Source organism: Cajanus cajan, chromosome 2 (assembly GCF_000230855.2).
Source record: "Cajanus cajan strain Asha chromosome 2, NIPB_CcT2T_4, whole genome shotgun sequence".
Lineage (NCBI taxonomy): Eukaryota > Viridiplantae > Streptophyta > Magnoliopsida > Fabales > Fabaceae > Cajanus > Cajanus cajan.
The window spans coordinates 27,478,851-27,550,939 of NC_138518.1; the positions used below are offsets into that span (position 1 = coordinate 27,478,851).

A 72,089-nucleotide genomic window follows, 5' to 3' on the forward strand; every position below is an offset into this window, starting at 1 on the left:
AATATTAAGGTCTCAACAATGGTCCAAAAATGTCACAAGTCCAACTCCAAATGCTTAGGTAATGGTCCAAGTCCACAAGTCTAGCAACAAGTCCTTTTTGGTCCAAATTTTTTTTTATACTTTTTCTTATTTTGTTCTATTTTTCACGTCAATTTCTTTTAGGCTTCTTGGGTCCAATTTCTTTTTTTTAATGTTCAGCCCATTTTTGCTTAGGTTTTGCACTTGTGGGTCGTGAAAATTAGGTTAAATTTTAGGAGAAGGAGAGGAGGACAAGTGGCGTGATTTTAGAGGTGTTTAGGGTATCTTTTGAGTGGAAAATGATTTGTACTATCTAGTACAAGTTGTTTGCACAAAATTTTTCAGCACACCTCTTAGATTCTTTTAGGGTTTCTTTAGGCATAGAAAGATGACCAAATCAAGTGAGAATGCAAGGAGAGTGGGCGGTTATGCATGTGCAAGGAAATGTTTACACATGGAAATCAAAAATCACATAGAACATGCTAGGACTAGGTAGCATGCATGAATGACTCCTAAAAAGAAAGTTATATGTCACACCCACTATGTAATGCAATATGGCATATTTTGTTCATGTGTTTCATGCAAAGTGTTTGGCACATACATGGAATTTATGTAGACAAAATATAGGAAACAAAATGACAAAACTTTAGGTGGATTCAAAAATCAAAAAGCATGTTCATAGCATGTTCTTCATGTTCATGTGAGACTCAAGAAAATGAAAAGCATGGCAACACCTAATAATGGAAACCTAAAATGTTCAAGGAAGGTTCACAAGAAGCAAGAATATGAACCCAAACATTCGGTCATACAAAGAAAGCAAAAGAGAGACAAAGACCGAATGGAAAGAAGACAAAGGAGACAAGGAAAAATAACGTTTACCCTTGATGAACCTTGGCTCTTGATACCACTTGATGGCTTCCTCCTTCCATGATTGACGTAGAGTTGTAGACCCCTAAAATTGTCCGGGTCTGAAATAAGACTCGAAGACTCTCGAAGATCAAAGGAAAGTCAGCCGGAAGGACTCCTGGAAGACCCTGGAAGACCCTAGGACGATAATCTGTAGGTTTAGAGGTCTTAGAGTAGCCAAAAATAAGAAAGTGGGAGGTTTGGAGCTCAATACGGCCTCCTTGGAGTTCAGTACGGCCGTACTGCACATTTTGAACTACAATACGGCCGCACTGAACTCAATACGGCCGTATTGAAGTTTCTGAACTTCAATACGGCTGCATTGAATTTAATACGGCTGCACTGAACTTCAATACGGCTGCATTGAATTCAATACGGCTGCACTGAACTTCAATACGGCTGCACTGAACTTCAATACGGCCGTATTGAGGTTTTTGAACTTCAATACGGCCGTATTGAATTCAATACGGCCGTATTGTAGTTCAAAACTTCAATACGGACCGTATTGACCCCCAGAGACCGTATTGAGCCTCATCCCTATAAATATGACGTCAATGGGACGTCATTCGACACTTTCACACTGAGTTTTAACCCTCTTCTTGAGTATTCTGGGTTTTTTTGAGCAGTGCTCTGCCTAGAAATCACTCGGAGAGTTGATCTGACGAAGTTCTTGAGTCACGAGCCATTTGCTCGAGTCTCGAACCTAGTCGAAGGGAAATCCTCCGGATTTCCATAGTTAAAATTTTATAGGAGGGAGCGAGCGGTCTTGTAGAGGGAGGGAACGCCAAAACGCTTCCCAATTTCTGTCAAGATATATAAGAAAGCACGCTTCAAAGGTCTATATCTTTAAAGTCCCTTCTTTTACCGCTTTCTGTGTGTACATATTTAAACTGTCATCATGTAGATAGTTAATTTATAATTGCTTAGAATAAATAGGGGTAATTTAGTAATTTTGCACTATTATTTTTAAATAATCTGTCATAGGGAACCCGAAAGGGGCGCTGTGGGGTGCTAACACCTTCCCCACGCGTAACCGACTCCCTTACCCGACTCTGGTTGTAATGGCCGAAGTCGATTTTTGAATCGATTGCCTTAAACTTCTTTTTCCAATGTTTTGAGTAAAACATTGGTGGCGACTCCATGAACCCTTCCTTTTTATGAAAACCGCTAATCTATGGAGGGTCCCGCTTGGGATTAACATGGATTGGTGAGCCTTTTAATAAAATTGCTCGTCTGACAAGGTCTCAGTTTGAGAATAAGTCATTCTAGCAATCCATATTTTCAAACAAATAAAAGAGTCCAACCATCCTTCGCGAATGCCGAAAGCCCGTTTCGGGCCGGTGGCGACAGATGGCGACTCCATTGGGGAAGCTTCGAGAGTCAGTCCCATTGAGTGACAGATTATTTTTAAATAATAGTTAAAATTACTTTATTACCCCTTGCTTGTATGATAACATGTTTATCTAATTGGCTTTAATAACTGTTGTTTGTTTAATTTTCCGCAATTGTTTGAAATACAAACTGCACACGAACCTTTGCACACAACAGTTCCCTCTATACCCGGGGGCATGAGTGGTAAGCCATAGGGAGTGGATGTTAGTACGGCCGGTTGTCGAATGGGTCTATAGGTGCCCGTAGACCGTTGTCAGAAAGCATCACTCAAGGTGATAACCATGAACTCGAGTCCGACAGTGCGTTGGAGCTTTCCATCGGCTTACGACGAGAGGAATTGGGTCCCTATAATGGGGGCACCTTGGGGGCCTCAGACCGGTGAGAACAGTTAGAACCACCTTGAATATGCACTTTTCTGCAGGATACCCCTACCTCGTGATTCGCTCGTGACTGTTCGTGGATGAGTGAATTGTTTGTGCATTGTTTATGTGAAATTGTTTGAGCATACATTGCATTTCTTTAAACATACAACATTCCTATTCTTTTAAAATAAAAATAAATAGGAATAAGAATCTTCCATTGCATGGTGTTAACATCTACCTTCATCACATTCATGTAGGTAGTTTCCCTTTTCACCCAAAAAAAATACAAAAAACAAAATACCCAAAAAAAGGAAAAAAGGGTTATTTATCCAAACCAAGCAATATCATGCATCATCTTAGGGACATCCTAAAAACATGATAATGCTTAGTTGAATAAACACAATGCATGCATATTCATCGCCATCATCTCATATCATGCATTCTTATCAAAGATCATGGAGGGATCTAGGTTTGCATTTGATACATCCCTCCCAATAAATCATTAATAAACATTAATAAAAAGAAAGAAATAATCGATGCGTATGTTCAAGATGGATCGCACGCCATTTGTTATTAAGTGTAAGCCAACAACCGCGCCAAGCGAGTGCACATCAACTCCGTTGTTGGTAATCAAGACGAATAAAGGGGAAGGTCCAACACCATTAAGGATCACTGCTCCAAGACCTTTCCCCTACGAATCAAATAAGGCTGTGCCGTGGATATACGACATCCATTCTTCTGCCTACAGCAATATCTCTAACATCGCTGGACTTGGGGGCATGACTAGGAGTGGCAGGATCTACACTCCCGATGATCTGCACGACAAAGCTCCCAAAAATAAAGGAAAAGAAGAAAAGAAAACCGAGGAAAAAGAATCCGAGGAGGAGACAGACGAGCTGTTAAAGTTTATCCGACAGAGCGAGTACTCCATCGTGGATCAACTTCATAGGACGCCAGCAAAGATTACGCTGTTGTCGTTGATCCTAAGTTCCGAACCGCATCGGCAAGCTCTGTCGAAAGTCTTGAACGAGGCATATGTGTCGCACACTATCTCCCAAGACAAGTTTGAGGGGATTGTTAGTCACATCACGGCTAGTGATCACCTCACCTTCACCGATGAAGAAATCCCCGCTGGGGGACCGAATCATAACAAGCCCTTGCACATCTCTGTAAAGTGCAAGGAGTATCACATCGCTAAAGTCTTGGTAGATAATGGATCTTCCTTGAATGTGATGCCAAAAAGAACGCTCAAGCAATTGGCAATCAAGGGAGTCCAAATGCGCCCGAGCAACATGATCGTTCGAGCCTTCGATGGTTCTAAAAGAGAAGTGGTGGGAGAAGTCAATCTCCCAATCCAAATTGGACCCACCATCTTCAACGTCGAATTTCAAGTGATGGACATTTCTCCCGCATATAGCTGTCTCCTCGGCCGACCTTGGATTCATGATGCGAAAGCTGTTCCCTCTACGCTCCACCAGAAAGTCAAATTCATAGTGGATGACAAACTGGTGACCGCACAAGCTGAAGATGACATACTCATCAGCAAGCCATCCACCATACCTTACGTGGATGCAGCAGAGGAAGCTTTAGAAACCGCCTTCCAAGCATTGGAGATCGCCAATGTTGAAACATTTCCCCGAGAAATGAAGAAGGTAGCCCATATGCTCACCAAGAATGGATACTTGCCGGGACAAGGACTTGGCAAGGATTCCCAAGGAATTCCCGAGCTACCTATTATCAAGGATAATCCGGGGAAACAAGGGTTAGGATACAACCCTAACAAAGATCAAAGAACGAAGAGGAATCAAGATCCTTCTCGACGTTCTTTAAGCCAGATCTTCAGGAAGGCCGGTTCACAAGCGTCAAGGCCGGTCGTCGTCATCAAGTGCTCTTCTCCTTCCGATAGAGATGTATAGGCCTGATGACTATTAGAGATTACTCCTCGGGGACAGCCCGACCCCCGAGCCTCGATAGGGCACATGTTTTCCACTATGATTATAATAAAATCATTCATCATTATTTCTTATTGCTTCTTTTCTTGCTTGCAATAAAATTCTAAACCACATTATTTAACCCTGTTTGAATGAACATAAGTGAGGTTAAAATCGTCTTAATAATCAATAAACCCACATCATTTTGTGTGGAAGTGTGCACGACAACTTGGAGCACCTTTCCTTGGCCTCGACAAGTGCCATCATGGATAAAAATAAATCCTTTAAAATAAAAGAAGCTCGGCAGGAAACCCAAAAAGGGGACTGCGCAAAAATAAGAGCAAAAGACCCGCTAGGAATCCCACAAAAGGGTGACCTAGGCAAAAATTAGGGTTACAAAATAATGAACAAAAACAAAAGCCCGCTAAAACTCCACAAATGGGTGTTTTAGGCAAAAGTTAGGGCAATCGAAAAACAGAATAAATCCATGATGGTACCACCAACTGAATTCAACAAAGGGGCTCAAGAAAAGCTATCCAAGTTGTCAAATCACAAATGTTAATAACCAAGACGTGCTTAACTTCATAAGTGTTTAAATCAAACAAGCCTAAACACTTAAGCCTACCATTGGCCAAGCCATTCTTACAAAATCCATTTTTCAAAAAATAAATAATCCCCTCTAAAACACAAACTTTCGAAAAAAATATCCTTTCCTTCTTTTCTCTCTTGTCCCAAACGATTTTTGAATAATCTAGTGGAAACATGGAGATATAGTAGTCAATAGGAGGGTTGACACATCTTCTAAAGGAAAGGAAAATCATTTGGTTGATGACACCAAATCTCAATATAACATGCATCATTCCTCGGTTACAGAAATCGGCAGCACACAGCCCGTCTAGAGGAATGGCAAAAATCCAAACAAAAACGCATCGGTTAATTCTTTTGAAAAGTGAATCAAATAGAATTAGGTGCATCATACTGCATACATGCATACAGATGATAGGTGTAATGGAAGATCACTTATTCTCTGTTTATTGAAAAAAACAAAAAATATAAACTTCAGAAAAACAATACGCCCGTATCATGTTCAGTACGCCCGTACCAAAATTAGGGTTATGAACAAATTTTCAATTCAATACGGGCATACTGAAATGAATAACGGCCGTATTGGCAATAACAGAAATCCTCCCTCACGTCAATGACAAAATTCCTCCAAGAAGAGGAGGATAGGGGGAGCCATTCATTTTTTCTAAAAAAAATTAAATAATTAAACTTGCATTTTGTGCATCACGCACATTAATTGCACATTCAAAGACCTCATCATGAGGCAGTCGCATAAAATAGAAAACATAGAAAAATTGCTTGTGTATGACAGCAGCAAACAAAATGCAGAAATTCAGAAAATCAATAAAACGTACAGAATAACTGAGCCTGGAGAGGCTTGCCGAAATAATACTCTCAGAATAACTGAGCCTGGAGAGGCTTGCCGAAATAATACTCTCAGAATAACTGAGCCTGGAGAGGCTTGCCGAAATAATACTCTCTCAGAATAACTGAGCCTGGAGAGGCTCGCCGAAATAATACTCTCTCAGAATAACTGAGCCTGGAGAGGCTCGCCGAAAAAATACTCTCTCAGAATAATGGAGCCTGGAGAGGCTCGCCGAAATAATACTCTCTCAGAATAACTGAGCCTGAAGAGGCTTGCCAAAATAATACTCCTCAGAGACAAAAAACACAGAAAAAGCCGAAATCAACAAAAAAGGCAAAAACACAGAAAAAGCCAAAATCAACAAAAAAGGCAAAAACACAGAAAAAGCCAAAATCAACAAAAAGACAAAATACAGAAAATCCAACAAATTATACAGAATAACTGAGCCTGGAGAGGCTTGCCAAAATAATACTCTCCAAAAGACGTCTCAGCTCGCATTCTCGGGCTGAACAAAAAAACCAATTCATCATAGAGAATAATTGAGCCTGGAGAGGCTTGCCGAAATAATACTCTCTCAGAATAATTGAGCCTGGAGAGGCTCGCCGAAATAATACTCCCTCATCAGAATAATTGAGCCTGGAGAGGCTTGCCGAAATAATACTCCTTCAGAATAACTGAGCCTGGAGAGGCTTGCTGAAATAATACTCTCCCAGAATAATTGAGCCTGGAGAGGCTTGCCGAAACAATACTCCCTCTTAAAATAATTGAGCCTGGAGAGGCTTGCTAAAATAATACTCCCCAACTGTACAGAATAAATGAGCCTGGAGAGGCTCGCCGAAATAATACTCCCAGAGATATCTCAGCTTCCACTCACGGGCCAAATTCCCCAGTGAAAGCTATCAAACCAAGATCAGCAAAATTCCCCAAGGGAGGCTTGATCATCTAAACAGAATATCCAAGTCGAAAGGACTTAAACTTCCTCAGTGGAAGGTAGCTTTCCAACTCAAGTGATGAGTGAAGCTAAGCCTGAAGAGGCTTTCTAAATAATACTCTGGGATAAATAAACTTTAAATCCCCACTCGCCTACTCAGAGGCACCCCCTCAAGAAAAATCACAAAAGACAAATAATCATTCCCCAAGCGGAATCCGGCACTCAGCCGAACACCAAACATCAAGATAATTCGCCTACTCAGAGGCACTCTTTCAAAAAAAGAAAAAAATCCAAAAGATCAATAACAATTCCCCAAGCGGAATTTGGCTTTTCAGCCAATCATTGAACATCAAGATGATATGCCTAACAGAAGAGGCTAATCAAAATCAACATCCAGAATCCCCAGCGGATAATAGCCTACACAGAGGCAACAAAACCAGAAAAACAAAAAGAGTCGCCCGAATAAGGATAACCGGGATACTCCACCACCGTCAAAAGGACGTCAGCCAACCATAAGGCACCGCTCATCTCAGAAAGAGCATCTTTGTGTCTACACCCCAAGGAAACAGAAATTCCTCAATGGGCACCAATTACGCAATGCAAAATTGGGACACAAGAACCTATGAGTAACTGCACATCCCTTAGACGGATCCCTGCGTTATCCAGCCCTCAGCGGCACCAAAATCAAAAACAACCGTCGAAGCAGCATCGTGGACTGTGGAGACAAAACTATCACAAATCCCTGGAGAGGGCAAACTCACGCTACCCAGATGTCCAGAGCACCGAGGTATGCACAAAGCCTGGAGAGGCAATACTTAGCTACCCAGATGTCCAGAGCACCGAGGTATGCACAAAGCCTGGAGAGGCAATACTCAGCTACCCAGATGTCCAGAGCACCGAGGTATGCACAAGCCTGGAGAGGCAATACTCAGCTACCCAGATGTTCAGAGCACCGAGGTATGCACAAGCCTGGAGAGGCAATACTCAGCTACCCAGATGTCCAGAGCACCGAGGTATGCAATGAGCTTGGAGAGGCGACGACTAATACTCACCCTGGAGAGGGCAAACTCAACCTGGAGAGGCTACTCAACAATTTTCCCACCTGAAGACACTACAAGTCGGAAGGATGGCCTTATTCCCCGGACAATTGGGTCAACTCCTTTACTTATCAAACGGTACACCAAAAGGCCGTTTGACTAAGTAAAGGGGGGGCAGCTGTAGACCCCTAAAATTGTCCGGGTCAGAAATAAGACTCGAAGACTCTCGAAGATCAAAGGAAAGTCAGCCGGAAGGACTCCTGGAAGACCCTGGAAGACCCTAGGACGACAATCTGTAGGTTTAGAGGTCTTAGAGTAGCCAAAAATAAGAAAGTGGGAGGTTTGGAGCTCAATACGGCCTCCTTGGAGTTCAGTACGGCCGTACTGCACATTTTGAACTACAATACGGCCGCACTGAACTCAATACGGCCGTATTGAAGTTTCTGAACTTCAATACGGCTGCATTGAATTTAATACGGCTGCACTGAACTTCAATACGGCTGCATTGAATTCAATACGGCTGCACTGAACTTCAATACGGCTGCACTGAACTTCAATACGGCCGTATTGAGGTTTTTGAACTTCAATACGGCCGTATTGAATTCAATACGGCCGTATTGTAGTTCAAAACTTCAATACGGACCGTATTGACCCCCAGAGACCGTATTGAGCCTCATCCCTATAAATATGACGTCAATGGGACGTCATTCGACACTTTCACACTGAGTTTTAACCCTCTTCTTGAGTATTCTGGGTTTTTTTGAGCAGTGCTCTGCCTAGAAATCACTCGGAGAGTTGATCTGACGAAGTTCTTGAGTCACGAGCCATTTGCTCGAGTCTCGAACCTAGTCGAAGGGAAATCCTCCGGATTTCCATAGTTAAAATTTTATAGGAGGGAGCGAGCGGTCTTGTAGAGGGAGGGAACGCCAAAACGCTTCCCAATTTCTGTCAAGATATATAAGAAAGCACGCTTCAAAGGTCTATATCTTTAAAGTCCCTTCTTTTACCGCTTTCTGTGTGTACATATTTAAACTGTCATCATGTAGATAGTTAATTTATAATTGCTTAGAATAAATAGGGGTAATTTAGTAATTTTGCACTATTATTTTTAAATAATCTGTCATAGGGAACCCGAAAGGGGCGCTGTGGGGTGCTAACACCTTCCCCACGCGTAACCGACTCCCTTACCCGACTCTGGTTGTAATGGCCGAAGTCGATTTTTGAATCGATTGCCTTAAACTTCTTTTTCCAATGTTTTGAGTAAAACATTGGTGGCGACTCCATGAACCCTTCCTTTTTATGAAAACCGCTAATCTATGGAGGGTCCCGCTTGGGATTAACATGGATTGGTGAGCCTTTTAATAAAATTGCTCGTCTGACAAGGTCTCAGTTTGAGAATAAGTCATTCTAGCAATCCATATTTTCAAACAAATAAAAGAGTCCAACCATCCTTCGCGAATGCCGAAAGCCCGTTTCGGGCCGGTGGCGACAAGAGTGTGAAGGGGGAAGACCTTGCCCTTGATCTAGGCTCACAAAAGGGTAGACAAAAGGTGACTTATGATGAAAAAAAGGAAGATGGGCGTGAAGTAGGTTTAGGGTGGCGGAAATGTTTAGGTGAATGGTGTTTGGTTGCTCAAGGTTGGCTCACTCCAAGTATAGGTGGAGGCCACTCTAGGGTTTCACTCTCCAAGGGTGGAGAATGAAGGAGGCTAGCCGAAGTTAACCTAGTGACTAAGGAAGAGATGTTGAGGCATAAAAGCTCACTCAATATCATATAATCCAAAGTATTTACAAGTGGTGGGGTGTTGGGTATTTATAGGAGGGGAGGCATCTAGGGTTGCATTTGGGACATGCATGGCCGAAATTCATAAGGCAAATGCACTCCAAATGACATGCCAAATGAACCCTAGATGCTACTTGGTGACCAAGTTTGGAATCTATGGGTCTAGATTGGCTACATCAAGGTGCATGATATGATCATGCAACCTTTACCCTCTACTTGGGCCTAAGCCTTTCTATCACCAAAAATAGATCCAAAACTCACCAAAAATAGGCATCACCTCCTAATGTGATACCCTAGCCCAAATTAGAAACCTAATCTCCTAAAGCACCCCATAATACAAGGGTAAAATGGGAAATACAAAGAAATAAATCCTATGACTAAAATACCCCAAAATACAAGGGTAAAAATGGAAAATATAATAAATCCTAAATTAATGAGGTTTAGGAGAGCACTAATACTCTATGATCATGAGGAGAGTGTCCCTTGGTGTGTGAACTCCCTCCTCCTCTTCAACTCTCCTAGCCATGGACCTAGTGATGGGGCCCACATGTGTCTTCAAGGATGGTCCTCCATCAATCACACTCAAGGTGATAACCGGTTACTCTAGCCTGAAATACTGCGACAAACCTTAGAGTTTGCAAGGTGACGAAGATAGAGATACCGAGTCCCTATAATGGGGAATGATGGAGGTCCATGGACCAAGGGCCTAACTACCAGGGCCATGGCCAAGAAGATGCATGAAGATTGGTCCAATGCTAAGGAAAAGCCCATAGTTCTTTTTAGTTGGTGATGGAGGACCATCCTTGGAGCTTCATGTGGGACCTATCAATAGGTCCATGGCTAGGAGATTGGAAGAAGATAGGGGAGCTAACACCCCTAGAGACATGCTTCTTGTGGTTAAAGGATATTGACCAATGATGGAGAAGATAGGAGGAGTGAATGTTGTTCTTCTCCTATTCTTCACCTAGGCTTGGATCTTCTTCAAGGAGCTTGAATCCGAAGATGGAGAACTCTGGAATGATGAAGGAACACGAGTGGAATGAGGTCTAGACTTGGATGGAAGCATCCAAGCTCAAGCATCAATGGAGAGCACACTTCAAAGAGAAGGATTCTAGGTGAATTCCTAAGGTTTTTGAAGTTGAACTCAAGGAGACTTTGAGAGGGAAACTCGACACTATGGCTCACAAATTTCATTAATCATTCAAAGTGAATACAAAATGTGAAAGAACACTTAAGTAAGCACGGTTTTGCACTATTTGGGCGCCTAAATCAAAAGATGACATGTGGCACCCAAAATTTGAATTCAAATTTGAAATTTGAATTCAAATTTTGGCTCCCATGTGCTACTCCGAAAATTCAGGTACCTAAGGTGCATCTAAGTGTAATTTGGAGTGTCATTTAGGGTTAATTTGAGGTCACATGTTCAGCCACCAAAGGTGCAAAACATGTGACTCAAATGTAACTTAAATGGCTTCCAAATGAAACCTAATTTAACCTAATTAGCTTACTTTAGTATTCCTTGTATTTTCCTATTCTATTGATCTAATTACATTGGTCCAACAATTACAATGGAAAGGAAAAATTACAAGAATGAAAATGAGCCCAATATTGGGTACCAAAAGCCCAAAGGCCCATGAAGCCCAAAACTAGGCCCAACTAGCCTAAAACCTAAAATGCTACTCTATGTGGTCCAAAATACAAGACCAAAATATATGATACCTATACTAACATGATGTATACAAAACATATGAAAATAGCTATAACAAAATATGGCCCATGAAAAGTTCAACTTGGGCCTTCCAAGGCCCAATGGGCCCGATGGGCCCTGACTGGCCCAAACCTTCATGTCTAGCCAACTCCTCTTGGATCTTTGAGTATGTCACCTCTTGCACTCCAAAGCATGATTCCATCATCCCCTCCCTCTTGAAAAGGATTTGTCCTCAAATCTCGAGGATGAATGGAAGAAGAAAAATTAACAGCTACATATAAAACATGCAAGGAATAAGAAATAACATGGTAAGAGAAAAGATCATGGATCCTAAGAGGAGTCCTAGTATATAACCTATAGAAAGGTAAAATATTAGACTCTCTAGAAATAGGCTCCGCTTCTAAGCATAACCTAGAAGTAAAACCTAAAAATGTAAGAACACTATGACTAAGACAATGAAAAGACTGATTTTTAAACACTACAATATCTTGCCTAAAGTACCCTAAATGGTATCCTAGGCTTTTCCTAAAATATAAAGAAAATACTACTAAAAAACGTCCTAAACAATTTTGGATTTGATTGTTTATTAGATGCTCATAGTCATATAATCTATTTTTGTCTTGTAGGGAAGGAAACATATTAAGTTCAAAAAAATAAGAACTTCCCATAAGATCAAACATAGAATATATATTATTACAAGTTGTATCTACTAAACAATGTAAACCGAAAATTGGGTGCTTTATTAAATTTAAAGAAATACTTCCTTCCTTGTGCACCATCAAGGAAGTAGTATAAGGAGTAACACTAGGAATAGTCCACTCCTTCTTCACTATATCTCTAAGTTGAGAATAATTCTTTACTTGAAATTCATTTTGTTCCTTATTCTCAACTTTAAGATAAGTGGCAACATTAGGATAAGAGTCAAGACTTTTATTAATAAAGAGAGTTCTTTTCAAGTTTTGTTTGGTCATAAAATAACTCTCTTTTGTCACAAATGTCTTAGTGGAGTCCCCTTTATCCACACTCTGTCCTTCTTTCTTTTCTTTGTTTCTTTTCTTTTTAATTTGCTTTTGATCCTCAAACACTTGGGGTGGTGTTAAAGGATTAAAAACAATTTCCTTATTTTGATGAATGAAGGATATTTTGTTAGTGAGGCCATCATGTATAGTTTGTTTATCAAATTGCCATGGCCTACCAAGCAAAATATGACAAGCTTCCATAGGGATCACATCACATAAAACTTTATCTTTATAATCCCCTATAGAAAACTTGACCTTCACTTGTTGATTCACCTCCAATTCCTCACCTTCATTGAGCCAATGAAGTTTGTAAGGGTGAGGGTGAGGAATGGTGGTAAGGGCTAACTTGTTAATCAACTTTGTACTACAACAATTTGAACATGATCCACTATCAACAATGAGAGAACAAGTTCTTTTGGAAACTAAACATCTTGTGTGAAAGATGTTCTCTCTTTGTGACAGTGAAGTGGGACAAGGTTGACTTCCAAGAAGCCATTTGACCATAAGAAGATCACCATCAACAGGATATAGCTTTTCAATTTGAGGATCTTCCTTACTAGTCTCACTATCACTTGAAGTGGTAGAACTAGTCTCACTATCACTTGAAGTGGTAGAACTAGATTCATCAAGGCTACTATAAATGTCTTGTCCTCTCAAAATCATGACCTTTTTTGATGGAATCATGCTTTGGAGTGCAAGAGGTGACATACTCAAAGATCCAAGAGGAGTTGGCTAGACATGAAGGTTTGGGCCAGTCAGGGCCCATCGGGCCCATTGGGCCTAGGAAGGCCCAAGTTGAACTTTTCATGGGCCATATTTTGTTATAGCTATTTTCATATGTTTTGTATACATCATGTTAGTATAGGTATCATATATTTTGGTCTTGTATTTTGGACCACATAGAGTAGCATTTTAGGTTTTAGGCTTGTTGGGCCTAGTTTTGGGCTTCATGGGCCTTTGGGCTTTTGGTACCCAATATTGGGCTCATTTTCATTCTTGTAATTTTTCCTTTCCATTGTATTTGTTTGACCATTGTATTTAGGTCATTAGATTAGGAAAATACAAGAAATACTAAAGTAGGTTAACTAGGTTAAATTAGGTTTAATTTGGAAGCCATTTAAGTTACATTTGAGTCACATGTTTTGCACCAATTGGTGGCTGAACATGTGACACTCAAATTAACCCTAAATGACTCTCAAATCAGACCTAGATGCACATTAGATACCTAAACTCACGGCCACACCCATGTGCACCAAAATTTGAATTCAAATTTCCAATTTGAATTCAAATTTTAGGCGCCAACTTGTGTAGTTTAGTCTAGGTGCCAAAACCGTCCCTACTTAAGTGTTTCTCCTACACATTGTAATCACTTTTGAATATATGAGAATTACTGAACAAATACTTCAGCCAATTCCCTCAAGAGTCACCGAAAATTCCAAGAGAGAAAACCTAAGAGAATGCCTTCAAAAACCTTAGGAAAACCTAGTTTTCCTTCCCTTTGAAGTGTGCAATCCTTTGAGTTCATGAGCTTGGATGCTTCCTTCTTTCATTTCCGCAGATTGTTCTTCATCTTTACGAGTCTTCAAGTGTGTTTCTATCTCCATTGAAGAAGATCCGAGCCTAGGAGGAGTTTAGGAAGAGTTTGAGCTTCACTCCTACTACTCACCTCCATCAATTTTGGTATCAAGAGCAAGGTCTTCAAGGAGATAAGTGTTCTTGAGTTTTTGGTCCGATTGTTTTTGTGTTCTTTGTGTTCTAAGTGTCTTGTTTGAGTTTCTTTTCGGATCTACATGCTTTATATCATATTTTGTTCCATAGATCCATTGGTTGATTGTTCTTGAATTTCTTCCTCAATCAACTTGTTTAGGACCTATTAGCTTGTGCTTGTTTTTGATTTTAATTTTGAGTCTCTCCATTCCTAATATGTGTCCGTGATTGGACTGCATGCATTTCATTTAGATTTTGGTTTTTAATCCATGTTTTGTCTTAGTGTGTTTGTGTAGTCTTTATATGTCTTAAAATTCCTTGAATAACATGTTGACCTAAATTTCTTTGTGTCTTGTTCATCAATTTGTTGCTCTCGGTTTGCTTATTGTTCTTGCCTCCTATATGTGCTTTTTCTTTTACCTTATTGTGTTCATAACTTGCTATTAGTTCTAGTAAGTTTCTTTAGAGTTAGGTTTCCATTGTGTCTTAAGTTTTCAAATCACATTTCCATTGAAAATCTTCTAAAAAAATTTGTGACTCAAAATTTCAAGTGTAATCCTACTTCTAGTGCACTTTTCTTGTGGATTCAATTTTAAAAAAAAATGATGAGTTAAGAGGCTGGAAAACAGAGTTTAAAACAGAGCCTAAAAGACATAAAAGTTGAAAAGAAAAATAGTTCAAAAGGAATCCAAACCAAAACCTAAAACTAGTGCACTAGTTTCTCATTTTCACTTGAAATTTGACCTAATTTTTGGCTGTTTTGTATTCTCATTTTCTATAGCTTGGAATCATATAAAAATTTGAAACAAAAGGAAAATATACTCTCTGGACTCTTAACTTGATACTGGAAAAAGAAAGAATAAAAAAAAATATAGAGAAGACAATTTAAAAGGAAAAAGCCGAGAGGTGTACAAGCTGAAAAAACCTATTTGATTCCTTGTTATTGTTTTGACTATAACTTGTTCTATACTTGTCCAATTGCTTTCAAATTTTTTTTGTTTTGTTCATCTACTCTAGTACCTATCTAGGATTCATTCTAACTGAGTGCTAGCTTTGTTTTTGGAGTCTTATTTTCCAGTTTTACTTATTGAACTTCTTTGAGTCTTGTCATAAACACATATTACTCTTAATTTTGGTATAAGCTTTCCAAATTGTGCTTTGTTGCTTGTCTAGTTTTCTTTCAATAATTTCCCTGTGCTGGAAGTGGCCTTAAATCCTTGCTCAAGGATCAAGCATTTCTCAACAAAGAGTAGGAAAATTTTGGACACTAAGACCTAAAAATTTGACCTAATTTAGTGACCAAAACTTCTCCTAAACTTCCTTCACTTGAGTGACCATTCCTTTCACCTTGTGAGGCAGCCACCATTAACCTCTTTGTTGTGTTTCTTTTGCAGGTCCAGTAGCATCAATTTGAAGGATTAGTGGCGGATTAAGACACTTAAACAAGTGTTGGAAAATTTGAACATCAATCCGTCACTAATTGGTCACTAAAGCCATCATTTACTTGCTTTCTAGGCTAGTTTACATTTTTGCAAAATCTCTTGTATTTTAAACCAATTTGTAAGGCTTGGAGGGAGTATTAAGAAGCTGGTCAGGTATATCTACATCCTTGATAGCATCTCACGTGTAGTACTAGTGGAAGTGGCTTGAAAATTTCATATGTTTCAAGCTTCCACCTAGGGCAAACCGACTAGTTGATTATCCTTGCTTCCTTCAAGTGTTTGAACTTTAATTTTGTTTACTTTGCTGCCTTGAAACATCTAGACTTGTGTAGATTTACTTGCTGACGTTTAGTTTAGTCTCAAAAAAACAAACAAATTGTGAAAAAGCATTCAAAATTTTTGTGAAAAGTTTTGGGGAATTGGAGATACCACAAAGGAGTTTAGTGATTTCCACTTAAAAGGCTTGGTTATTAAGTGGCTCTTTGTAGCTCACCTCCCTTGATAGTGCAACTTGTACACTTAGACTTCCAAGTGTTATTTTCATTCCTAGAAAATCCCAGAAACATTTTATACCTTTTTGCATAGCATACAAATTCTTATTGTTTAATCATGAGTCATCATTCTCCAAGTAGTAGTGACTTTGATACTCCTAAAAGTTTTAGAAAAATTGTCAAGGAGGTTGAAGCACTAAAACTTTGGAAGCATGAAGAAGTACTTCAAAAACAAAAAGAAAAGATTGAAAGAGAAGTACAACTTCTTGCTTTAGAAGAAGAGATTCAAAAGATTAAGCAACAAGAAGCAAAACTTTTAAAAAAATTACATAAAAACAAAAGTCAAAAAAGTTCCTCAAAAGGTTCCACAAAGAGTTCCAATGACTCTCCTAGCCAAAATGAGGATAGCCTAAACCTTGATGCATATTACCAACCCCATCCTAGAAGAGTCATTAAAGAACCCAAAGTGAGGGAATCAAGGGTTGATCTCCCTTACTTTCATGGAAAAGATAATGTGGACACCTACTTAGATTGGGAGATGAAAGTGGAGCAAATCTTCACTTGTCATCAAGTAGGTGAGGAAAGAAAAGTTCCTTTAGCCACCCTAGCTTTTCAAGGACAAGTCATGTATTGGTGGACATCCTTGGAAATAGAGAGAAGACTTCACAATTGTAGACCCCTAAAATTGTCCGGGTTGGAAATAAGACTCAAAGACTCTCGAAGACCGAAGGAAAGTCAGCCGGAAGGACTCTTGGAAGACCCTAGGATGATTCTTTGTAGGTCTAGAAGTCTTAGAGTAGCTAAGAATAAGGGTGTGCGAGGATTGGAGCTCAATACGCCCTCCCAGAGGTTCAGTACGGCCGTACTGAGCCATTTGAACTGCAATACGGCCGTAGTGAACTCAATACGGCCGTACTGTAGTTCAAAAAACTTCAGTACGGGCCGTACCAAATTCAATACGGCCGTACTGTAGTTCAAAAACTCAGTACGGGCCGTATTGACCTCCCAGGCCGTATTGCACCTCAATCCTATAAATAGGACGTCATTGGCACGTCCTTCCACACTTTTTACTGATTCCTCAACCCTCCTACTGAGTATTCTTGGGTTTTTGAGCTCTTCTCTGCCCTAGTTTTCCTTCCCTTTGAAGTGTGCAATCCTTTGAGTTCATGAGCTTGGATGCTTCCTTCTTTCATTTCCGCAGATTGTTCTTCATCTTTACAAGTCTTCAAGTGTGTTTCTATCTCCATTGAAGAAGATCCGAGCCTAGGAGGAGTTTAGGAAGAGTTTGAGCTTCACTCCTACTACTCACCTCCATCATTTTTAGTTGGACATTGAGAAGCTATATGGCCTCTCCCAAGACATTTAAAGCATTTGATGTCACTAGTTTTACTACTAGAAGTGACAACATTTTTATCATTTTCTTTTTCTTTTTCTTGACCTTTACTAGAGCTTTTAGAAGAGTCATATTGACCCTCCCTCTTGTAGTCATTCTTGATATAAGAGTTAGCTTGAGTTTTTTGCTTTTAAAGAATTTTTTCTTAAATTTTGTTGTTCCACCCTTATACAAAGTTGGACCAAATCATCAAGGTCCCTATAAGGGAGTAACTCAACTCTATCTCTTATATCAAAATTTAGACCACTTAAAAACCTAGCAATGGTCAATCTTTCCTCTTCCCTTATGCCAGCCCTCATGAGATACAACTCCATCTTTTGTCTATACTCCTTAACACTCATATTCTTTTGTTGGAGTCTTTGGAGCTTATCCATAAGCTCCCTACTATAATAAGAAGGTATGTGCCTTGTCGCCACCCGCCGAAACGGACCTTGGCATTCGCGACGATGGTCGGACTCTTTTTAAGTTTTGAAAATGGTGGATTGCTAGAACGACTTATTCTCAAACTGAGACCTTGTCGAGCTAACACTTTTATTAAATGATTCACCAATCCATGTTAATCTCAAGTGAGACCCTCCATGGATTAGTGGTTTTCGCAAAAGGTAGGGTTCTTGGAGTCGCCACCAATGTTTTACTCAAAACATTGGAAAAAGATTTAAGGCAATTGATTTTATAAATCAACCTTGGCCATTACAACCAGAGTTGGGTAAGGGAGTCGGTTACGTGCGGGGAAGGTGTTAGCACCCCACAACGCCCCATTAGGGTTCCCTATGACGGATTATTTTATAAATAACAGTGTAAAATTACTAAATTACCCCTATTTATTAGAAACGATTATAAATTAAATATCTACATGATGACAATATTAAATATGCGACAATCAGAAAGCAATAAAAGAAGGGATTTTAAGAAAAACCTCTTGAAGCGTGCTTTTATATATCTAAACAGATGTTAGGAGGCTTTTTGGCGCTCCCTCCCACTACACGCTCGCTCGCTCCTTCCCTAAAAATTAATCTTTACTATGGAAATCAAAAAGATTTCCCTTCGACTAGTTCGAATTCTCAAGCTAAATGCTCAGAACTCAAGAACTTCGTCGGATCGGCTCTCGGAGAGATTCCTAGGGCAGAACACTGCTCAAAAACCCCAGAATACTCAAGAAGAGAGTCCAAGAAGTGTGGAAAAGTGTAGAATGACGTCCAAATGACGTCTTATTTATAGGGGTGAGGCGCAGTACGGCCCCTGGTGTCAATACGGCCCGTATTGAAGTTTTGAACTTCAATACGGCCGTATTGAATTCAATACGGCCGTATTGAGTTTCAAAAACATCAATACGGCCGTATTGGTTTCAGTACGGCCGTATTGCAGTTCAAAAATGCAATACGGGCCGTACTGAGCTCCAAAGAGGCCGTATTGAGCTCCACTCCTCTCACTTTCTTATTTTTAGCTACTCTAAGACCTCTAAACCTACAGATAGTCATCCTATGGTCTTCTAGGAGTCCTTCTGGCTGACTTCCCTTCGATCTTTGAGAGTCTTCGAGTCTTATTTCCGACCCGGACAATTTTAGGGGTCTACATGCCTTCTTCTCATAGCACTCCTCAACTCATTCCAATAAGTGGTTGGAGGGTCATTGTGAAGTCTTCTCTCTCTCTCTCTAAGGATGTCCACCAATACATAGCTTGTCCTTGGAAAGCTAAGGTGGCCAAGGGAACTTTTCTTTCTTCACCTACTTGGTGACAAGTGAAGATTTGCTCCACTTTCATTTCCCAATCCAAGTAGGCATCCACATCTTCTTTTCCATGAAAGTAAGGGAGATCAACCCTTGATTCCCTCACTTTGTGTTCTTTAATGACTCTCCTAGGTGGGGGTTGATAGTAAGCATCCATTTGTATACTACCATCATTATTTTGACTTTGAGAATCATTGGAGCTCTTGGTTGAGCTCCTAGAAGAACCTTTTGGACTTTTATTTTTATTTAATCTTTTCAAAAGTTTTTCTTCTCGTTGCTTAATCTTTTGAATCTCTTGTTCTAAAGCCATGATTTGTACTTCCTTTTCAAGTTTTTCTTTTTGTTTTTGAAGTATTTCATCATGCTTCCAAAGTTTTAGTGCCTCAACCTCCTTGACAATTCTTTTAAAACTTTTAGGAGATTCAAAGTCACTACTACTTTGAGAATGTTGACTCATGATTAAGCAATAAGATTTTATATGCTATGCAAAAAGTTATAAAATGTTTTTGGTATTTTCTAGGAATGAAAATAGCACTTGGAAGTCTAAGTGTACAAGTTGCACTATCAAGGGAGGTGAGCTACAAAGAGCCACTTAATAACCAAGCCTTTTCAAGTGGAAATCACTAAACTCCTTTGTGGTACTTCCAATTCCCCAAAACTTTTCACAAAAATTTTGAATGCTTTTTCACAATTTGTTTGTTTTTGAGACTAAACTAAACGTGAGCAAGTAAATCAACACAAGTCTAGACGTTTCAAGGCAGCAAAATAAAGCAATTAAAAGACAAAGAACTTAAAGGAATCAAGATAAGTAACTAGTCGGGTTCCCTAAGTGGAAGCTTGAAACATATGAAATTTCCAAGCCACTTCCACTAGCACTACACGTGAGGATGCTAACAAGGATTTAGATATACCTGACCAGCTTCTTAATACTCCCTCCAAGCTTTACAAATTGGTTTAAAATACAAAATATTTGGCAAAAATGTAAACTAGTCTAGGAAAGCAATAAAGTGGCGGCTTTAGCAACGAACTAGTGACGGATTGTTGTGCAAATTTTCCAACACTTAATCAAGTGTTTAATCCGCCACTAATCCTTCAATATGATGCTACTGGACCTGCAAAATAAACACAACAAAGAGGTTAATGGTGGCTGCCTCACAAGGTGAAAGGAATGGTCACTCAAGTGAAGGAAGTTTAGGAGAAGTTTTGGTCACTAAATTAGGTCAAATTTTTAGGTCTTAGTGTCCAAACTTTTCCTACTCTTTGTTGAGCAATGCTTGATCCTTGAGCAAGGATTTGAGGCCACTTCCAGCACAGGGAAATTATTGAAAGAAAACTAGACAAGCAATAAAGCACAATTTGGAAAGCTTATACCAAAAGTTAAGAGTAATATGTATATATGACAAGACTCAAAGAGGTTCAACAAGTAAAACTGGAAAATAAGACTCCAAATAAAGCTAGCACTCAGTTAGGAATGTTCCTAGATAGGTACTAGAGTACATGAACAAAACAAAAAAAATTTGAAAGCAATTGGATAAGTATAGCACAAGTAGTAGTCAAAACAATAACAAGGAATCAAGTGATTTTTCACCAATGTACACCTCTCGGCTTTTTCACTTTAAAATGCTTTCTCTATTTTTTTTTTAATTCTTTCTTTTTCTATATTCAAGTTAAGAGTCCAGAGAGTATATTTGCCTTTTGTTTCAAATTTTTCTAAGATTCCAAGCTATATAAACCGAGACTACAAGTTAGCCAAAAATTAGGTCAAAATTCAAGTAAACTTGAGAAACTAGTGCACTAGTCTTTAGGTTTTGATTTGGATTCCTTATGAACTCTTTTCTTTTGATCTTTTGAACACTTTAGGCTCTGTTTTAACTCTGTTTTTCCAGCCTTAATATATATATATTTTTTTAAAATTTGAATCCAAAGATAATGCACTAGAAGTACTTGAAATTTTGAATCATAAATGTTTTTATAAGATTTTTCAATGGAAAGTGATTTGAAAACTTTAAGAACACAATGGAAACCTAACTCTAAGGAAACTTGCTAGGACTAATAGCAAATTATGAACACAATAAGGTAAAAGAAAAAGCACATATAGGTAGGCAAAAGAGAAGCAAAACCGAGAGCAATATGTAGACACAAAATTCAAAATAAAACTAGGTTAAACATGCTATTCAAGGAATTTGCAACATATAAATACTAAACACAAACTTCTAAGACAAAACATAGATTCAAAACCAAAATCTAAATGCAATGCATGAGGTCCAATCACGGACACATACAAGGAATGAAGAGACTCAAATTAACTCAAAACAAGCACAAGCTAATAGGTCCTAAACATGTTGATTGTGGAAGAAATCAAGAACAATCAAACAATGGATCTATGGAACAATTTTCTTCAAAACAAATAGATCCGAATTGAAATCTCAAGAGGACAAACAAGAGTACACAAACAAAAAAACAAACGGACACAAAAACAAGAGAACTTATCTCCTTGAAGATCCTTGCTCTTGATACCAAAATTGATGGAGAAGATAGGAGAAGTGGATGTTGTTCTTCTCCTATCCTTCACCTAGGCTTGGATCTTCTTCAAGGAGCTTGAATCCGAAGATGGAGAACTCTGGAATGATGAAGGAACACGAGTGGAATGAGGTCTAGACTTGGATGGAAGCATCCAAGCTCAAGCATCAATGGAGAGCACACTTCAAAGAGAAGGATTCTAGGTGAATTCCTAAGGTTTTTGAAGTTGAACTCAAGGAGACTTTGAGAGGGAAATGATGTATAGAAAAACCGCAAGTGTACGGTTGTCGTCAAGTAATAAATATCGAATCACAGGGACTACGTGTTTGACCTAGAATTACTAGTATTTTAATTTGAATTTTAAAACAGATAGAATGTTTGTTTTGAGATGATAAGATCAGATTCGCTGGTAAAAGAGATAGTAATGCAATTAATGAATAAGATAAAACTTTAAGATAAGATAAGGAGATTTCCGGGAATCTAGGGTTCGCACAAAGAGTTCCAACAATATTGAATTATTATTTTCATTAATTAATTCTATTCCATCTTGAAGGTAGTCTTAACCTAATTTAATCCTTGCACCTTCTCAGGCTACGAGGACGTGTTTAATTAAAATTAATCCCTACTCTCGTGGTAATTACGTTCAATTAAACCAATTAAGATCTTTGTTAATCTATTGCTCCTCGAAAGCTTAAATCAACTCTCGTGATTTAACACTCAAGTCTGTTCCTTTAGGTTCCGATAATTAGGTTCTCCTCTCAGTTCATCCCTAATTATCTATGATTATGAAAATTAAGATTAATTGTTTATCATAATTATAATCAAGTTCTCCTCTCAGTTCATCCTTAATTAATGTTATTACGAAAACAATAATGTTAAAGTTCATATATAAAATATAAAAGAACAAATCAAGAATTGGAATAAAATTAAGAAACTGAATAATGCATTAATAAAGAGGTTCTCAGAGGCTAAGCCCTGATCCCAGAAAAAGGGAAACTACTCACAGGAGTTCATAGTAGTTCTCCAAGAAAAGAAGAATAAAAGAAAAGCAAACCTTAGAGTCGATGGCACAGGCGCCCAACCTTCTCCAAGTGTCAAAAACTAAATAAAACTGTCTCAGAAACAAAAGTGCTGTTCTGGGCTAACCTCATCTAATTTATAACCTAAAAGGGTAAAAAGGTAAAACTACCAAGATAAAAATTACAAAAATAAAAATAAAACATAAAACTTAAAAAGCTGGGACGCGAAGTGAATCACGGCCGTGACTGAGAATCACGACCGTGATCTTCTCTGGAGCACATCTATGAAGGGTCAGTGGCGTTCACGGGTGTGATTGGGAGTCACGGCCGTGATTTTCTCTGGTGAATCACGGGCGTGATTTAGAATCACGGCCGTGATTTTCCTTGTAGCTCAGCATTTCCTCTTTAATTCTTAAATCTTGATCCTGCTCAGAGAAAACACAACACATACCAAGAAAAGCATAAAATAGGAAAATGATATAAAAATTTATTAAAAACATGAAAGATATGCATGATTATGCTATGAATTCTTGTGAATTAAAGTGCTAAAATACGAGTAAAATACACAACATCAAATAACCCCAAACTTGAACTTTTGTTTGTCCTCAAACAATAATTAGCACTTTGAAAAAAAAAATCATCAAGAATTAACTGAGCATTTAAAATCTTCACTCTTAGTCTCACAAGGTCCAATTAGAATCTTAATCTTTCATTACTAGCGCCAACTCTTAGTTTCTAAGAGTTTCATGATGTCAAATCTTGTAAAGCTCATTAGTCAAACGAAGATAATTTAACAGAAATAATTTTTCAATGCTTGTGACACAAATAGGGGTAATATTTTTATTTTTGTTTTTGTCTCACCTAAAACATTTCCCCAGTAGCCAATCAGTGTAGAGAGGATGATAATTTCAAGAACACGTAGCCTCAAAGGGGGTCTAGCTATTTTACTAAACAATTCCCCAGTAGCTAATTAGTTCCCTTAGTTTTCTAAGGTTAAGAATATTCTCCCTCTAACCTATGACCTCAAAGGGGTGCTAGGTGATTTTTTTATTTTTTTATTTTTTTATTTTTTTTTATTACCCCCCAAAAGCTTTTAAGCACGAATTAAAAAGAATTTATCTTCAAGAGACTATTTTTATAATTCTCGATCATTTCAAGCCTCAATACTAAGAACCAAGTGCTAGCCACAAAACCGGCTAATTTTTCAACCTTTTGTTCTGAGACTTCAAGATTCAATTCATCACATTCAGTGTTTTCAAAGACGAACAATTTCATTAAAAATATTTACTTTTCAAACACAAATTCAAGCTGGGATTAACTGAATATGTATATTGTAGACCCCTAAAATTGTCCGGGTCGGAAATAAAGCTTGAAGACTCTCGAAGACTGAAGGATAATCAGCCAGAAGGACTCCTCGAAGGCCCTAGGAGGGTTCTCTGTAGGTCTAGAGGTCTTAGAATAGCTAAAAATAAGGAAGTGGAGGGAAAAAGCCCAATACGGCCGTACTGAACTTAATACGGCCGTATTGAAGCTTCAATACGGCCGTACTGAAGTCAGTACAACCGTATTGACACTTCAATACGACCGCTGCGAACTCAATACGGGCGTATTGAAATTTCTGACTTTCAATACGACCGTATTGAACTCCAATACGACCGTATTGAAGTTCAAAAATTTCAATACGGCCGTATTGGCCCTGTAGGCCGTACTGCGCCTATTCCCTATAAATATGACGTCAATTGGACGTCATTCCACACTTTTTCACACAGTTTTGACTCCCTCCTTGAGTATTCTGGGGTTTTTGAGCAGTGTTCTGCCCTAGAAATCTCTCTGGGAGTCGATCCGACGAAGTTCTTGAGCCCCGAGCCATTTTGCTTGAGGATCGAACCTAGTCGAGGGGAAATCTCTTTGATTCCCTTAGTTAAAATTTTGTTCTAGGAGAGCGAGGAGCGGGCTTGTAGAGCGAGGGAACGCCAAAACGCTTCCCAGTTCTTTGCAATATATAAAAGCACGCTTCAAGAGGTTTCCCTTCAATCCTTCCTTTTACTGCTTTCTGTGTGCATATTTAAACTGTCATCATGTAGATAGTCAATTTATAATTGCTTAGAATAAATAAGGGTAATTTAGTAATTTTATACTGTTCTTTTAAAAATAATCTGTCATAGGGAACCCGAAAGGGGCGCCGTGGGGTGCTAACACCTTCCCCACGCGTAACCGACTCCCTTACCCAACTCTGGTTGTAGCGGCCAAAGTTGATTTTTAAATCAATTGCCTTATCCCTTTTTCCAATGTTTTGAGTAAAACATTGGTGGCGACTCCACGAACCCTCCTTTTGCGAAAACCACTAAACCATGGAGGGTCCCGCTTGGGATTAATATGGATTAGTGAGACTTTTAATAAATAAATTGGATAAGATCGACAAGGTCTCAGTTTGAGAACAAGTCATTCTAATAATCCAATACATTTTCAAAACCAAAATAAAAGAGTCCAACCATCCTTCGCGAATGCCGAAAGCCCGTTTCGGGCCGGTGGCGACAGATGGCGACTCCGCTGGGGAAGCTTCGAGAGTCAGTCCCATTTAGTGACAGACTATTTTTAACAAATAATAGTTAAAATTACTTTATTACCCCTTGCTTGTATGATAACATGATTTATTATATGGCTTTAATAACTGTTGTTTGTTTAAATTTCCGCAATTGTTTGAAATACAAACTGTACACAAACCTTTGCACACAACAGTTCCCTCTATACCCGGGGGCATGAGTGGTAATCCATAGGGAGTGGATGTTAGTACGGCCGGTTGATGGGTTTATAGGAGCCTATGAGACCGTTGTCGGAAAGCATCACTCAAGGTGATAACCATGAACTCGAGTCCGACGGTGCGTTGGAGCTTTCCATCGACCTACGATGAGAGGAATTGGGTCCCTATAATGGGGGCACCTTGGGGGCCTTTGACCAAGTGAGAACAGTTAGATCCTCCTTGAATATGCACTTTTCTGCAGGAGACCCCTACCTCGTGATTCGCTCGTGACTGTTCGTGGATGAGTGAATTGTTTGTGCATTTTTATGTGACATTGTATGAGCATACATTTGCACCTTTTAAACATACAACATTTTTTTTTAAATAAAAAGAATAAATAGAAATAAAGATCTTCTAGTACATGGTGTTAACATCTACCTTCATTGCATTCATGTAGGTAGTTTCCCTTTTCACCCAAAAAATACAAAAAAACAAAATACCCAAAAAAAAAAAAAAAAGGGAAAAAAGGGTTATTTATCCAAACCAAGCAATATCATGCATCATCTTAGGGATATCCTAAAAACATGATAATGCTTAGTTAAATAAACACTATGCATGCATATTCACCTTCATCATCTCATATCATGCATATAGATCATGGAGAGATCTAGGAGTCATTCATACATCTCTCCTAGTAATTCATTAATAAACATTAATAAAAAGAAAGAAATAATTGATGCGTATGTTCAAGATGGATCGCACGCCATTTGTTATTAAGTGTAAGCCAACAACCGCGCCAAGCAAGCGCACATCAACTCCGTTGTTGGTAATCAAGACAAACAAAGGGGAAGGTCCAACACCATTAAGGATCACAGTTCCAAGGCCTTTCCCTTGCAAATCAAATAAGGCTGTGCCGTGGATATACGACATCCACTCTTCTGCCGACAGCGATATCTCCAACATCGCTGGACTTGGGGGCATGACTAGGAGTGGCAGGATCTACACTCCCGAAGATCTTCATGATAAAGCCCCCAAGAATAAAGAAAAAGAAGAAAAGAAAACCGAGGAAAAAGAATCCGAGGAGGAGACAGACGAGCTGTTAAAATATATCCGACAGAGCGAGTACTCCATCGTGGATCAACTTCATAAGACGCCAGCAAAGATTACGCTGTCGTCGTTGATCCGAAGCTCCGAACCGCATCGACAAGATCTGTTGAAAGTCTTGAACGAGGCATATGTGTCGCACACAATCTCCCAAGACGAGTTTGAGGGGATTGTTAGTCACATCAAGGCTAATGATCACCTCACCTTCATCGATGAAGAAATCCCCGCCAAGGGATCAAACCACAACAAACCCTTGCACATCTCTATAAAGTGCAAGGAGTATCACATCGCTAAAGTCTTGGTAGATAATGGATCTTCCTCGAATGTGATGCCAAAAAGAACACTCAAGCAATTGACAATCAAGGGAGTCCAAATGCGCCCGAGCAACATGATCGTTCGAGCCTTCGATAGATCTAAAAGAGAAGTGGTGGGAGAGATCAATCTTCCAATCCAAATTGGACCCACTATCTTTAATGTCGAATTCCAAGTGATGGACATTACTCCCGCATACAGCTGTCTCCTCGGCCGACCTTGGATTCATGATGCGAAAGCTATTCCTTCTACGCTCCACCAGAAAGTCAAGTTCATAGTGGGTGACAAACTGGTGACCGAACAAGCTAAAGATGACATACTCATCAGCAAGCCATCCAACATACTTTATGTGGATGCAGCAGAGGAAGCTTTAGAAACCGCCTTCCAAGCATTGGAAATCGCCAATGTCGAAACGTTTCCCCGAGAAATGAAGAAGGTAGCCTCCATGCTCACCAAGAACGGATACTTGCCAGGACAAGGATTAGGCAAGGACTCCCAAAGAATCCCGGAGCTACCCATTATCAAGGATAAATCCGGGGAAACAAGGGTTAGGATACAACCCTAACAAAGATCAAAGAACGAAGAGGAATCAAGATCCTTCTCGACGTTCTTTAAGCCAGATCTTAAGGAAGGCCGGTTCACAAGCGTCAAGGCCGGTCGTCGTCGTCAAATGTTTTTCTCCTTCCGATAGGGATGTATAGACTCAGTGACTATTAGAGATCACTCCTCGGGGATAGCCCGACCCCCGAGCCTCGATAGGGCACATGTTTCCACTATGATTATAATAAAATCATTCATTATTATTTCTTATTGCTTCTTTTCTCGCTTGCAATAAAATTCTAAACCACATTATTTAACCCTGTTTGAATGAACATAAGTGAGGTTAAAATCGTCTTAATAATCAATAAACCCGCTTCATTTTTATGTGGAAGTGTGCATAACAGCTTGGAGCACCTTTTCTTGGCATCAATAAGTGCCATCATGGATAAAAGAAATCCTAAAGATAATAAGCTCGGCAGGAAACCCAAAAAGGGGACTGCGCAAAAATAAGAGCAAAAGACCCGCTAGGAATCCCACAAGAGGGGTGACCTAGGCAAAAGTTAGGGTTACAAAATAAAGACAAAGACCCGCTAGGAATCCCACAAAAGGGTGACCTAGGCAAAAATTAGGGTTACAAAATGAACAAAAAAAGCCCGCTAAGACATCACAAATGGGTGTTTTAGGCAAAAGTTAGGGCCGTCAAAAAAGGGAACAAAATAAATCCGTGATGGTACCATCAATTGAATTCAACAAGGAGCTCAAGAAAAGCTATCCAAGTTGTCAAAGCACAATCATTAATAACAAAGATGTGCTTAACCTCATAAGTGTTTAATCGAACAAGCCTAAACACATAAGCCTACCATGGCCAGCCATTCTTACAAAAACCATTTTTCAAAAATAAAATAATCCCCTCTAAAACACAAACTTTTGAAAATATATATCCTTTCCTTCTCTTCTCTCTTGTCCCAACGATTTTTGAATAATCTAGTGGAAACATGGAGATATAGTGGTCAATAGGAGGGTTGACACATCTTCTAAAGAAAGGGAAGAATCATTTGGTTGATGACACCAAAATCAAATATGCATCATTCCTCGGTAACAGAAATCGGCAGAGCACAGTCCGTCTGGAGGAATGTCAAAATCCAAACACAAAAACGCATCGGTTAATTCTTTTGAAAAAAGGATCAAATAGAATTAGGTGCATCATACTGCATACATGCATACAGATGATAGGTGTACTGGAAGATCACTTATTCTCTGTTTATTGAAAAAACAAAAAAATAATAAAAAATATAAATTTCAGAAAAGAAAAAAAACAATGCGCCCGTACCATGTTCAGTACACCCATACTAAAATCAGGGTTATGAACAAAATTTCAACTCAACATGGGCGTACTGAAATGGATGCGGCCGTATTAGCCATAAAGAAATTTTCAAAGACCTCGTCATGAGGCAATTGCATAAAATAGAAAAAAATAGAAAATTGCTTGTGTATGACAGCAGTCAACAAAAGCCGAAAATGAAAAAAGGCAAGGATATAGAAAATCCAACAAACAAGATTGCACAGAATAACTGAGCCTGGAGAGGCTCGCCGAAAGAATACTCTCAGAATAACTGAGCCTGGAGAGGCTTGCCGAAAGAATACTCTCAGAATAACTGAGCCTGGAGAGGCTTGCCGAAAGAATACTCTCAGAATAATTGAGCCTGGAGAGGCTCGCGGAAAGAATACTCCCTTCAGAATAATTGAGCCTGGAGAGGCTCGCAGAAATAATACTCCTTCAGAATAATTGAGCCTGGAGAGGCTCGCAGAAAGAATACTCCCTCAGAATAATTGAGCCTGGAGAGGCTCGCAGAAACAATACTCTTCCTTCAGAATAGTTGGGCCTAGAAAGGCTCGATTCCCCAGAGATATCTCAAGCTTACACTCACGGGCCAAATTCCCCAGTGAAAGCTATCAGAATGCGATCAGCGAAACCCCCAAAGGAGGCCTGATCATCCAAGAAAAATGTCTAAGGACTTTAAACTTCCCCAATGGAGGATAGCTTTCCAACTCAAAAGCGATGGGTGAAGCTAAGCCTGAAGAGGCTTTCTAAATAATACTCTGGGATGAATAAAAACTTCAAATCCCCAATCGCCTACTAAAGAGGCATTTCTACAAAAGGAAGACCAATAAACTATTCCCCAAGTGGAATTTGGCTCTCAGCCTAACAAATGAACGTCAAGATGATCTGCCTAACAAAAGAGGCCAATCAACATCAATCCTCAGTGGATGATCGCCTATCCAAGAGGCATCCCCACAAAAGGGGAAGAAAATCAAAAAGATTAATAAAATTCCCCAAGCGGAATTTGGCATCCCGCCAAAACATCGAACATCAAGACTATCTGCCTAACAGAAGAGGCCAGTCAAAAAAATCAACATGTCAACATCCCTAGCGGATAACAGCCTACACAGAGGCAACAAAATCCAAAAATTAAAAAGAGTTACCCGAATAAGGATAACCGGGATACTCCACCTACGTCAAAAGGACGTCAGCCAAACATAAGGCATCGCTCAACTCAGAGAGAAAGAGCATCTGTGTCTACACCCCAAGGAGTCAGAAATTCCCCATGGGTACCAACAATGCAACGCAAGTTGGGGCACAGGAACCTGTGAATGACTGCACATCCCGTAGACGGATCCCTGCATTATCCAGCCCTCAGTGGCACCAAAATCAAAATCAACATCCAGAATCCCCAGCGGATAACAGCCTACACAGAGGCAGCGAAAAATCAGAAAATCAAAAAGAGTTACCCGAACAAGGATAACCGGGATACTCCACCAACGTCGAAAGGACGTCAGCCAATCATAAGGCACCGCTCACATCAGAAAGAGCATCTTTGTGTCTATACCCCAAGGAGTCAGAAATTCCCCAAGGGTACCAACAATGCAATGCAAGTTGGGGCACAGGAACCTGTGAATGACTGCACATCCCCTAGACGGATCCCTGCGTTATCCAGCCCTCAGCGGCACAAAAATCAAAAAACAACCGTCGAAGCAGCATCGTGGACTGTGGAGACAAAATCATCACCAAATCCCTGGAAAGGAGATATTCACGCTACCCCGTCGTCACAAACACGGAGGTATGCAGCTTCCGGCTCGGGCAATGAGCGAAGCTATCTCTGGAAAAGGGGTACACACTGCTACCGTTGTCACAAGGGTACTTAGCTTCCAGCTCAAACAAAGAGTGAAGTTAAGCCTGGAGAGACGGTACTTACAGCTTCCAGCTTGGGCAACAAGCAAAGCAAGGCCTGGAGAGGCAAAACTCACACTGCTTACCGTTGTCACAAGGGTACTTAGCTTCCGGCTCGAACAAAGAGTGAAGTTAAGCCTGGAGAGACGGTACTCACAGCTTCCAGCTTGGGCAACAAGCAAAGCAAGGCCTGGAGAGGCAAAACTCACACTGCTCACCGTCGTCGCAAAGGTGCTTGGTTTCCGGCTCGAACAAAGAGCGAGACTAAGCCTGGAGAGGCGGTACTCAACCATCAGCGTCATCAGAGGCGCGTTGATGTCCAACTTCCGGCTCGAGCGTCGAGTGAAGTTGACCTTGGAGAAGGTAAACTCAGCTACCGAGGATGTCAAAAGCGCCGAGGTATGCACCCACCTGGAGAGGCTACTCAACATTTTTCCACCGGAAGACGCTACAAGTCAGAAGGTCGGCGCAATACCCGGACAATTGGGTCAACTCCTTTACTTGTCAGCCGATACACCAAAAGGCTGTCCGACTAAGTAAAGGGGGGGCAGCTGTAGACCCCTAAAATTGTCCGGGTCGGAAATAAAGCTTGAAGACTCTCGAAGACTGAAGGATAATCAGCCAGAAGGACTCCTCGAAGGCCCTAGGAGGGTTCTCTGTAGGTCTAGAGGTCTTAGAATAGCTAAAAATAAGGAAGTGGAGGGAAAAAGCCCAATACGGCCGTACTAAACTTAATACGGCCGTATTGAAGCTTCAATACGGCCGTACTGAAGTCAGTACAACCGTATTGACACTTCAATACGACCGCTGCGAACTCAATACGGGCGTATTGAAATTTCTGACTTTCAATACGACCGTATTGAACTCCAATACGACCGTATTGAAGTTCAAAAATTTCAATACGGCCGTATTGGCCCTGTAGGCCGTACTGCGCCTATTCCCTATAAATATGACGTCAATTGGACGTCATTCCACACTTTTTCACACAGTTTTGACTCCCTCCTTGAGTATTCTGGGGTTTTTGAGCAGTGTTCTGCCCTAGAAATCTCTCTGGGAGTCGATCCGACGAAGTTCTTGAGCCCCGAGCCATTTTGCTTGAGGATCGAACCTAGTCGAGGGGAAATCTCTTTGATTCCCTTAGTTAAAATTTTGTTCTAGGAGAGCGAGGAGCGGGCTTGTAGAGCGAGGGAACGCCAAAACGCTTCCCAGTTCTTTGCAATATATAAAAGCACGCTTCAAGAGGTTTCCCTTCAATCCTTCCTTTTACTGCTTTCTGTGTGCATATTTAAACTGTCATCATGTAGATAGTCAATTTATAATTGCTTAGAATAAATAAGGGTAATTTAGTAATTTTATACTGTTCTTTTAAAAATAATCTGTCATAGGGAACCCGAAAGGGGCGCCGTGGGGTGCTAACACCTTCCCCACGCGTAACCGACTCCCTTACCCAACTCTGGTTGTAGCGGCCAAAGTTGATTTTTAAATCAATTGCCTTATCCCTTTTTCCAATGTTTTGAGTAAAACATTGGTGGCGACTCCACGAACCCTCCTTTTGCGAAAACCACTAAACCATGGAGGGTCCCGCTTGGGATTAATATGGATTAGTGAGACTTTTAATAAATAAATTGGATAAGATCGACAAGGTCTCAGTTTGAGAACAAGTCATTCTAATAATCCAATACATTTTCAAAACCAAAATAAAAGAGTCCAACCATCCTTCGCGAATGCCGAAAGCCCGTTTCGGGCCGGTGGCGACATATATATGCATGATTTTTTTTTATTTTTTTTTTTTTTTACTTTGCATGAATGAATGAAATGCGTACATCCTCCTAACCCCAAACTTAAAGATTTGCTTGTCCCGAAGCAAAGAGCTAATGAATGCATGATAGATTATTTTGACAAAATTATAAAATGCATGAATATGCAACCAACCCACAACAGAAAGGAATGCTTGTCCCTAAGCATCAGAGTAAAATAAGGAATAAGAAAGATCTCACTGTGGTGGAAAATCATCTGGATACCGTTGAATGTGCCATTGACAACCATGTAATTATAATGCTGCTGGCGTTCATCCATTTGTTGCAGCCGGTTATCCATTGATTGGATAGCTGCTAGGATAGCAGCATTGTCCACCTCAGGTCCAGGATGTAGAGGGGGTTGTTCAGGAGCTGCTTCCTCCTCTGCAGGAGCCGCTTCCTCAGCTGCTGGAGGTCGGTCCTCTAATGGCTCCAGTGGAAACTGCCAGGTAGCCCGGTTCTTCACGGTGTATGCTGGATTTGGTAACTGGTGGTGCACTCCCGACTGGGTTACTACAAAGTAGTATTTATCATCTTCATCTTTCGCAATGCAGTTCATAGAAGAGCAGGTAGCAAAATTAATAGTACGGCTTCCAGGGAATGGTTCTAACTGGTCCAGCCAAGCGTGATAGCCAAGGTGTTTGGCTATAGTGGTAATGAGGCCGCCATTCACAATCGCACCGTGGCTGGTATTGGAAATACTCTGGAACTGTCGTGCCAAATGACTGCCAGAATCAATAGGCTCCTCTCTGTTTTCCATCATAGCCCATAAAAGTAAAAGGTCGCTCAAACGAACCTTTCCTTCAGAATCACCTCGGGCCAAAACAGTAGAGGCAATAAAGCGGTGCATAATACGGATGGCGGGATGGCGGAAAGCAGAGGAATTACATTTTCCAGCGACCCAATTACTTGTACCTGTCAAACTATACCAAAAAGAACCAGGGTTGAAAGAACTTGGGGTTCTCGTGCTCCCTCCAGTGGGAAATCCAAAAATATTATTGAACTGAGCTAGGGTTAATTCGTGTTCTTGGTTAAACATACGGAAAGAAATCAAACCTTCAGAACAATTTGGCCCAGATAATATTTCCGTGTGGAGAGAGCTCAAGAACTCAAGAACTAGTCGAGGATAAACAACATCATTATGCATGGTAGCAAAGGTTGTCCACCCAATGTTAGTTAACATGAAATTGATATCAGCACGTAAACCCAACTTACGAATAAATGGGAAGTCGAGATACCTGGTAGGATGGATAGTGCGGAAGCGTAATACCTCGTTCCGCTCACGCTGTTCATCGTTCCGATAGAACCTCGGAGGAAGTTGCGGAATTTCACTTGCTTCTTCCTCGTAACTGTGGGTATCGGAAGCGGTGGAGGACGAACCAACGGTACGGGTGCGCTTGGGAGCCATGGATGAACGGAAGGAGTGAATGTGGGAGGAAGAGGGAAGAAGAGGAAGAAGAAGTGAGAAGCTAGGGTTTGGGAGAGAATAAAAGAGAGAATGGGCAGAGTTCGTAAGTTTGAGAGAAGTGAGAATGTAAAAGGAGGGGGAAAAATATATAAGGGAAAGGGGAATTTCAAAAATCACGGGTTGTATCGGTTGAGCCTCAGCAGGGAATCACGGGCGTGATTGGAAATCATGGCCGTGATTCTCTTTGTGAGTTTTCAAAAATTCAAACAGAGGAGATCACGCCCGTGATTTATAATCACGGTCGTGATTCTCTCTGGAGTTTTCCAAAAAATTTTCCAGAGAAGATCACGCCCGTGATTTAGAGTCACGGTCGTGATTCTCTCTGGAACTCTGAAATTTTTTTTTTTTTTTTTTTTGGAATAAAATTAATGAAATGCGTACATCCTCCTAACCCCAATCTGTTGAAGGCTCAAGAAGACTTTCTACTAGAGGATCTTTTTCTTTACACGGGGGACTTGAATCGATCAAGCAAGCATAATTAGGTTGAATCCCCTCAAGATCTATGTGCTTTCCTCCAACTAGAAAATTCTCCAAGGGATCCCTCAAAATAGATCTCATGACTTCTTCCTCCATGTCTTTAGGCAATATATCAACCCTGCAGCAAATATTTTCAAGAGAAGGTTGTCTAACAGATTTAGCAATATTAAATTCCATTGTTTCATCATTAATGGATAAGGACAATTTTCCATGTTTGACATCTACTATCACGCCTGCTGTAGCCAAAAATGGTCTACCTAGTATGATTGGTATTTGTTTGTCCTCTTCCATTTCTAAAACAACAAAATCTCCCGGAATTAAAAATTTACCTATCTTAACTGGAACATCTTCTAAAATTCCTATGGGATATTTTATAGATCTATCTGCTAACTGGATTGACATTGCTGTAGGCTTTAATTCTCCCATATCTAATTTCTTGCAAATTGATAAAGGCATTAAACTGATACTTGCCCCAAGGTCACATAAGGCTTTTTCAAACCTTAGATTTCCAATGAGACAAGGTATAGAGAAACTACCAGGATCCTTAAGTTTTTTGGGCAAATTATGATGGATCAATGTAACAGTCTCTCTATCATCCAATTTCCTTCGGTTAGCTAAAAGATCCTTAAGAAATTTAGCATATGTAGGCATCTGTTGTAGAGCTTCTACAAATGGAATGTTTACATACACTTGTTTGATCATATTTAAAAATTTTTCAAATTGTCTATCAAGTTTAGTCCTTACTAACCTTTGAGGAAAAGGAATTGGGGGGTGATAAACAGTTTGAGGCTTTGATGAAGATACTTTTTCTTTTTCTAATCTCTCTTTTTCAGGTTTTTCAACCATAGGAGAAGCGTCTTCATCAATCTCAATATTATCATTTTGATTAGACACAGGACTGTCTAATTTCTTCCCACTCCTTAAAGTAACAGCATTAACATTTTCAGCTGGGTTTGCAACTGTTTTACCTGGGAACTTACCTGGAGAATTGTTTGAACTAGGCATCAACTGTGCAATTTGATTTTCCAGCATCTTGTTGTGGAGAGTAATATTCTCAACCTTGACAGCAAGGTTTTGAATAGAATTTGCCATTGAATCATTGGTCTGTTTTTGATTAGTGACAAAATTCTCCATAAGGTTTTCTAATCTTGAAACACTTTGTTGAATTGAGGGTGTCTGTACTGGATTTCCTTCCCCATTAATGAAGTGATTGGACGGACGGAAATTAGGTTGCTGATTGCTAGTTCCTTGAACTGGGTTATTCTTCCAAGAAAAGTTAGGATGATTCTTCCAACCAGGGTTGTATGTGTTGGAATATGGATTACTCCTCTCTCTTCGAGGAGTGTCATAGAAATTATGAGAAGCTACCACCTGTTCAGTAGTATCTTCTTTTTCTCCAGTAAAAATTGAGGTACAATCTACTGCAGTGTGCCCTTGTTCCCTACAAAGGTCACATACTTGATTTGTAGCCACTGAATTAACCTTAGCTTTTTCCATCTTGTCTAATCTTTGATTAAGAGTATCAAATTTTGCTAAGAGTAACTCAATATTGTTCACTTCATATCGCCCCGGAGTTCCTTTCCTTGCTGTGACTTCTCTTTCACTGTATTGGCTGTGATTTGAGGCTACATTTTCCAAAATAATCATGCAGTCATTAATAGGTTTCCCCATGAAAGATCCTCCAGCTGCTGAGTCTAATATCATGGTGCTTTGTTGGTCCAATCCTTCAAAGAAAAATTGGATGGTAAGCCAACGGTTGAAGCCATGTTGTGGGCATGCTTGAAGATATCCTTTGAACCGCTCCCATGCTTCATAAATAGTCTCTCCAGTGCCTTGTTGGAAATTAGTGATTTTCTTCCTCAATTCTTTAGTTTTAGAAGGAGGAAAGAATTTCTCTAGAAAAGCTCTTTCACATAATTCCCAAGTTGCTATCTTTTCTCTAGGCACTGTTCTTAGCCACACCTTTGCCTTATCTCTCAAGGTGAGTGAGAATAAGCGGAGTCGCATTCCATCAGAAACTTCATCATCAAATTGCTGGGTCTCACAGATTTCCAAGAACCCCTCTAAGTGGTCATTAGGATCTTCTGATGGTAGTCCTCCAAAGGTGTTCTGTTTGAGCATATTCACCAGAGAAGCTGGTACAGTAGCTCCAGTTCGCATCTCCCCTCCAGGTATCCCACGAGCTACGGGTGCAGAGTAATCCCGAAGCGGTAAATTATCTCGTTGTGCAGCCATGTCAAATTCTCTAGAAAGGTTTCTTTTCCTTCTCAGGAGAGTTCTTTCAATCTCAGGATCAAGTGGTGTTGGTTTCCCAAGACGTAGAGATCTCTTTTGCATTAATCCTAAGGCACTGCAAAAAAAAGAAAGTGACCCGTGAAATCTGAATTGGAGAAGTAAACACTAAAAAAAAAAAATTATTTATTTATTTAAATTTTTTTTTTTTTTTTTAAATTCGAATTAAAATAATTGTAATTTAAATCAAGAGACGTAGTCCCCGGCAACGGTGCCAAAAACTTGATGTATAGAAAAACCGCAAGTGTACGGTTGTCGTCAAGTAATAAATATCGAATCACAGGGACTACGTGTTTGACCTAGAATTACTAGTATTTTAATTTGAATTTTAAAACAGATAGAATGTTTGTTTTGAGATGATAAGATCAGATTCGCTGGTAAAAGAGATAGTAATGCAATTAATGAATAAGATAAAACTTTAAGATAAGATAAGGAGATTTCCGGGAATCTAGGGTTCGCACAAAGAGTTCCAACAATATTGAATTATTATTTTCATTAATTAATTCTATTCCATCTTGAAGGTAGTCTTAACCTAATTTAATCCTTGCACCTTCTCAGGCTACGAGGACGTGTTTAATTAAAATTAATCCCTACTCTCGTGGTAATTACGTTCAATTAAACCCATTAAGATCTTTGTTAATCTATTGCTCCTCGAAAGCTTAAATCAACTCTCGTGATTTAACACTCAAGTCTGTTCCTTTAGGTTCCGATAATTAGGTTCTCCTCTCAGTTCATCCCTAATTATCTATGATTATGAAAATTAAGATTAATTGTTTATCATAATTATAATCAAGTTCTCCTCTCAGTTCATCCTTAATTAATGTTATTACGAAAACAATAATGTTAAAGTTCATATATAAAATATAAAAGAACAAATCAAGAATTGGAATAAAATTAAGAAACTGAATAATGCATTAATAAAGAGGTTCTCAGAGGCTAAGCCCTGATCCCAGAAAAAGGGAAACTACTCACAGGAGTTCATAGTAGTTCTCCAAGAAAAGAAGAATAAAAGAAAAGCAAACCTTAGAGTCGATGGCACAGGCGCCCAACCTTCTCCAAGTGTCAAAAACTAAATAAAACTGTCTCAGAAACAAAAGTGCTGTTCTGGGCTAACCTCATCTAATTTATAACCTAAAAGGGTAAAAAGGTAAAACTACCAAGATAAAAATTACAAAAATAAAAATAAAACATAAAACTTAAAAAGCTGGGACGCGAAGTGAATCACGGCCGTGACTGAGAATCACGACCGTGATCTTCTCTGGAGCACATCTATGAAGGGTCAGTGGCGTTCACGGGTGTGATTGGGAGTCACGGCCGTGATTTTCTCTGGTGAATCACGGGCGTGATTTAGAATCACGGCCGTGATTTTCCTTGTAGCTCAGCATTTCCTCTTTAATTCTTAAATCTTGATCCTGCTCAGAGAAAACACAACACATACCAAGAAAAGTATAAAATAGGAAAATGATATAAAAATTTATTAAAAACATGAAAGATATGCATGATTATGCTATGAATTCTTGTGAATTAAAGTGCTAAAATACGAGTAAAATACACAACATCAGGAAACTCGGCACTATGGCTCAAAAATTTCATTAATCATTCAAAGTGAATACAAAATGTGAAAGAACACTAAGTAAGCACGGTTTTGCACTATTTGGGCGCCTAAATCAAAAGATGACATGTGGCGCCCAAAATTTGAATTCAAATTTGAAATTTGAATTCAAATTTTGGCTCCCATGTGCTACTCCGAAAATTCAGGTACCTAAGGTGCATCTAAGTGTAATTTGGAGTGTCATTTAGGGTTAATTTGAGGTCACATGTTCAGCCACCAAAGGTGCAAAACATGTGACTCAAATGTAACTTAAATGGCTTCCAAATGAAACCTAATTTAACCTAATTAGCTTACTTTAGTATTCCTTGTATTTTCCTATTCTATTGATCTAATTACATTGGTCCAACAATTACAATGGAAAGAAAAAATTACAAGAATGAAAATGAGCCCAATATTGGGTACCAAAAGCCCAAAGGCCCATGAAGCCCAAAACTAGGCCCAACTAGCCTAAAACCTAAAATGCTACTCTATGTGGTCCAAAATACAAGACCAAAATATATGATACCTATACAATCATGATGTATACAAAACATATGAAAATAGCTATAACAAACTATGGCCCATGAAAAGTTCAACTTGGGCCTTCCCAGGCCCATAAGGCCCATTGGGCCCTGGCTGGCCCAAACCTTCATGTCTAGCCAACTCCTCTTGGATCTTTGAGTATGTCACCTCTTGCACTCCAAAGCATGATTCCATCATCAATCTCCTAAATCTTATTAGCATAGAATTTATCTTTTATGCCTATTTTGCCCTTGTCTTTAATTTTCCCATTTTTACCCTTATATTTTGGGTATCTTAGACATAGGATTTATTTTACTTGTATTTCCCATTTTACCCTTGTATTTTGGGGGTATTTTAGTCATAGAATTTATTTTCACTTGTATTTTCCATTTTACCCTTGTATTATGGGGTTCCTTAGGTTATAAGATTTTATTTTTTTGGACTAGGGTATTTATTAGGGCCTAGACGTATTTGTTTGGTGAGCATTAGAGTTATTTTTGGACTTGGCAAGGCTTAGGCCCACGTGGAAGGCACCTAGGTTGCATGGTCCTATCATGCACCTAGTTGTAGCCTAGCCAAACCCATAGATTCCATCCTTGGTCACCAAGTAGTATCTAGGGTTAATTTGAGTTTCATTTGAAGTGCATTTGGACTTGAATTTTCGGCCATGCACTCCCAAAATGCAACCCTAAATGCTCCCTCCCCTATAAATACCCAAATCCATGCACCATGTAAATACTTTGGAATATATGAATTTGAGTGAGCATTTTTGCCTCAAATCCTCTCCTTAGTCACTAGGTATACACGACCTACCTCTTCTATCTCCTCCCTAGAGTGAGTTTAGGGTTCCCTTGAGTGGCCTTCATCTCCACTTGGTGAAGAGAGCCAACTAGAACACCCAAAAACACCATCCTCCCAACCTTTCTCCCATTCTCCCAAGACTCCACCTTTCACGCCCACCATCACTTATCGTCACCCTTGAAGGAACATCCACCCTCTAAGGTCACCATCTTGGCCTTGGCAAGGAGCTCCTCTTCACCATTGAACGTTTTGATCATCCCCTTGGTTGAAGGAGTCCATCATTTTGGTATCATGAGCTTAGGTTATCTTCAAGGGTAACTAGCTTCCTTTTCATCTCTTTGAGTTTTTATTTCTTTTAAGTCTTAATTTGCATCTTCTTTATGTCTTGTGTTCATCGATGAAAATCTTGCTATAAAAGTCTTCTCATAATGGTTTTGGTTCATAACTTGTTCATGAGCCTCCTCTATGTCTTTAGGGTTTTCTTGAGTCTTAGGTTCTTGTATGCCATTTCTTTCTTTTCATTCTTGTTTACTGGAAAAATATTTCAAGGACATGAAGAACATCTATTGCATCTTCTTTTGATCCATTTTACCTTTTAAGTTTTGTCAAAAGTGTGTTTCTCTCACCTATCTCAAAAAGACAAACATCTTGATGTATGATGCACCCATTTGATGTATGAGAAAATGAAAATTTGTGATGTATGTGTTTTTCCATGAGATGGCTGAAAATTTACTGCACCATCTAGAAGTCATTCATGGATGTTGATTAGTCCTTGGCATGCTCCAAATTTGTATTGAAATCTATGTGTTATTTGCTTCCTTCACATACATGATTGGCCACCTTTCCATACACATCATTACATGATTATTCCTTTGTCCTTTGTGCACATGTGTGAGTGGTTAAATTTTGTGTGTGAGTGCTGGAATCTTTGACAAAAATCTGCACAAAAAGAAAGAATTAGTACAAGACACACTCCACTCACAATATGCCTCATCACCCACTCATGTGTTGCCACTTATCTCTCTAAATTTGACTCCTTTATGTGCTACATTTTTAATCACCCACAAGTGTAAAAACCAAGTAAAATTTAAAAGGAAAATAGAAACAAAATCTGGACAAAAATATTGAAGAAAAAAAAAACGTGACCAAAAAGGCCAAAAGAAAACAAAAGGATTTGTTGCTAGACTTCTGGATATTTGACCTAATTACCCTTGCACATTGGAGTTGGACTTGGAATGAATTTGTGGACCTTATTGGACCCTTTTGAGACACAAAATAGTGGCTGGAACTTTACAAAATAAGGACTTAAAATTCACAAGTGCAAACCATTAAAGTTTTAACTTCATTCTAGTGTCATTCTAGGACTTTTTCTTTGTGTGCTAGCCTTTTTAATGTGTCTTAATTTTTTGCTTGTCTTCTTTGGAACTCTTATGTTTATCTCATTAATCTATCTTTGAGTTTAGCTTTTTAATTGAGCATTTTTAGTTTTTATTCCTTTGGTCTCCTTCTTGTTCTTGGTTGGTTTGTTATCTTTGGGTGTAGGTGAAGTATTACCTCCAAGAAACCGTTAGCAAAATTTCTTTGGGGGATTAAGTGGAGATTAAATCCGTGGGGACCCCAAGTGCTTTGGAAAAGGAAACCATATCTCAAAAAGTGCAAACACCAAAGGAAAGGACTAACCTAGTTTGTTCCTTGTGAAGGGTAGCCAAATTGGAGGAGTTGAAGACTTTTAATTCTCTTTCTTTCTTACTTGTTCTTTCTTGCTTAATTTTTGGCCTCTTGTATTTTGGGCCTTGATTTTCATTATTTTTGGGTTGTAATTGGTCATTTTAAACCTCTTCATTTTAGGGTAACTCGAAGTAGTGCTTGTGGGAGTGGCTTGAATACCACCAAGGTCACTTCAAGCTCCCATGCACCCTAGGGAATCTAACTAGTATATGCTTTTAAGTTGATTTTCTTTGCATGTTTTATAGATTTAGTAGTATATTTTCTTAGGTTCTTTATTCTTACTTGTTTCATTTTAGAAGGCTACAAGTTTCCTACTGGGGGGCCGTGCACACACACACACACCTTATTCTTGTGCAAAATTGTTTTGTAAGAAAAGTGTCAAAAGGGCTTAGTGATTTCTACTTGAAGAGGCTTGGATTTTAAGTGATTCTTAGTAGTCCACCTCCCTTGATAGTTCACTTTGTGCACTTAAGACTTTTTACACCAATCTTACACCTTAAAAACTTTTTGTCAAAATCTTTTCATCACTCACTCTTTGTGAAAACCTTTTTGCCAACCTTTTTTGAAACATATTTGTGAAAACCTTTTTGATCAAAGATGAGTGATCATTCTAGTGTACATGGTCATAATTCTTGTAGTACTAGGTCTAGTGTTAAGGATGAACTTAGACAATTAAAAGAATACTTGAGAAAAAAACAGAGGAAGAAAATATAAAAAGAGAGGAAGAGCTTAAGAAAAGAGAAAAAGTGAATGCTACAAATAATGAAGAAATAAGACAACTACTTGCTAGACTAGTTGTGGGAGGGGAAGCTAGTGGGTCAAACCCTAGAGTTCCCCAACCTAAGTCCTCAAAGGGTAAGGGGGTTAGAATACCTTCAAGTGTTCACGAGGAGGAAAGACATCATACCTAACCTCCAAGTGAGATCTTTTATAGTAGTCATCACAATGATGATTACTATCAAAGACCTCCAAGACCACAAAGACATAGGGAGTCTTCCAATAAGGAACCCAACATCACTCTTCCCTTATTCCATGGCAAAGACAACGTTGAAACCCTTTTAGATTGGGAAATGAAAGTTGAACAACTTTTCTCTTGCCATGGAGTGAGTGAAGAAAGGAAGGTTTCTTTGGCAACCCTTAGCTTCCAAGGGCATGCCATGTATTGGTGGACCTTCTTAGAAAAAGAAAGGAGAATAAATCATGAGCCCCCAATCCAATATTGGAATGAGTTTTGTAGTGCCTTGAGAAGGAGGCATATTCCTCCATACTATGACCGAGAACTTATGGATAAACTTCAAAGATTAAAACAAGGGTCATCTAGTGCGGAAGAATATAGGCAAACTATGGAGTTGCTAATGATGAGGGCTGGGATTAGGGAGGAAGAGAGGACCACAATCTCTAGATTTCAAAGTGGTCTTAATCTAGAGATAAGAGACAAAGTTGAAATTTTTCCTTATAAGGATTTGAATGAACTTGTTCAACTTTGCTCAAGCGTGGAGCATTAATTAAAAAGAAAAACATTTTGAAAAGACTCCACTCCCTCTTATCCCAAGAGTTTCAAGAAGGAAGGCCACTCTTCCCAACCTTACCCCAAAGAAGAAAAGGAAAAAGAAAAAGAAAAATCATCTTTCAAAGCACCTTCCAAAGAATCTAAGTCAAGTGAAATTAAGTGCTTCAATTGTGTTGGAAGAGGATATGTTGCTTCTCAATGTCCTACAAAGAAAATTGGTTTTAAAAGCCCAAGACCACTATAGTAGCCTTGATGAAGCTACTTCATCTTCCTCTAGTAGTGAAGATGAAGCCATAGATTCCAAGGAAGAAATCTTACCTTGTGAAGGAGACTTATTATTGGTTAGAAGGCTCCTTAGCAATCAATCTAGTGAACTTGACTAATCTCAAAGAGAGAACTTGTTTCAAACAAAATGCAAGGTCCTAGAAAATACTTGTTCTCTCATTGTAGATAGTGGGTCTACTTCCAATTGTTGTAGCACTCGATTGGTTGATAAGCTAGCCTTAACTACAAAACCTCATTCTAAACCTTATAAAATGCAATGGATTAATGAGGAAAGAGGTATTATAGTTAACCAACAAGCAAGCATACCAATCTCCATTGGAAAATATAAAGAAGTTTTGTGTGACATAGTGCCATTGGAGGCTAGTCATGTCTTGCTTGGGAGGCCATGACAATTTGACAAAAAAACAATCCATGATGGCCTCACAAATAAAATAAGTTTCCAACACTTAGGAAAGAAATTTGTGTGGTGCCCTCTATCACCTTTACAAGTGAATGAGGACCAACTCAAATTGAAAGCCAAGAAAGATGAAGAGGAGAAAAGCAAAAACAAAAACAAAAAGAAAAGAAAAGAAAAAATTCTCCCTTTGGAGAGAAAGAAGGGCTAGGTTCAAGAGAACCTTAACCATTGTCCCATCCTCATTCTTTTGGTGCCAAAGAAAGATGGCAATAGAGGATGAGCACCATTTTTAAAAGCCATCATTAAATAAAGCTTAGGCACCCAATCCCTAAGATAGTTGATTTGATGAATGAATTGCATTAGGTCACAAATTTTTTTTTTTTGAAATTTGCTTGTGTGCTTGGATGGTGATGCCTTTTAGCTTTCCAATGCCTTAACACTTTCATTCATCTAAATCATGTACTTAAGGATTGCTTAAGTTAGTTTTAGTAGTTTATTTCCCTAATTGTGGTCTCACATCTTTTGAAGGGACCAATAGAATGGATGAGCTTAAAGATTTGAGATTAAATCCTTCTCAAGAAGGAGGGAATGATGGAGGATCATCCTTGGAGCTTCATGTGGGACCCATCAATAGGTCCATGGCTAGGAGATTGGAAGAAGATAGGGGAGCTAACACCCCTAGAGACATGCTTCTTGTGGTTAAAGGATATTGACCAATCTCCTAAGCCTTATTAGCATAGAATTTATCTTTTAAGCCTATTTTGCCCTTGTCTTTAATTTTCCCATTTTTACCCTTGTATTTTGGGTATCTTAGACAGGATTTATTTTACTTGTATTTCCCATTTTACCCTTGTATTTTGGGGTATTTTAGTCATAGGATTGATTTTCATTTGTATTTCCCATTTTACCATTGTATTATGGGGTGCCTTAGATTATAGGATTTTAGTGTTTTGGACTAAGGTATTTATTTAAGGCCTAGAAGTATTTTTTTGGTGAACATTGGAGTTATTTTTGGACTTGGCAAGGCTTAGGCCCAAGTGGAAGGCACCTAGGTTGCATGGTCCTATCATGCACCTAGTTGTAGCCTAGCCAAACCCATAGATTCCATCCTTGGCCTTGCATTTGAAGTGCATTTGGCCTAGCATTTTTGGCCATGCACTCCCCAAATGCAACCCTAAATGCTCCCTCCCCTATAAATACCCAAATCCATGCACCATGTAAATACTTTTGAATATATGAATTTGAGTGAGCATTTTTGCCTCAAATCCTCTCCTTAGTCACTAGGTCTACACGGCCTACCTCTCCTATCTCCTCCCTAGAGTGAGTTTAGGGTTCTCTTGAGTGGCCTTCATCTCCACTTGGTGAAGAGAGCCAACTAGAACACCTAAAAACACCATCCTCCCAACCTTTCTCCCATTCGCCCAAGACTCCACCTTTCACGCCCACCATTACTTAGCCTCACCCTTGAAGGAACGTTCACCCTCTAAGGTCACCATCTTGGCCTTGGCACGGAGCTCCTATTCACCATTGAACGTTTTGATCATCCCCTTGGTGGAAGGAGTCCATCCTTTAGGCTATACTCTAAAGCCCATGTAAGGTAGGTTTGGGCCCAATGGGCTTGTACTTTTCTTGGACCTTGTATTTTGGGTCATTTAGGTTAGGGTTAATTTTTGGCCATGTATTTAGGCCAATTTTTATTCGTTACATGTGAGTTTGAGTTTCATGTAATTTGAAGCACATTTAGGTTAGATTTGGACCATGTGGCTGGTCATGTGAGGAGGTGCACATGGTGTGACTCTAATCCACTCTAAATTTGACTTAAATTACATGAACATGTAAACTTCACATGTGGCTCCAGATTTGGTGCCATGAAGTAAGGAAGAATTCAAATTTTAATTTCAAATTTGAATTCTTTTGGTGCCAAGGATTAATATTAAACCATACCATGGTTCAATATTAACTCATGGTCTAGTAGCTTCTCAAGCACACTTCCTAAAGCCTATAAATCTCTTTTGATCCGTGTAAAGTTCACTTTTTGTCATATATGAGATTCATTTTCTTTGAAAATCAATCTCCCTCCAAAAGTCTTCTAAGGAGAACTCTTTCTCCAATTGACTCCTTGAGATTTCCTCTTTGGAGCCTTGGATCATCCAAGTTCCAACCAGAAATTTAGTGAATTCTTGAAGTCAACATTGGTTCTTCCTTCTTGCTCCATCCTTGAATCTCGTCAAGGATTTGTGAAGAGAAGAGATTGTCCGAATGGTCATGAAGCTAAGTGTACTTGAAGCTTTATCAAGTGGTATCTAGAGCATTGGTTTCATCAAGAGATAAGTCCTTAATCTTTTGGTGAATGTTTTTCTTTGATCCTACATAATTCGTTTTATATGTTCATGAGTAGAGTTTCTTCCTAGATCTAAATTTCTTCATCTTATGATAGATCTAGTTTCTCTTTGCTTGAAAAATGATTCATATATTTTTGTACGAATATTTGATCTGTATGAATCATGAGCTATAAAATACGTTAGGTTTCCATCTTAAGTGCGTTTCTTGATTTGTTGAGTCTTCTTCATTTTGAGTTTTGAATCGGTCATATGCATGAGTTTGAGTCATTTAGTTTTTGAATCCATTCAAATTGTCAATAGAAGTCATGTGTAGTTCTTACTTGTCTCATAATTTCTAATGTGTGCTTGTTGAATTTTTGTTTTGACCGAATAGTAAATGTGCTTTGGTGCTTTTGAATTTGAATCATTGAGTTCATGAATTACTATTACATCATTAGTAATTCTCATTAGAGATAAGTTTCCTTTATGTCATTAGGTTGTCTATATTTTTGAAATTCGGATATCCATTTCTTGTGGTAGTAGTTGCTGGAATTTGATTTGAAAAATTTGAATTCAAAATTTGAAAATAGTGAGTTGAACCATGGCACATGGAGTGGCTTTGTTTACACAAGAAAAGCATGACTTACTTGCATGACACGTGAAAGTCATTTACATTACATTTTCCATTCAAATTTCAAAAAGGAAAACAAATCCGGTACCTAGGTTAGCCACATGGCCGAGACCTTTAAATTGAATTTCAAAGAAGCAAAAGGCATCTCCTAAAACAATACAAAAAGAGAACAAAAAGAAAATACAAGAAAATATTCATAGTAAAAAAAAATATATATATATATATATATACACAAAGTCAAAAGCCAAAAAGGAGTTTAAGTTCTTTGATTGCATTCGGTCAAGTTGAGTTTTAGTGCTGGAACATTAGAGCAATTATTTCATTTGTATACATATTGATTACTTTTTGATTTGTCAATCCAATCTAGCACCATTCCTAGGTTTATTCTAGGCCCCTCATGATAATGGTCTTTTTGGTGGAGCATTGAAAGACATTTGACACTTCCCTAAACACTTTAAACACTTAACTGCTAGTCCTAGAATTAGTATATGAGATTTCTTTTTCTTAGTGAGGTTTCCTCTTTTCATGTTCTCTTTAGATGACTCTAAAACAAATGTTAGAATAGAAGAAAGGAGATTAAATTGTTTCTTTTTAAAATTTGTCTTTTTTCAAATTAGTATCTCAAAAAGCAAGTCATCTGAGTACAAATGACATTTTCTTTTAAATTTTTCTTTTTCCTATATTGAATATATTTTATTGAAATAATTTCTTAATTAACTTGTTTATGATTCAAAATATGTAGTGATATAACAATAAGTGCAATAAGCTAAATAAATAAGTAAAGAGATAAGGAATGAGAGAATCTACGCATGATTTATACTAATTCATCCTAATTGGGCTACATCTAGTCCCTTCACAACCTTGTGGGATTTTTTTCACTAAAACAACAATCAACTACTACAACAAATTCAGCCACCTATTGATACAACAACTGCTTTGCAGCCACCGATTGTTAATAGCAACACTCAACCACCTATTGAGAAGCACAACCTCACAAGCGCATGATATATATATGAGACTGCATACAAGACCTATTGTGATTTTTATGTTCTTTCCAACACCATTATACTCTTAGTACTGGTTATGAAATGTTTACAAGAAAGGGTTCTTGTATTGTTACAAAGAGCAAAGATTACAGGTGAATCTTCTACAATAGAGCTTTCACTAAGGAAGATATCTTACTTTTGACTCAATCTAAGTATTATTTGATTTTTCTATTCAAGCAATTATCTAAGTATTTTTTGAGTACAAAGTCTCTCCAAATTTCAATAGTCAAATATTCTTTTATAATCAAACCTCTATTTAATATATAGAGGTTGATTAAAATATAGTTATATCAATAAAACTAATATAAAGTATAAATAAAAATTTCATCTAAAAACACTCTAAATATTTGAATTTATGTAGTAAAATTTTATTATTATTTTTTATAAAAATATGTATGTGTTTTTGTTGGACTGACCTCCTAGTTACCAAAAAAAAAAAAAAAGAAGTTATTATATTATATGACAAAGATATATAACTTATTTTAAAAAATAATTATATAGATTTGTTTAAATTATTTTGTTAATTTTGGAAGAAGTAAATATAGATTTGAAAGGAGAGTGAAGGCCAAGAATGCAGAAGAGGTGTGGTGGGCCTAGCCCATTTTGTGATTTTATATGAGAAGGTAATAAAAGAGAAAGTAGGGTTTAGTGTGTGGGAACAGAGAGAGGCAGAGAGGTTTGAAGAATGAAGACGATTCTTTCGTCGGAGACAATGAACATCCCAGAGGGGGTGAGCATAAAGGTACAGGCAAAGGTGATAACGGTGGAGGGACCAAGGGGGAAGCTGGTGAGAGACTTCAAACATCTGAACCTTGATTTCGAACTGATTAAGGATGGAGAAGGGAAGAGGAAGCTGAAGATCGATGCATGGTTCGGCTCTCGGAAAACCTCCGCCGCCATTCGCACCGCCCTCAGCCACGTCGAGAATCTCATCACCGGCGTCACCAAAGGCTACCGCTACAAGATGAGATTCGTCTACGCTCACTTTCCCATCAACGCCAGCATCGCTAACAACAACAAGTCCATCGAGATCCGAAACTTCCTCGGCGAAAAGAGGGTACTTTTTATTTATTTTATTTATTTATTTATTTATTTTGTCACACCAAACGCATGCTTCAGTGTTTGATTCCGTCACCCGCAGGTGAGGAAAGTAGACTTGCTTGAGGGCGTCACCGTTGTTCGATCTGAAAAGGTTAAGGATGAATTGGTCTTGGATGGAAACGACATTGAGCTTGTTTCTAGGTCTTGCGCTCTCATTAACCAGGTACTTCCTTTTTCTCTGCGCATTCCCGAACCCCATCCTTTCCCAATTTAACTCTTTCCTTTTTTTTTTTGCTTGCTTCAGAAATGTCACGTCAAAAACAAGGATATTCGAAAATTTCTTGATGGTATTTACGTCAGCGAAAAGGGTACAATTTTGGAAGAGTGAGGGGGTGAAAACATATATGCCTTTACTTTTATTTTCCTTTAGATAGTATCATGCTTCTATACAGTGGCCAATATGCTGAAGCCTTTTTTTTTTGGTAGAGTTTGAGTTTTACAATTTTGTGTTGGATTCCGGAAGTATCTTATTTAAAATTCTCATGTGTTGTAAGTAATAATCTATTTTGCATTGCTATCTCTTATCGACATATGTGTCAATTGACAATTGGTATTTTGCTTAAGGGGTCTGTCTTTGGATGAATGATAAACTCAGGAGGTGATTGATTTAATTAACAAGTTGTCTAAATAGTTCAATAATGATTAGTTGAAGTTCATCATCCAATGTGGTTGGTTACATCATGCATTGTGTAACACGACCTTGAGATGGTAATCTGATTCCGTTTTCAATTTTGATTTCCTGGCATCGGATTTTGGCTCCTTCAGTTTGAGTTGAACCCAATTCATTAACCAGTTCCTCTGTGTTTTTGTCACTTGTGCTACTAGTGATTGTTTTAACCTTTCCACCTTTTCGGTTGCATTAGTAATATCATCTTAAACTTTGATTTTCTTGCTTTAGTGTCTTCAATCTACACGGTGTATAGTCTGTATTTGTTTTATTGTTCTTATATTTAGTTCCCACACTTTGGCAATCTAATCAATGTTACAAAGAACTTGTCCCTTACTGTTTTCAGCCTTCGACAATAACCCCGTTGTTACAAATAGACGGGTCTCCAAATTCCTAATGAATCTCAAATCCTTAAAGAGAGCTATACTTCATTTTGAACCTCCTTTTCTGGAGTTGAACAATTCCATTACCTCTAACTAAAATGTATGTGTTGGTAATGGCATCGCCCTCATACTCTAGCCTGATCTAGAGATTAGTGGTGGAAAGCCAAAGGTCTTTGCATAAGCGGCAAATTTTAACACTAATCCTATTGTGATTAAATAAAATATATAAGACATAAAGTGAAAATGAGAGTATTGGTTAAAAGAAATAGAAAAGGAAGTTAAATTTAATAATTAATTAATGTTTTAATTTTATTAAATAAATAAATCATAAGTTTTGGCGGGAAAATAACAATATTACTTTTTTTATTCCTCCTATTTTGTTAAACCAAATTGAACCTAAACTTACACCAGATTTACATGTCATTGGAGCATTACTTTCGCCTGTCAAAAATATTTATTTCGAGCTGACAGAATGAGTTATTGGACCCATTATGTGAACTATGGATTATAATGTATTAAATTAAAAAGTCTAGATTTAATTCAATATTTTAAAATTAATGTGTAAATTTAGTCCAATAATGTGGGTTGAATTTAGTACCGAATAATTTTAGTGGGTAAGGTTGGAAAAATGAACTTATTGACTTGTCCAATATGTTATGGAAGAACAGGGACCAAGGGTCCAATCACTAGAACTATTACTAGGAGAATTTATAAGAAGATTTGATTGTTTCAAGGCTTGGTGGACCCAATGGACTTGGTGAGTCTAGGGTATTCTTCACATGAGCTTCACAGTGATCCACCTTATTTGTATTTAACTTTATAGTGTAGGATTTATTTGATTTGGTCTTGTATTTCTAGGCCACTTAAATTAGGTTTTTAGGCTATAAACTTATTGGGTTTGTTTTTGGGCTTTATGGGTCTTGGATATTTTGGCATCCAATATTTTACTCATTTTGCTTTTTATTTTTTATTTTTTATTGTTTGTATTTTATAGGCCATTATATTTCGATCATTAGGATATGAAAATAGAGTGAAAACATAAATAGGTAAAGTTGGCTAGATTGAAGTTTCGTTTAGAAGTAATTTGAGTTGTATTTGGGTCACATGTATTAAGCCAATGGTGGTTGCACATGGTTGTCGGAACCCGAAAAATTTCAATCTTACCCTTAGATGTTTTAGACTTTCAGTTTAAATCTCTCATCAATTAGGAAATGTCCGGAAATCAAAATAATATCTAATTAATGATTTTGAAAAATGGTTCGTAAGAGTCGCCATCGATGTTTTAACTCAAAACATCGAAAAAAGAAAAGGATTTTCAAAAAATGCCAACTTGGCCTTTATAACCAGAATTGGGCTCAGGGTCAGTTATGTGTAGGGAAGGTGTTAAACACTTTACAATACCCTAAATCGATACTCTTATGATGAAACTAGCGCAATAGAGAATAATAGTTTAAATATTTGGTTCTCTTTATTAATGGTTATTTACATGCTTAAATTTAAATTACACGATTTATCCCAAGACGTCTACATGGTTGCTTTTATTAGTTATAATAATATTTTATAATAAAAGTAGAGGACAAATAAGATTGGTGGAAATACCTCTTGAGCAATCTTTTATAAGTGTTCTTCAAATGTGGAATACTTGAGGCAATTTTTGAATGTCTTACACACTACAATGTGGCTCACAACTTTCAAGAAATACAAGAAGAGAGAGAAAAATTTGAATTGTATAGGGCTTCAAAAGGTAATTTTTCCTTGTCCCCAGGAGCTGTGCTTGACTTTAGTATTTATAGACGTTAGATCTGATCAGAATGGCCCGTTCCGATTTCAGAATAACTCGGGATCAGTTTGTTAAGGCAAAAATTTGAATATGGAATGACTTATTCTGGAATCGAAACGGTCTGTTCTAGATTTGAATTTTACCTTAATAACCTATGTCTAAAAGGCCAGTTCCGGATTGAAAATGACCCGTTTTGACCTAGGTTTTTTGGGCCTTTTTAAGAGTTTAGAACGGGTCGTTCCATCCTAATTCACCCTTATTGGGCTTTGTGCCTTTTGATGTCATATTGCTTCGTTCTGATGTCATATTCGAGCCTTTGGGGACTCCTTTGTCTCGTGCTAAAGTTCATTTCTTTGATAGTGGGTCCCGAACGAAATTAAGTGTCTACAGATGCCCTTCTTTACTTGTCCTTTTGGATAGTTATGTGTTGCCTTTTCAAAGGCAAGTAAAGAAGTAGACATTTCTTCTAGGTCTTCTCTTTGTCATTGGCAGTTCCACATTGTTTCCTTCAGATAGGTGGGTTTGCCAGTATCCTTACATTTCAGAGTAGCTGAGTGTTGGGTTGCGCACTCCATTAGGTAACAAGGATGACAAACTGTACCACCTGATCTTCTATCTTCGTGTAGAAGCTCCATGTCATTTCCTCTAGTTGCTTCTCTTGTTATGGTGAGGTGATGATCTAGGTCTTTTCTTTTGCTTTGACAGTAGGTGTCTCCACATTGCCTCTTTCAGGTAGATGAGTTTACTTGTATCCTTACCCTTTGGAGCAATTGATTGTTGAGTTGTGCGCTCCATTGAGTGTTAAGGATGGTAAATTGTACCATCTAGACTTACGACTTAGTGTAGATGCTCCCTGCTATTTCTTTTGATGCTTCATCCAAGTCTTCTCTTTTGTTTCAACAATGTAGGTGCCTCCACCTCATTTCCTTCAAGTAGATGGGTTTACTTGTATCCTTGCCCTTTGGAGCAACTAAGGAGGGGGGGGGGGGGTGTATTGGTTTAGGATTTCATAGGATTTCAAAAGACTCTTTTTGAGTAAAAAAGTCCATTGATATTCAATCAGGATTTTATGTCACTTAAAAACAATCCAGTAGTATTCAATATAGATTTTCAAGATTTTTTAAAGAGTCCATTAAAATCCATTAGTATTCATTTGAGATTTTTTACAACTTAAAAACAATCCATTGGTATTCAAAAATATAAGCATTTTAAAGGTTTGTTGTGAGAGAAGAATTTTGAAGGACTTTCTAGTGTTATCTATAAATACCAAATTCATAAAACAATCTCATCCAAACCTATCGGATTTTGAAGGATTGTTTGAAGTGACTTTTCAAGTGCTTCAAGAATTTTCAAGTGAGTTTTTTATTTTTTTTCTATGCTTTTATCTTCTCCATTTTTTCTCTGTTAATAATACTGCACTATTATTCATTGCTCATATATAATATTGTAATTTTGTTCTCATTCTATTTCCTTATTTTGTGAAACTCCAATATGTCAATGATAGTGTTATTGACTTGCTCTATTTTTCTGTTCGTTCTCTTTATTTGACTTGCTCTATTTTATTCTATTTAGTTGAATTTGTTCCTTAATATAACACAAAAAAATGCTTGAAATTTCAACTTTTAAGTGATAATTTTTTTTTTATAACACACGTCAAGAAAAGGAAAAGGTGAAAGATAAAATTGATATCATGATCTATACAATATATATATATATATATATATATATATAATATAATATAAGATGAATTTAAGTTAGGATTTCTGTGAGTAGAATGAGATGAAAATGAATCTTAGTTGGTGGAAGAACCCTCTCAGCATAAAAACTGTGATCTTTCTCCTTCTTACTCTTATCCCTACTTCTTTTATGACTCAACAATTATTTTATTTTATTTACTATGAATTTTTATTTTTTATTTTTGTTCTTACTGGGAATTTGACGTAGGGACGATCTTCCAAGCAAGATTGGTGAGCCTCCTTCACTGGTACGCTGATGCTTCAAGATGGGGGTGGTACCTGCAAAAGAGACTTCGATGCCAAAGTTAGGGTTTGTGATGAGGTTCCACCTAGTGAATCCTCATGAACACCTTCAAATTCTCCTTGGATCCTTGGAAGATTGTCAAGGGCGGAAGCTCCAAGAAGAACCAATGTGACCTAGGATTGCTTCTAGCTAAATCCGGAGAAGATTAGAGAAACCTAACTCTACAAAGAGAGGAGCTCAAGTAGGGTAGAGATTAGGAAGGGTGACTTTCGGAGGGAGTTTTCTAGAGAGAAGAAACTCATTCAATTATGTCCAAAAGTGACTACAAACTCTCGGCCATCTAAAATATATAGGGAAAATTAGGTTAAAGGATTACTTGGGTTAGCCTAAGGTTAAGTAAAACCATGGTATGGTTACTTAACCTTAGGCGCCCAAAATTTGAATTCAAATTCAAATTTTGGGAGCCAAGTCCGGATCTGCCCATGTGCTTGTCATTTGGCATGTGATTAGCTTCTCATTTGAATTGCATTTAGGTCACACCATGTGCATGTGTGCACATGGCCAAAATGCTAGTCAAATGCAAAGCTAATTACATGCTAACGACAATGAACATGCAACCTTAATTAACCCTAAATTCTAATGACCTTTAAATGCAAATCCTATGCTACAAGGCCGGAAATACAAGGCCCAAACAAAAATACAAGGCACTAAGGCCCAAATCCTATACTACCCTAAGCTACTTGGGCTTGAACTAAAGCCCATCAAAATAAAGTGATGGGCCTTTCTTGGGCTTGGGCCCACTCTTCATGCATCCTTCTTGCCATTGCCCTAGTAGTTGGGCCCTTAGCCCATGGGCCTCCTCCATCATCCCCTCCCTCTTGAAGAGGATTTGTCCTCAAATCCAATGCATCCTCCTCATGGGTAGCTAGTCCTGTAAACAAAGAGAGATCAGAAACATTGAAACTAGAACGAACACCATACTCAGAAGGGAGATCTAGGACATAGGCATTGTTATTGATTTTCTTAAGAATTTGGAAGGGTCCATCTCCTCTAGGACTAAGCTTTGAGTTTCTTTTGGAAGGAAACCTATCCTTCCAAAGGTGTAGCCAAACCCAGTCACCTTCCTTGAAGATAACTTCCTTCCTACCCTTATTATTGTATTTTTGGTATTTTTCTGTTTGGGATTGAATATGATCTCTAACCCTCTCATGTAATTTCCGAACAAACTCAGCCCTAGAGGTACCTTCTTTATGAATAAAAGAAGCCACATCAGGAAGAGGTAATAAATCCAAAGGGGTAAGAGGATTAAAGCCATAAACAATCTCAAAAGGAGACATGTTAGTGGTTTTGTGAACCACCCTATTATAGGCAAACTCCACATGAGGGAGATAGTCATCCCATGACTTTTTAATGCCTTTGAGGATTGCCCTCAACATAGTCCCTAGAGACCTATTGACTACCTCAGTTTGCCCATCAGTTTGGGGATGACATGTGGTAGAAAATAGAAGTTTAGTTCCTAACCGTGCCCAAAGAGTTTTCCAAAAGTGGCTTAGGAACTTAACATCTCTATCTGAGACTATAGTCTTAGGTAACCCATGTAGTCTCACAATTTCTTGAAAGAATAATTTAGCAATGTGACTTGCATCATCCACTTTGTGGCATGGAATAAAGTGTGCCATTTTGCTAAAACGGTCCACTACCACAAATATGGAATCCTTTCCTCTTTGGGTTCTAGGCAATCCAAGGATAAAATCCATGGAAATATCTACCCAAGGAGAAGAGGATATAGGCAAGGGGGTATATAGCCCATGAGGTTTAGTAGTAGACTTTGCTTGTAAACAAGCAATGCAACTACTACAAAACCTTTGGACATCTCTCTTCATATGAGGCCAAAAAAAATTTCTCTCTCAAAAGTGAAAGAGTCTTCTCAATTCCAAAATGCCCCATGAGCCCACCCTCATGGCTCTCCCTAACCAAAAGTTTTCTAATAGATTCTTGGGGTATACAAAGTTTGTTTTCTTTAAAAAGAAACCCCTTAGAAATATAGTAACCTTGGTAAGGTTTTTGAATACATAAAGAATAAAAGTTAGCAAAATCAAGGTCTTTCTCATACAACTCCTTGATGTCATCAAACCCTAGTATTTGAGAACCTAGGGTGTTCAATAAAACATGTCTTCGTGACAAAGCATCAGCTACTACATTTGTAGAGCCCTTTTTATATTTGATGACATAAGGAAATTGTTCTAAATACTCAACCCATTTTGCATGCCTCTTATTTAATTTATGTTGACCCTTCAAATATTTAAGTGATTCATGATCACTATGTATGACAAATTCCTTGGTCACAAGATAATGTTCCCAAGTTTGAAGGGCACGAACTAAAGCATATAACTCTTTGTCATAGGTAGGGTAGTTCAAGGCAACCCCATGAAGTTTTTCACTGAAATAAGCTATGGGGTGGCCACCTTGTAACAACACAGCTCCTATGCCAAGTCCTGAAGCATCACATTCTAACTCAAAGGTTTTAGAAAAATCAGGCAGAGCTAGAACAAGTGCTTGAGTAAGTTTATGCTTTAGATCTTGAAAAGCTAAGTTATGTTTTTCCTTCCATTCAAAGACCACATCCTTCTTCACCAACTCATTGAGAGGTGAAGCTAATGTAGAGAAGTTAGGAACAAATCTCCTATAAAAGCTTGCCAAACCATGGAAGCTCCTAACTTCACTTACATTAGTAGGAATAGGCCATTCTTGGATGGCTTTGATTTTCTCGGGGTCGACATGAACCCCATTTTTGCTTACCACAAACCCTAGAAAAATAACATTATCTACACAAAAAGTGCACTTGTCAACATTGGCAAACAAGTGATTGTCTCTAAGGACAAGAAAGACTTGCCTTAGGTGATCCACATGATCACTTAGACATTTGCTATAGATTAAGATATCATCGAAATAAACAACTACAAACCTACCAATGCAATCCCTAAGGGCATGATTCATCAACCTCATGAATGTGCTAGGTGCATTAGTAAGCCCAAATGGCATTACTAACCATTCATATAATCCAAACTTAGTCTTAAAAGCGGTTTTCCACTCATCACCTTCTTTGATTCTAATTTGGTGATATCCATTCTTAAGATCTACCTTGGAAAATATGGATGACCCATGCAATTCGTCAAGCATGTCATCAAGCCTAGGAATTGGGTGCCTATATTTTATGGTGATGTTGTTGATGGCTCTACAGTTACAACACATCCTCCATTTTCCATCTTTTTTTGGCACCAAGATGACAGGTACAACACAAGGACTTAGACTCTTTTGAATCCAGCCCTTCTCCAACAACTCTTGTACTTGCTTCTCTATCTCCTTGGTTTCTTGTGGATTAGTCCTATAGGCTAGTCTATTTGGAAGACTAGCCCCAGGCACAAGATCTATTTGATGTTCGATTCCCCTGAAAGGAGGAAGTCCAATTGGGCCTTCCTTGGGAAATATATCATCAAATTCTTTTAAAAGATTTTTAACCACAAGAGGTAGAGAAGTTTCTAAAGAAGATGTGGCAGTGCAAGTTAGTGTTCCTCTACATATGAGGATATGAGAAGATGGTTCAATAAAGAGAGAAGTTTTGTGTAAAGGTTTTGTTTGAAAACTCTCTTCTTGAACTATCTCTAGAGAGGGAACACTGGTCTCTCTAGAATCCTCTTTTCCACTATTTTTTAGAACTTTTTTTTTGTCAATTTTTTTTTGTTTTTCTGCTCACGTTTGGTCTTCATTTGAACTTGATCTTCCATCACTTGTGAAGGTGATAGAGGATGAAGAACAAACTTCTTACCCTTATGTGTGAAAGTTATTTTATTAGTTAGACCATCATGATGAGTTTGTTTATCAAATTGCCATGGTCTACCCAATAAAATATGACAAGCCTCCATAGGAACTACATCACATTTAACTTTATCTTGATAGTTCCCTATAGAAAACTCTACTTCCACTTGTTGGTTGACCACCATATCCCCATCATCATTAAGCCAATGAAGTTGATAAGGTTTTGGGTGAGGAGTGGTAGTCAAACCCAACTTTTCAACCATCCTAGTGCTACAACAATTGCACCAAGATCCACTATCCACTATGAGAGAACAAGCTTTGGTTGAAATGTTACATCTTGTATGAAAAATGTTCTCTCTTTGGGATTGTGTTTCACTAGGTTGGTTATTGAGGACCCTTCTCATCATAAGAAGTTCCCCATTATAAGGATAAGTGACCTCACATGATTCTCCTTCACTTGCTTATTCTTCATCCTCACTTGAAGATGAAGAAGCAGTAGCTTCATCTTGGCTACTATAAATGTCTTGGCCCCTTAAAATCATAACTTTCTTAGTAGGGCATTGAGAAGCAATGTGGCCTTTCCCAAGATACTTAAAGCACTTTATGTCACTAGTCTTAGTGCTAGTGTGTGAAGTGTTTGTTTTTTTCTCTTTTTCCTTTTCTTTACCCTTGTCTAGGTTTTTAGAGGGAAAAGTGTTTTTTTCAAAATCATTTTTCTTGCCCTCCCTCTTGTAGTCAACCTTAGAATAAGATGATGAGTATGAGCTTTTAAAACCTTTTCTCAAATTTTGTTGTTCAACCTTGATGCAAAGTTGAACCAAATCATTCAAATCCCTATAAGGGAGAAGCTCTAATTTATCTCTTATTTCAAAAGTCAAACCACTTAAAAACCTAGCAATGGTAATGTTTTCCTCCTCCCTAATTCCAGCCCTCATTAAGTATAACTCCATCGTTTGTCTATACTCTTCCACAGTCATATTTTGTTGATGGAGTCTTTGGAGCTTATTGATAAGTTCTCTAGTGTAGTAAGAGGGAATATGTCTCCTCCTCAAGGAACTCCTTAATTCATTCCAATATTGAATTGGAGGGTCATTATGGAGACGCCTATCTCTCACTAGAGAAGTCCACCAATACATGGCGTGACCTTGAAAACTTAGAGTGGCTAGGGAGACTTTTCTTTCTTCACTCACTTGATGGCAAGTGAAGATTTGTTCCACCTTCATTTCCCAATCTAGGTACCCCTCAACATCATCCTTTCCATGAAAATAAGGGAGATCTACCCTAGATTCCCTTGGCTTGGGGGTCCTATGCACCCTTCTAGGAGGTTGTTGATAATGATCTCCTAAAGCAAGGCTATCATCATTCATTGATTCTTCTAGGGTTGAACTATGTTGGGAGCTATGTCTACTTCGGTGCTTGTGGTGTAATTTTTCTTCTTTCTCCTTTAATAAACGAATCTCTTCCTCTAAGATAGCAAGTTGAGCCTCTCTTTCAAGTTTTTCTTTAAGTTTTTGCTTGGCTTCTTGCTTCTTCCAAAGCTTAAGTGATCTTAATTCATGTGTTACTTTTGACAAGTCATTGTAATCACTTGAATTACTATCACTTTGAGGAGTAGAAAACTCTTCCATTATAGGAGAAAGTGGCTTTTTGAAGAATGATCTTTGAAAATCAATTGTTTTTATGCAAGGTTAAGACTAAGTACTTAGAGGATTATGTATACAAATTGAACTTTGGAGGGAGGTGAGCTACTAAGAGCCACTTAAAAACCAAGCCTCTTCAAGTAAAAATTACTAATCCCCTTTGTAGTTAATCTCTACCAAATTCTTTTCAATGAAAATTGTTTTGGATGTTTTTGTGAACTATGATAAACTAGACGTAAGAAAGCAAATAAAACAAGTATTAAGCAACAAATTGAACTACCTAAACGTGTCCTAGGGTGAGAGCTTGAGAGATACCAAAGATCAATCAAGGACCACTCCCACCAAGTACTAACGAAAATTGTAAACTTAAAGAGAGATGGTTGTGTACCAAAGACACTCCCAAGACACTCCTTGAAATGGCCAAATACAAAATATAAACAACAAAGAACAAGTGGCTTAAAGTAATGTATGAAAAACAACCACCAAGAATTAGTGATGGATTAGTGACCAAATTTGCAACAAAATTTTCAAATTAGTAAGGAAAATTGGTCTCTAAAATCCGTCACTAATACTTATGTATTTTTTTTTTAAATTCAAATACAATTTCAAATGAAATTCCATGGATTCTTCTCGGCAATTCCAGTCCAGCAAATGCAAAATTCCAGCCACAAGTGTTTGGTGTTTGTTCTTTGTTTTGATAGCCAAATCCGAGAGTCTCCTTTGTCCTTTCCTCCTCCTTTTCTTAGTCCTCTTTTGATGACCCTTGTAGAACTAGCTTCTAAGGAGATAGGCTAGGTCAAGCATAGGTCACATTTGAGTTCCATAATGAATACAAACAACAAAGGTATTTAAGAGTTAAAAGAAAACAAGATTAGAGTAGGAGAAGACACTATAGATGACAAAAGACAAGATTAGGCTAGGTCAAGGAAGAACAATCCTAAGAAAGGTTCTAGAATTGATTCCCAAAACCAAAACACTCAAGGAAAATGTAAGCTGAAAAATATTATGTATATAAAGATCAATGTCAAACCGAGAAGAAGAAATTGAAAACAAAACTCCTTTTGATGGCTTTTTCTATTGGAAATTAGGTTTAGCACCTTTGTTTTTTTTTTTATTCAATTTGTTTTGAATTTTCTTTTGATCTTTCTTTTTTTTTTTTAAACAAGTTTAGGAGTTGCCTTTTTTTTCTTTCAAGAATTTATATAGCAAAGAATTCTCGGTCACACTTAAGAAAAATCACCAAAACCGGACTCAATTTGAATTTCAAATGTCATGCAAAATTAGGTTTAGATGTAATGGAAATGTCACATGCTTTTGATGCTTGTTTGTTGTGTTTAGCACATGCACGGTCTTGGCTCCAAATTCAAAATTCAAAATGCAATTCAAACACCAATTTTCAGCACACACCACTAATACAAGATCAAACCTCACAGATTTAAGAAATTTTCAAGACATTTTAGAATTTTTTTTGGAAACCTAAAATTTCTAAGAAAACTACTAATGATCTAATAGTAGTTTATGAACTCAAATTCAAACAAAAAATTATGAGCACACCAATATAATAAGGATCTCGGCCAAATCCACAAGAGAATTATTTCAAGACTCAAAAACAAAATCAAAAGGTTCAAACAAGCATAGCTAAGAATGATTAACAAGAAATGAACTACACATGACTACTAGACATGGATTCAAAATAAAATGACTCAAACATGTAATTGACCGAATAAAATTCAAATAAGACTCAAACAAATCAAAAGGCTAATAGGCAGAAAATTCCTAATTAAGCACAAGAAGAGAGCATGATTCATGGAAGCATATAACATAGGCGCATATATGAATCATTCAAGCAACAAGAAACTAGATCCATCAAATTTAAGGCAAAATTAGATCTAGGAAGGAGTAAACTCAAAAGTGACAAAAAACTCAATATGAACACAAAGAACAAGATGAACCACGGATCAAATTCAAAAGACAAAATGATGCACTTATCTCTTGAAGACCGAAGCTCTTGATACCACTTGATGAGGTTCCACCTAGTGAATCCTCATGAACACCTTCAAATTCTCCTTGGATCCTTGGAAGATTGTCAAGGGAGGAAGCTCCAAGAAGAACCAATGTGACCTAGGATTGCTTCTAGCTAAATCCGGAGAAGATTAGAGAAACCTAACTCTACAAAGAGAGGAGCTCATGTAGGGTAGAGATTAGGAAGGGTGACTTTCGGAGGGAGTTTTCTAGAGAGAAGAAACTCATTCAATTATGTCCAAAAGTGACTACAAACTCTCGGCCATCTAAAATATATAGGGAAAATTAGGTTAAAGGATTACTTGGGTTAGCCTAAGGTTAAGTAAAACCATGGTATGGTTACTTAACCTTAGGCGCCCAAAATTTGAATTCAAATTCAAATTTTGGGAGCCAAGTCCAGATCCGCCCATGTGCTTGTCATTTGGAATGTGATTAGCTTCTCATTTGAATTGCATTTAGGTCACACCATGTGCATGTGTGCACATGGCCGAAATGCTAGTCAAATGCAAAGCTAATTACATGCTAATGACAATGAACATGCAACCTTAATTAACTCTAAATTCTAATGACCTTTAAATGCAAATCCTATGCTACAAGGCCGGAAATACAAGGCCCAAACAAAAATACAAGGCACTAAGGCCCAAATCCTATACTACCCTAAGCTACTTGGGCTTGAACTAAAGCCCAACAAAATAAAGTGATGGGCCTTTCTTGGGCTTGGGCCCACTCTTCATGCATCCTTCTTGCCATTGCCCTAGTAGTTGGGCCCTTAGCCCATGGGCCTCCTCCATCAGTTTGTATGAGTATGAGTCTCGTATAAGTAATGCACGTACCTTAGTGTGAATTAGGGTTGCGTTGGGCCTTGGACCTGAGATCGATCACGATCTGATGAGGTAGCGGATCCCGTCTGGGCCGAGATCTTCTGGGATCAGTTATGATCTACTTAAGTGTCGAGCTGACGTCACGCAGCGCGTGTCCGAGATCATCTTGCGCTATGGTGCCGAGCTTGGAGCTCGGCTTCACAGCACAGATAGTACACTAGCCCCCCGAGCTCCGAAGACCGTAGGTCGAGGAGTTTAGAACCGAGCTCGTCAGGGAGCAGTGACCTTTCGCGCACACCTGCTTGTCGAGGTGCCATGTGTCACAACTGTTCATTTTCCGGAAGCGTGCAAGTGGCGCGTTAAGGGAAATTACGGTTATGTAATGATGGTTTTGCATTAATGTGGCGTCAGACTTGCCCTTTGGCCGACACGTGACACGATCGTTTTGAATTTGGGAAAGACCTTTTTCTCTCTCTCTCGCGCCTCTTCCCTCTTCACTTTACTCATTTTTCACTCTTTCGTCTTCCTGCGGGCATTGTTTCTTTCGTTCTCCTGCTCATCCTCCGTCTTCATTTTTCCCGTTTCCGTCGTCGTTTTCGGTAACCCAGTCGTTGTTAGGGTTACTTTCTGAGGAAGAGTACCAGGTACTTCCTTTCTACAGTTTCCTTTTCCTTCTTCCCCAATCTTCTTTGAGTCTTTCTTGTTTTCTTTATGGCTAGAGAGAGTGGTGCTGGGTCCTCCGCGCCTGCCAAGGGTAAAGGCAAGGCGCGGGGCAAGGCGGCGGTTACCGGAGCGGCCGCCGCTGGGAAAAAGAAGGAGGTGGCGCCGCCAGCGGATCTCGTCCCAGGTATTCCTGGGTATGATTGTGTTCGGCGCGAGATGGGGGAAACCCAAAGTGTCTTCCGGTCTTTCCTTGAGGTTAATGCGGTTCGGAGGACGCATAAAATTTGTGATCCTTCTATCTCCCACATGATCCGACTCGAACCTTGTCGGGCCGATGAGGGCGTGTATATGGGGAAGTCTACTGACCCTCCCCATTTCTATGTTTACCAATGCTTTTTCAGGGATTTAGGTGTCTGCCTTCCCTTCACACAATTTGAGTGTGATTTTTTGAACTTTATCAACTCGGCTCCTTGCTAGTTGCATCCCAACAGTTGGGGTTTTTTGAGGGCTTTTCAAGTCCTGTGTTCGACCTTAGGAATAGTGGTGTCTCTTCCTGTCTTCCTTCACTTTTACCAATTGAAGATAGGTGTTCCGCCTTATGGCGTTCTTTCTCTGAGTGGGAGTAGAGACGGGGGTTTGTTCACTCTTTACTCCCAGTCGTACAAAAATTACAAACAAGAGTTCTTCCGGGTCGCCCTTGTGGATGTCGACCCACTAGAAGATGGGGCGTTCTATTTCGGCGGGTTGCCGAAATTCCTTTTCTACTGGTGCCCCAAACCGTCTAGGTTCCATGGGGTGGGCCAGTTGAGACTAACGGCTTCCGAGGCAGATGCCGTTAAGGACCTCCCAGCGCTCCCTCGTCCGCTGGATTGCAAGCTCGTTCTGTCGCTTGCGAACTCAACATACAAGGAGAGGGGCCCGGGGAGTGAGTATCTCGTCTTTCGGTAGTTTGTTAGGGTTTGCAACCCCTCCTTTTGCTGATGTGTTTTGCTTTTTGTGTTTGCAGGCATTATGGGGAAGAACAAGTGGTGAGAGCTGAAGCATCGCTACAATATCGCCGAGCTCGAGGTGCCCGAGCCCGAGGAAGAGATTTCCCCCCTGAAGGTCAACCGAAAAAGAAAGAGGGGTGAGAAAGAGGTCGGGGGGACCTCTGCCCCTCGCGGAGTGGAGGAGGTGACCTCCAAGGCTGCAGATGCTGATGCAGTCGATCTCACTAGGAGTCCTCCGTCTGGGGAGGCTCCCCAAATGGCTGCTGCGGCTCTTCATTGAGCAGAATGCTCCTTCTGTTGAGGTAAGTGTCTTCTTGCAGAGGAGCATGGCCATTGTTGATCACTGGAAGCACAAGTGGTCCAAGCAGCAAGAGGACTTGGCGAAAATGAAGAGCCGGGTTCAACCATTGAGAGATGAGGCCAAGGCTCTGAGGGAGGAGAACCGGTCTTTGGCGGCCGCTCTCGGGGAGGCCAAGCTGCAGGGCGAGGCTGAGCTCCAGGTCACTCGGAGGGAGCTAGTCAGGGTCCAGAAGTCCTTGGAGATTGCTCTGAGGTCTAATGAGACCTATGCTGCTCAGGTGGGCGAGCTGCGGGAGCAGGCGAATTCTTCCCGGGCTCGGGTGCGCTCTCTGGAGGAAGAGGTCACCGCGCAGAAGGCGGAGCTGGTGGCGGCGGCCGAGAAGCGCCTTTGTGATGAGGTGCTCCTTGGCGGCCAAGCGGAGGAGAATGCCTCCTTGAGGGTGGACCTCGCGAAGCTGGAAGAGGCGAAGGCGGCGCTGGAGAGGAAGCTTGAGGAGACTGAGCGTTCCATTGTGGTGGAACATAAGAGGGGTTTCCTCAAGGCCACTCGCTAGGCTAGGCTCCTCGCACCAGGGTTCGAATTCTCCGCCATGCATGTGGAGAAAGTCATCCGCTTTGGGAAGCTCGTCAAGAAAGACAACGTGGAGGACAACTCTAGCGAGAATGCCTCCGCGTAGGCCATTTTTGTTCTTTTGCTTTACTTTTCCTTTCCTTGAATTCATGTATTGAACTCGGTAAACATGGCTTTGTATATACATATTTTTCTTTGTATATTTGCGTTCGCGTTTGATTTTTGCTGTTTGCGCGTTTTGAGACACACGTTCGATGTCTGTTTGATACTTTTCGTGAAGGTTCGATTTCGACCTTGAGTTAATAGCGCCGAGGTTCGAATTCGACCTTGTACTTTTGTTAAGTAACACATTGTGAAGGTTCAAACTTGACTTCAGATTGGAGTCAAGGTTCGAGCTCGACCTAAAGTTGTTAATGCCGGGGTTCGAATTCGACCTCGGAATTAGAGTGGAATGTATTTCATCAAGGTTCGAATTCGACCTTGGATAAGTGGTTCGTACTCGATCTCAAATTTAGAGTGATGTGTATTTCATCAAGGTTTGAATTCGACCTCGGATATGCGGTTCGTACTCGACCTCAGATTTATAGTAATATGTGTTTCATCAAGGTTCGAACTCGACCTCGGATATGCGGTTCGTACTCGACCTCAAATTTAGAGTGATGTGTATTTCATCAAGGTTCGAATTCGACCTTGGATATGCGGTTTGTACTCGACCTCAAATTTAGAGTAATATGTGTTTCATCAAGGTTCGAACTCGACCTCGGATATGCGGTTCGTACTCGACCTCAAATTTAGAGTGATGTGTATTTCATCAAGGTTCGAATTCGACCTCGAATATGCGGTTCGTACTCGACCTCAAATTTAGAGTAATATGTGTTTCATCAAGGTTCGAACTCGACCTCGGATATGCGTGTCAAGCGTAGGGATTTTGTAGTAAAATGATGAGGGTAAAAGAATGTGAATAAAAGAGAATGAGTTATTTTATTAATGAATATATGTGCCTCGTTAAAAACCCTCTCAGCCAAAACCCATTTTTCTATTTTTTGGGACAAAAGACTGAGGCGGGAAAAGAGTGCACAGCTCATTCATACAGGATTTAACTAAAATAAAACTTGAGATGCGTAGCATTCCAAGTTCGCGGTACAGGTTTTCCGCTGAGCTCCTCTAGTCGGTAGGCTCCATTCTCCAAGTCTTCTGTAACTCGGAATGGGCCACCCCAAGTGGGTGCGAGCTTCCCATCTGACGTGTCTTTTCATGCTTCTCCTAGTAATCGCCACACCAAGTCACCAACTTGGAAAGAGCGAGGTTTCACTCGGGTGTTGTATCTTCGAGAAGCTCGGAGCTTGTAGGCTTCTTCGTGGACTTGAGCTTCGTCTCTAAGCTCGTCCACCAAGTAGAGGTCAGCTACCAATTCTTGAGCATTCTGTTCGTTGTTGAAAACTTGGCGTCTGTGGGACGTTTCTCCGACTTCTACTAGGATCATTGCGTCAGCTTCGTAGGTCAGCCTGTAAGGCGTCTCTTGCGTGGTTGACTGGGGGGGTGCAATGATACGCCTAGAGGATGCTGGGGAGTTTGTCGGGCCACTGTCCTTTGGCGTTTCCCAGCCGCCTTTTAAGTTCTCGGAGGATGACCTTGTTGGCTGCTTCGGCTTGGCCATTGGTTTGGTGGTGTTCCACCGAGGTCGGAAGATGTTTGATTTCGAGCTCGCGAAGGAAGTCCTCGAATCCCTGTGCGATGAATTGTCGGCCGTTATCGGTGACGAGGGTGTGAGGGATTTCGAACCTGCAAACGATATTCTTCCAGGTGAATTTTTGCACGTTCTCAGTGGTGATTTTGGCGAGTGGGCATGCCTCAATCCACTTGGTGAAGTAGTCGATCGCCACCAGGAGGAATTTTAGTTGGCCTTTCGCAGGGGGGAATTGCCCGAGGATGTCCATTCCCCACTGGGAGAAAGGCCACGCCGACATCATGTGGTGGAGAGCTTCGGGCGGTTGTCGGTGTGTGTTGCCGAACTGCTGGCACTCTTTGCATTTTTGGATGTAGCTTTGGCAGTCCGACTTTAGAGTGGGCCAGTAGTATCCAGCTTGTAGTACTCTGGTCGCCATTGAGCGTGCTCCGGAATGCATGCCACATATCCCCTGATGAATTTCCTTGATGACGTAGGTTGCTTGGGACGTAGTCAAGCACTTGAGCAGTGGAGTGGAAACGCCACGTTTGAATAATTCGTCGCCGATGATGACGAATTTTGCCGATCTCATCCTCACTTTTCGAGCTTCGTCTTTGTCTCAGGCAGGGTCCCTTCTTTCAAGTAACCCCAGATGCTGGTCATCAACCCCAGGTCTTCGCGGTCACTGACGTTGATGACTTTGTCGTCTAAGCTGGGTGAGTGCAGGGTTTCCTGGATGATAGTTCGGTGTTGTCCAGGCCTTTTGGTGCTGACGAGCTTTGATAGGAGGTCAGCTCGGGTGTTTTGTTCTCGAGGCACGTGCCGTATGGTTAACTCGTCAAAGGACGAGATCTGGTGGGATGTGATGTGGAAGTACCGTCAACATGTAAAGTCCATACTTGGGGTTCCTCGACAATAGTCAGCGTGAGCTCGGCTATGAAGTCGGCCAGGCACTGAGCTTTCACAGGTCCGCGAATTTCGTACTGGATGCCGATTCAGACAGTTCTACTGACCAGGCAATCATCCGTCCAGGGAGCTCGGGCTTTCGCAAAATTTGCTTGATGGGGTAGTCGGTTTTGACTACCACCTGGTGGCTCTGGAAGTAGGGTCAGAGGTGCCGAGCTGCGGTGACAAGCGCTAGTGCCAGCTTCTTGATCATTTGGTACCGCTTCTCCGCGTCTTGGAGGACTCGGCTGATGAAGTAGATAGGTGTCTGTACCTTTTGGTGCTCTTGTACTATAACTGCGCTGATGGCGCTTTCTGCCACGGCCAAGTAGAGGAGGAGGTCTATTTTGTGGTCCGGCCTCTGTAGGACTGGAAGAGTTGTGAGAAAGGTTTTGAAGCTTTGGAAAGCTTCTTCGCATTGATCCGTCCACTGGAAGTCTTTTGGCTTCTTTAGCAGAGTGAAGATCGTCCCTGCCTTCACCGCGAGTCTGGGGATGAAGCGAGACAGTGAGACTAACTGTCCAGCTAGGCGATGGACCTCTTTCACCGTTTGCGGGCTTTGCATCTGGATGATGGCTTTGCACTTCTCGGGGTTGGCCTCAATTCCTCTGCTGGTGATCATGAAACCGAGGAATTTGCCTCCTTGAACACCGAAGACACATTTCTCCGGGTTGAGGCGCATGTTGTGCTTCCTGACCTGGGCGAATACTTCGGCGAGGTCGGCAGCGTGGTCTGTTGCCGAGGTGGTCTTGACTACCATGTCTTCGACGTAGACTTCCATGTTCCTCCCGATCTGTTGGTGGAAAACCTTATCCATCAGCCGCTGGTAGGTTGCCCCTGCGGTTTTGAGGCCGAAGGGCATCACCCGATAGCAATAGTTGGCGTGGTCGGTGATGAAGGACGTATGCACCTCGTCAGGTGGGTACATCATTATCTGGTTGTACCCGGAGTAGGCATCGAGGAAACTGAGGGGGGCGTGTCCGGATGCTCCGTCGACCAATCTGTCAATGCTCAGCAAATGATATGAGTCCTTGGGGCACGCTTTGTTCAAATCGGCGTAGTCGACGCACATACGCCACTTCCCCGAGCTCTTCTTCACCAAGACCACATTCGCCAGCCATGTGGTGTATCTGACTTCACGGATGAAGCCAACGTTCAGCAGTTTCTGTGTCTCGGTGATGATGGCCTCCCGCCTTTCACCGCCGACCTTCCTCTTCCTCTGGGCGACTAGCTTTGCCTCCTTGTGAATTGCTAACCTGTGACATATGAAGTCAGCGTCGATACCTGGCATGTCAGCGCTGGACCAAGCAAAGAGGTCAGCATTCTGAAGGATATCAACTTCGAGCTGTTGCCGCAAGTTCGGGCTCAACTGCCTGCTGATTTTTGTGCACTGTCCCGGAAGTTTCCCGATCTAGAGGTCGTCAAGCTCATCAATGGGGCTTGGCCTCTCATCATGGGATCGGATCTCGGATCGAGATCAGTGATTTCCACGTGGGTGATGTGAGCCACGGTGGGGGGATCCTTCTTGCTCTGCTCACCGGATGAGGATATCTTCAGACTCTCGGTGTAGCACTACCGAGCTGTCATCTGATTTGCTTTGACGGAGATGATCTTACCGTCGCTTCCCAGGAACTTCATGGTGAGATGTGGAGTGGACACCACTGCTCCGAGCTGATTCAGTGTGGGTCTCCCGATGATGATGTTATAGGAGGTGTTGGCTTCCACAAGGAGATATCGGGCCATGATTCTCCTCGAGTCCGGAGAGGTTCCGAAGGTGGTCAATAGGTCCACGTATCCCCGAGTGTGTACTCGCTCTCCTGCAAAATCGACTAGGGGCTCTGTGTGAGGTTGAATTAGAGAGTAGGGGATGTCTAACCTGAGGAAGGTCGGCCAATACAGGACATCTGCCGAGCTCCCCTGGTCTATCAATGTCTTGTGCACCTCCCAATTTGCTAACTCCACGGCTATGACCATGGGGTCATCCTGGTTGGGACTGACGCCAACATAGTCGCTGTCGGTGAAGGTGATCGGTGGCGAGCTCTGGTGCGCAGTCGAGGTAGCGGAGTGAACGCTGTTGATGTTGCGCAGGTGTCTCTTCCGGGCTGAGTTGGTGGCACCTCCCCCTACGAAACCTCCTGCAATTGTATTGATTACTCCCCGTAGGGGAGCTGGTCCTGTTTCTTGGCTTACCTCGACTTGCACTACTCCACCGGCATTTTTTTGAGAGCCAGAGGGTTGGTCTGTACGAGCTCCTGAACCCCGACCTCTGCCTCGTCCTCGTCCGCCGTAGCCTCCTCGGTGACCCTGCTGTCGCTGGACGTATTGTCCGAGGTGGCCTGCCTGGATGAGTTCTTCGATACGGTCTCGGAGCGTGCGACACTCCTCAGTGGTATTGTAGACCCCTAAAATTGTCCGGGTCGGAAATAAAGCTTGAAGACTCTTGAGGACTGAAGGAAAGTCAGCCAGAAGGACTCATGGAAGGCCCTAGGAGGATTCTCTGTAGGTCTAGAGGTCTTGTAATAGCTCAAAATAAGGAAGTGGAGGGAATGAAGCCCAATACGGCCTCCCAAAAGTTCAGTACGGCCGTATTGAACATTTTGAACTACAATACGGCCGCACTGAACTCAATACGGCCGTATTGAGGTTTCTTGAACTTCAATACGGCCGTACTGAATTCAATACGGCCGTATTGTAGTTCAAAACTTCAATACGGGCTGTATTGACTCCAGGGCCCGTATTGCGCCTGTTCCCTATAAATAAGACGTCATTTGGACGTCATTCTACACTTTTACACTGAGTTTTAACCCTCTTCTTGAGTATTCTGGGTTTTTTTTGAGCAGTGCTCTGCCTAGAAATCACTCGGAGAGTTGATCCGACAAAGTTCTCGAGTTCTGAGCTTTTTGCTTGAGTCTCGAACTGAGTCGAAGGGAAATCCTCCGGATTTCCATAGTTAAAATTTTCTAGGAGGGAGCGAGCGGGCTTGTAGAGCGAGGGAACGCCAAAAAGCTTCCTAGTTTTACTTGAATATAAAAGCACGCTTCAAAGGTTTCTTCTTAAGACCTTCCTTTTACTGCTTTCTGTGTGTATATTTAACTGTCATCATGTAGATAGTTAAGTTATAATTGTTTAGAATAAATAGGGGTAATTTAGTAATTTCGCACTATTATTTTTAGAAATAATCTGTCATAGGGAACCCGAAAGGGGCGCTGTGGGGTGCTAACACCTTCCCCACGCGTAACCGACTCCCTTACCCGACTCTGGTTGTCATGGCCGAAGTCGATTTTTGAATCGATTGCCTTAAACTTCTTTTTCCAATGTTTTGAGTAAAACATTGGTGGCGACTCCATGAACCCTTCCTTTTTATGAAAACCGCTAATCCATGGAGGGTCCCGCTTGGGATTAATATGGATTGGTGAGCCTTTTAATAAAATTGCTCGTTTGACAAGGTCTCAGTTTGAGAATAAGTCATTCTAGCAATCCATATTTTTAAACAAATAAAAGAGTCCAACCATCCTTCGCGAATGCCGAAAGCCCGTTTCGGGCCGGTGGCGACAGGTATGACCGTGATTCTTGTGGTACCGACAGCGCTTGGACTTGTCGGCACTGTTGGGGGTGTGACCTGGCGGTGGCAGGGTGAGCAGGTTGCTGTTGCTGGCTTTCTCCAGGATATGTACTCGGGGCGTGTTCAGGGGAGTGTAGAAGTCATATCTCCCTCCTCTGTTAGCCCTGGCTGACTTCTTGAACTGGCTGTCATTGTTGACTTTGACCTTGTCCTTGTGACCCTGTTCTGGCTTCATCGGTCCTTTGCCGCGAACCTGGTCACGGAAAGCGGAGTGTTCTTCCATCTGAATGTAGCCTGCAGCGCGGGCGCGGAGTTCGTCCATGTCGTGGGGGGCCTCGCGACAGAGGCTATCGACGAGTGGGCCGGGTTTGAGTGCCATGAGCATGGCGTGCAGGGCGTCCTCGGGATTCAGGTTCCAGATCCTCACGGAGATGCTAGAGAAGCGTTCCATGAATGCTCGCAGAGGTTCATCATCACTTTGCCTGAGGTTGGCCAAAGCGGCGGAGGTTGTGTGGTGAGGTCGGCTTGTGGCATACTGCACCGTGAACCGTCTGATCAAGGTGTTGAAGTTGTCGATCGACTCGGCGGGTAGCTGGGTGTACCAGTGGAGTGCGGCCCCTTTGAGCGAGGTCGGAAAAATCCTACGCAAGTAGCATCATTGTTAGTGTAGAGGTTTACCTGCCGTCATAGCGATCGAGATGGAGAGGCTTCCATCCGCGGGGGAGTGGAGTCTCCATGATGCCATCCACAAAAGGATGACGGCAGAAGGTTTCTTGACCTTCTGTGACATGAGTGGGGCCCCTGCTGGCATCTTGACCCGACTTGTGCGTCGGTGCATGAGACTGGTGCGTGGCGGGTCGCGAAGTCGGTGCCCTAGTCGTAGTCCGGGATTGAGAGACCGAGTGCGCTTCGTCCTCATGAATGTTGCTCTCGTGCGGAGGGTGATCAGAGGGGCGTCGAGGGAGCTGGGAGCGAATGCGCTCGTTCTCGGTGCGCAACGCCGCTAGGTCTGCTTCATTGGTAGTCTGCATTGCCGCTAGGTCAGTTTCGTGCTGGGCGCGCATGTTGCGCAAGTCGGCGTCGTGTTGTTGCCGCATCTGTTCGACCTGGTCGATCAACCTCCTCAATGTTGCGGCATCGCTGTCCATGGTAGTTGAGTGGTCTAGGTCGTCGGTTGCGTGTCTGTTATGGCTTCTGGTGAAAACAATAAGAAAGGCCGATAAGAGCTGTCTTGATCGGCCCCACGGTGGGCGCCAAATGTTCTTACTGGAAATTTATCGTAGGGACGATCTTCCAAGCAAGATTGGTGAGCCTCCTTCACTGGTACGCTGATGCTCCAAGATGGGGGTGGTACCTGCAAAAGAGACTCCGATGCCAAAGTTAGGGTTTGTATGAGTATGAGTCTCGTATAAGTAATGCACGTACCTTAGTGTGAATTAGGGTTGTGTTGGGCCTTGGGCCTGAGATCGATCACGATCTGATGAGGTAGTGGATCCCGTCTGGGCCGAGATCTCCTGGGATCAGTTATGATCTACTTAAGTGTCGAGCTGACGTCACGCAGCGCGTGTCCGAGATCAT

The 72,089-nt window shown here is 40.2% G+C and overlaps 1 protein-coding gene and 1 non-coding gene across 2 annotated transcripts; both read left to right on the forward strand.

The window, feature by feature from the left end:
- Positions 1-36,240: 36,240 nt before the first annotated feature.
- Positions 36,241-36,347, forward strand: LOC145955353 (small nucleolar RNA R71). The gene has a single exon (XR_014431967.1). It is a non-coding gene; the product is annotated as a small nucleolar RNA R71 (small nucleolar RNA).
- Positions 36,348-48,234: 11,887 nt separating this feature from the next.
- Positions 48,235-49,269, forward strand: LOC109794945 (large ribosomal subunit protein uL6). The gene is made up of 3 exons (XM_083068074.1): positions 48,235-48,662; positions 48,747-48,869; positions 48,951-49,269. The coding sequence occupies exons 1-3, from the start codon at positions 48,291-48,293 to the stop codon at positions 49,032-49,034; spliced, it is 579 nt and encodes a 192-aa protein (XP_082924200.1). The 5' UTR covers positions 48,235-48,290; the 3' UTR covers positions 49,035-49,269.
- Positions 49,270-72,089: the final 22,820 nt, after the last annotated feature.

Coding starts and splice junctions, on each gene's coding strand:
- LOC109794945 (XM_083068074.1), top strand. CDS start 48,291: ATGAAGACGATTCTTTCGTCGGAGACAATGAACATCCCAGAGGGGGTG. Junction 48,663..48,746: donor ACTTCCTCGGCGAAAAGAGG/GTACTTTTTATT, acceptor CGTCACCCGCAG/GTGAGGAAAGTAGACTTGCT. Junction 48,870..48,950: donor CTTGCGCTCTCATTAACCAG/GTACTTCCTTTT, acceptor TGCTTGCTTCAG/AAATGTCACGTCAAAAACAA.